This window comes from Schistocerca nitens, chromosome 6 (genome assembly GCF_023898315.1).
Source record: "Schistocerca nitens isolate TAMUIC-IGC-003100 chromosome 6, iqSchNite1.1, whole genome shotgun sequence".
In the NCBI taxonomy this organism is placed as follows: domain Eukaryota; kingdom Metazoa; phylum Arthropoda; class Insecta; order Orthoptera; family Acrididae; genus Schistocerca; species Schistocerca nitens.
This window is the reverse complement of record NC_064619.1, coordinates 365,577,339-365,649,427: the sequence shown is the minus strand read 5'-3', so window position 1 is coordinate 365,649,427 and position 72,089 is coordinate 365,577,339.

The window sequence follows — 72,089 nt, the reverse complement described above, 5'->3', positions numbered from 1 at the left end:
GCACCCCTCAGCACGGATCACGTCACACCTTGGATTGGGTCAGGGAATAGGGTAGGACTAAGAGTGGATAGGGAAGAAGGGACGTTGTGGCACTCTTAGTCTGATCCATCGGCTGAGGCCTTTCCGGCAGTAGGTCCTCTACCTTTGGCATCGCCCTCAGCTTCCCATGGATACACAAACCTCTCCCCTCGCATGGACAGTGCTTCGTCAAGGTGGTGTCCCCCAGAAAGGAGACCAATGGTTAAGGAAACTTACTTCATACCAGGAAGGAGCGGACAGCAATCCTCTAGCCGTCTCCCCATACAGAGCCACACTGCTAGTAAACATGCTCATGTGTGTCACACTGGCCGGTAGCCCTACCACACACACACACGACGGGGAAACTTACAAAAATTTTCACGCGTATCCATATATCATGGGAATGATTCAGACCCTCTTTACTCAGCACCACCATATAAACTATAAAATACCTCACGATAAAAAACTCACCAAATAGACCAGACGCAGGAGCGTATAACAATGACCCCAGCATCAATAACTAAGCAGTCAAAAATCTGTGACCTTATGTCCTCGAAAAGAATGAAATTAGATAATACATTGTATTGTCTAAACTCCACCTGATTATTAGGGTGTGTTGTAGTTTTCAGCTCAGCGTAATTTCAGTCTCTTCCAGAATGTTTAAGATCCGTCCCTTTACTTCTCTGAGTAAGGTTTTTAAATGTTTAGCGCCTTTAGCAAATCAGTAACTGTTCAATTTGACCTAATACGCCCTGCTTGTTTTCGATAACAGCATTTTATTTTGACAGTGCTCAGACCCCATCCTCCCCGTATCATGGGATTAATGTTTTACTGACATGTATTTCATATTGGTTGTCATAGCTGAGATTTTTATCATAATGTGGTCTTGCTGTAGCGTTCTCGCTTCCCCCGCACGGGGTCTCGGGTTCGATTCCCGGCGGGATCAGGAGTTTTTCCTCCCTCGAGATGACTGGGTGTTGTTGTGTCGTCTTCGTCATCATCATTCATCCCCATTACAGTCGGAGGAAGGTAATGGGAAACCACCTCCGCCAGGACCTTGACTAGTACAGCGGTGCGGGTCTCCTTCATCATCCCCTACGGTTCTCGGAGTATGGGACCGCATCATCATCATCATCATCATCATCTACAGCTGAAGCCGTTTATTTCTGAAATGTGAATGACTTCAGCTGCGTTTACTCTCAACAGAACTTTGTAAATGGAGGTGCAATTCGTCACAGGCAGAACGACCCCAGAGCGCATTAGTGCTGTCTGTGTTTAGCGCTTCAGTCCGGAACCGCGATGCTGCTACGGTCGCAGGTTCGAATCCTGCCTCAGACATGGATGTATGTGATGTCCTTAGGTTACTTAGGTTAAGTAGTTCTACGTCTAGGGGACTGATGACCTCAGATTTCAAGTCCCATAGTGCTTAGAGCCATTTGAACCATTTGAGGTTACCATAGAGTGACTGACGCTGTCGATCGTGGTTTTTCTGATTGGATTGGTTGGTACATTAACCACTTAGAACAAAACCAATAGCCTAGCAAACGACGAATGATAGGTTGTTGTTTCCTGTTGACTGAGGGTATTGACAGACTCATCATGTAAGGTCACCAGGCTGTTATATACCCCTAGGACGGAATTTGTGTACCCCCATCTATCTGGGTCGGGATTTAATGTGCTAGTGTGAGAACGCGTAGTAAATGTTTGCGCAACGTGTATCTGTCACGGGACTTGGGTACCAGTCCAGTATTCACCTGCTAGGATGTGGGAACCACCTAAAAAGCATATGTAGTCTGGCCACCCCACCAGCCCGCGTGGTTAATGCGCAGGGTGGATTCGATCTGGTACAGACTCGCCTCCACGAGTTCCGGAAAGTGCGCGCTAAGTCGCGCTGCTATCCGCACGGATGCGAACTATACGTGGTCTAAAAATCCGTTAGAGAGCAAAAACGCTGTTATTCATTAAAAAATTATTTTTGACTAAGTTTTACTGAACAATCTACACTGATCAGCCAGAACATTATGACCACCGATCAACTATCGATGTAAACCCGACTAGGCGATGGTAGCGTCACCTGGCCAAGAATGACTGCTAGTCAGACACACGCATGGTGCATGTATTATGAGTGAGCGTGCTGTCCGTTTGTAGAACGGGGAAGGCGCGCCGCCTGAGTTTGACCGTGAACGGTTTGTGATGGCCCAGAGCCTAAGCACAAGCATTTCGGAAACAGCACGACTTATCGGGTGTTCGAGGAGTACAGTGGTGAGTGAAACCATCCACAGACGTCGTTGGGCGGCTACCTCTCGTCACAGATATCGGACGAAGTAGGCTGAGCGGACTGGTAAAGCAGAACAGGCGGGCAACTGTGGCGGAACTAACACCAAACTTCAGTGCTGGGCAGAATACAAGTGTGGCTGAACACACAGTGTACCAAAACCGCCTAACGATGGGCCTCCGCAGCCGACAAGCCAAGAATGTGCCAATCTTAACACCAAGACATCGGCAACTACGACTGAAATGGTTACGTGATCGTCGGCACTGGATGTTAGCGCAGTGGCAGTGGGTTGCATGGTCTGATGAACCCCGTTACCTTCTTCATCCCGCCGATGGGAGGTGCGAATCCGTTGTATTTCAGGGGAGCAGCTCTTTGAAACCCGTCCCGGGGGGCGGAGACAAGCTGGCGGCGGCTCCATTATGCTCTAGGGAACAATCACTTGGGAGTCCATCGGCCCAGTGGAGCTCGAGCCAAGGAGTATCGTACACTCGTTGCAGACCACGTACACCTCTTCGTGACGATCATTTTTCCCGACGGCGGTAGCACTTGTGAACCCAATCGAACACATGTGGGCTGTAATTGAAAGTGGAGTCAGAGTTCATCGCACCCTCCCTGTAATCTACAGGAATTGTGTGTGGAGATGTGGTGCTAACTCCCTCGCCGGCTGGAGTGGCCGAGCGGTTCTAGGCGCTACAGTCTGGAACCGCGCGACCGCTACGGTCGCAGGTTCGAATCCTGCCTCGGGCATGGATGTGTGTGATGTCCTTAGGTTCGTTAGGTTTAAGTAGTTCTAAGTTCTAGGGGACTGATGACCTCAGCAGTTAAGTCCCATAGTGCTCAGAGCCATTTTTTGCTGACTCCCTCCAGCGACCTACCAAGGCCTCATTACTGTTATCCATGTCAAAGTTGGACATACCGGCTATTAGGTAGGTGGTCATAACGTTCTGGCTGATCAATGTATGTGATAAAATTAAGAGTATTGGATGTCTCATGTGCTAATGAGCGTGGTGACCTTACCGAAATGTCAGTTATTGTAATAAATTTGAGTTTCCAAGGGTTAAGTACCGTCTCATCTGTAACAATTTGTATTTTAGTGGTTACATAACTCGATGGAGCTTAGATTCTGTATGAGAAAGAACTATCACACTATAGTAGGTAACTGAAGGGAATACTCAAGGAGACGAACAGAAACGGTACTTTTATCAAAGACACTAAAGTAGCCGTGATATGTGATGGACCCCTGGACGCAATAAATAGTGCAACATTGCTCTTAACAGGGTGTTCACTACGGACAGCAATCCATGCTCTGTGACGTGCTCCCACGCTGGCCACAAGGCTGATAAATAATTCTTGTGGCAGGGCGTTCCACTTCACGACCAGCGAGGTTGAGAACTGCTGGATGGTCGTTGATGCCTGTTGACACGGTGCAAAACGTCTCCCCAAAGCATCCCACACGTACTCGATGGGATTTAAGTCGAGGATACGGGCAGGCCGGTGCATTCGCCGAATATCCTCTCGTTTCAAGACGTCCCCCACCTGCGCAGATGGATGCGGTCGCGCATTGTCAACTACAAAAATGAAGTCGAGCCTAATGCACCCCTGAGCATCCGCGCATTGGGAAAGAGAGCAGTGTTAAAGTAACGTTGATGTTCAAAGATCTGCAATGGTGCATAGGCACTGGACCAACGAGATCGTCGTGTGCGTTTTTGGTACGAAAGCAGAGAGAGTCGGTGTAGGGATACCGGACTTACCCTCGTATGGCGAAAGGTGATTTAACCCTGGGACGTTATCGAACGTCTTCGTTTTGGTGGTCCAATTGTTATGATGTGGGGGGGGGGGCATAATGTTCCATGGGCGTACTGACCTCCAAATCTTTGAACGCAATACACTCACTGGTCGACATTGTGCTCCTTCCCCATGAGCAGCTCTTACGGGGCGCATTAGACCCTGACTTCATTTTTATGGATGACAAGGCGCTAGCACAACGAACTGCGCAGGTCGAGGAGTTCTTGGGGCGAGAGAATATTTGGCGTATGGACTGGCCTGCCCATTCACTCAACTTAAATCGCATCGAGCATATGTGGGATGCGTTGGGGAGACATACTGCAGCAAGTCCAAGTGCACAAACGACCACATACCGCTAGTGGGGGAATGCACCACAAGAACTCCTTACCAACGTCAACCAGCATGGCAACAGCTTTCAGATCTCGCATTGGCGTCTGTGGTGATGACACACCCTGTTAAGAACCACATTTCGCCTTTTGTAATGTCCAAACGACCATAAATCGCAGTGAGTACAGTATAGCTATTGCCTTCGAATAAAAGTGCGTTTCTGTTCGTCTCATTGTGTATTTCTTTGTTACTTTCTGCGATACACTATAGCAATTGTTTATATGTGCAGGGAAAATTTCATCGACTGTGGTTCTTTTCGAATGGCACATCACGCGAAAGTTACTTTCTCCAGTTGAGTTTTGAGCACCAGTGAACTTCTAGGCATGATGGTACATCATGCTCTCAAGCAGACAGTGCGCCCTTTCAGGAGGTGACTAAAATTTCTTACAGTGAGTTTTCTCGCATGGGGAACACAACTTCTGCGTAAACGTACCGTGTTTTCACTCGACTCCATGTTGTGGGTTCCAGCAATGAAGAGCGGCGTTCGGGCCCGACTTGAAGGTGTCTGGGCGCGCAGCAGCGGCAGGTTGTGCCGGCTGGAGCGGTGCTTCCTTCCTCGGGGCCAGGCATTCAGTACCGGCGCGCCGCCTCAATAATGCACGCACAGGCGTCGGCCACCGCATTCACGGGTGGCGCCGAGCACCGCGGGCAGCGACGCCTCAAAAGGCCACAGGCGGCCCTGCGCTATTGAGGCGCCGCTGCTCGGCCTCGCCCGGCCTCAAAAAATTTTAATACGCCGCGCCGCGGTCGAGTGCAGCAGAGCGGCCGCGCAGAGAACCGGGCGATATGCCTGTAACCACTACGAGCCAGCCCGCTGCAGTCCCAGCTGCAGCGCTGCAGGTGCCGTTCTCCAGTCTAGGGCTACATACACTGACGTGCCAAGAGCCATAGGATACATCCTTATCTCGTGCCGGACCTCCTTACGGCCGGTGTAGTGCAGGAACTCAAGTTGGCACGGAGTCAGCAAGTCGTTGGAAGTTCCCTGCAGAAATATTGAGCCGCCCGCATCTCGTGGTCGTGCGGTAGCGTTCTCGCTTCCCACGCCCGGGTTCCCGGGTTCGATTCCCGGCGGGGTCAGGGATTTTCTCTGCCTCGTGATGGCTGGGTGTTGTGTGCTGTCCTTAGGTTAGTTAGGTTTAAGTAGTTCTAAGTTCTAGGGGACTTATGACCACAGCAGTTGAGTCCCATAGAGCTCAGAGCCATTTGAACCAAATATTGAGCCATGCTACCCCTACAGCCGCCCGTAATTGCGAAAGTGTTGCAGGTGCAGGACTTCGTGCACGGACTGACCTCTCAATTATGCCCCATAAATGTTCAATGGGATTCATGTTGGGCGATTTGGGCGACCAAACCATTCGCTCAAGTTGTGCAGAATGTTCCTCAAATCAATCACGTGGCCTGGTAACAGGACGCATTGTCATCCATAAAAATTCCATCTTTGTTTGGGTTTCCAAATACCTGAGCAAAACGATTTCCAGTCACAGAGCAGAGACCTCAGTCCATTCCATGTAAACACAGCCCTCACCATTGTGGAGTCACACGTAGCTTGCACAGTGCCTCGTTGACAACTTAAGTCTACGGGTTTGCGCCACACACGATCCATACGATCATCTCTTGCCAAATGAAATTGAGACATATCCGAGCAGGCCACGGTTTTCCAGTCGACTAGGGTCCAACTGATTTGGTCAGCAGCCTACGTTTCTCGAACGTCCCACGTCGATTTCTGAGGGTATTTCACGCAACTCTACGCAAAATCCGCTACTCTCGGTAGGCAGGTGAATGCCGTCGGCCACTGTGCTGTCCACGGTGATACATAACGTCTGAAGTTTAGTATTTTCGGCACAATTTTGACACTATGGATCTCGGAATATTGAGTTCCCTGTCGATTTTCGAAATGGAAGACTACATTAATCAGCTGAGCAGAAATGACAGCTGCGCCAATGCACTGCCCTTTTATACCTTGTGTACGCGACACTACCGCAATATGTATGTGTGTTTATCGCTATCCCATGACTTTTGTCAATTTAGTGTACATACTCCGCAAGCCAGCGATCCCATTCCACTCGCAAATGGACCGACGGAAAGACACATACTGTATCTATATGCCTCGGCAAGAGCCCAAATTTCTCTTGTTTTCGTATACCTCTAGTACGCCACCCAGGCTGCCTGTTTGTGCTGGTACCCTGTTTTGAACGTTCTAACGGAAAGCAACTTTCAAAGAGCACGAGAAAAGTCTTGAGAAAAGCATTATATTTATCGTCTACTGTATCAGCGCTATAAACATCTTGCCACTCTTGTTCCTTGATAAGGTTTACAAAGGTCTTTACAGCAACTGGATTAGCTTTCCTAAACAGCTGATGACTATATTTAACACGTGTTGCAGCACAAAAATCTTTTAGAGTTAAAATTTGTGCATCATGATCTGAAAGTCCATTCACCTTTTTGCTAACAGAATGCCCTTCTAGTAATGAGGAATGAACAAAAATGTTGTCTATGGTTGTTCTACTGTTCCCTTGCACTCTCGTTGGAAAGAATACGGTTTGCATAAGATTATATGAATTAAGGAGGTCTACCAGCATCCTCTTCCTTGCACAATCACTTATACAATTAATATTGTAGTCACCACATATAACTAACTTTTTGTATTTCCTATAAAGTGAACCAAGAACCTCCTCTAGCTTTAGCAAAAATGTTGTGAAATCGGAGTCTGGGGATCTATAAATAACAACAGTTAGAAGTTTAGCTCCGTTAAATTTAACCACACCTGCACAACATTCAAACACCTTTTCAGTGCAGTACTTTGAAACATCAATTGACTCAAATGGGATGCCGTTTTTCACATACATGGCTACTCCCCCACACCGCAAAGAGCTCCTCGAAAAGCTGCCAGCCAACCTGTATCCTGGTAAAGGAAGCCTCTGAATTTTCTCCTTATTTAAGAAGTGTTCAGATATACCAATAATTTCAGAGTCATCATCTATAAGCAGTTCACTAACTTTATCTCTAATACCTTGTATATTTTGATGAAATATACTAATTCCCTAATTACTCGGATACCTATGCTTTGTCGAAAGTGGTTCCTTTGTTAGAGAGACTTCCCTTAAGCAGGAATACCTATCAGCTGACTTCAATCTAAAAAAGGTGCAGCTCTAACACCCACTACTGCAGGAATTTTCCCATGAGTGATCCCACCCACCCCACCTATGCTGTCACCTATAAGCTTTGCCAACCTCCCCTTCCCATACCTGTTGAGGTGCAGGCCATGTCTAGTGAAACCCGTCCTGCTGATAGACTCCACCGACACCACTGAAATGTGACCCATGCTTTCTATCATCAGCGCACCCCCAAGTCTCATGTTATTACTCCTGACGGCTGTATTAAGATGAGGACGATCGAGACGCTGAAACAGTTCCACGAAATGCACATTCGTGTTGCCAGTCTGAGTGGCTATCTTTTCCAGGTCACCATCTATGTCATACTCCCCATCCCTATCAATACTATTACCAGCTCCACCCACAATCACTACCTGATCCTCTTTAGTAAAATCCCTACATAACCCCCCTATGTTAAGTCACCTGAGCCAATCCTGCATTAGGCTTCACAATGCTGGTGACCTGGTACTCACTCCCCAGCACTTCCTGCAACTGCTGGCCTACACCTCTGCCATGAGAACTACCTAACAGCAGAATCTTATTCTTCCTCTTCGACTTTGCAACTGTTCTAGCCACCGTAACTACTGAGGTCTGCTGCATACTTCCTAAATCTACAGCTACTAGAGATTCCTCTCCACTAGACCCTGACAGTTGGTCATATCTATTGTAAACACCAATAGTAAAACTATCTGAAAATCTTCTTCTCCTAGCAGATCTCTTGCCAACAGCCTGCTCCCATTCCCCAATCCCCTTCTCCCTCCTCATCCTATCTAGCTCCTACTGTCCGTTTTTCAACTGCACCTGAAGGGCACAGATCTTACGCTCCTGCTCCTCTATCAACTTCCTCTTGCTACATAACCTGCAGTTCCAGGAGAGGATCTCACCAGAATGCCCACTGGCTTCCCCACTGCATTCCCCCCCCCCCCCCCCCCCAGTGAAAATACTTCGAACAAGTCTCACACCGCAATCCACCACTCACGAACCTACGGCAAAGCCCACACTTCTCACTCATGGTAAAATTTTACTTTTACTAAGTTCCGCTACTACAATAAGAAGATGTTAAAAACCTGACTACAATAATCACAAACTTACTCTACAAGGGAAGTAACTACTATTATTAACAGTATTAATAAACAACAAATGTGAATATAACAAAAGACTAATACAGAAAGAGAATCAAACGTCTAATGACACAGTAACGAAGCTGAAAAGAGTTCCCAAAAGGTTCTTCTCAAATTATTTCACCACAAAACACAAAAAACTCCGGTTGAAGACTACTAAAGTTCCTAAATAAACCACTATACACAAACAATTAATTAGTACTTAGCTTTCGATGCGCCGCTACAGCTGCAACTGGTCAGCGCGGAATGTAAACACAGGTAAGAGGTTACGTTGCTCGATACGAAACACTTACAAATATCAGGTCACAACACAAGAAAGGCAGAGGTGAATGAAGAAACCACTAATAAGTCACTTATATAGTAAATATTATCACAAAAACCGTTAAAATATGTATCTGAAACCTCAAAATATATAAAAACTTGGAGAGCGGTCTCACAAGCAGTCACTCGCTTATGACGTCAGCTAAAATTGTTACAGAACTCAATTAGTCTTTTTACTCTCTCATTCCTTGTCCCAAGCCCATTTTCTCATGCAACCTTTTCTTCTGCTCCTTCCCCTAAAATTGCGTTCCAGTCCCCCTTGACTATTTAATTTTCATTCCGCTTCACATACTGTGTTACCCTTTCAGTATCCTCATACACTTTCTCTATCTCTTCATCTTCAGCTTGCGACGTCGGAATGTATACCTGGACTATCGTTGTTGGTGTTGGTTTGCTGTCAATTCTGATAACAACCACCCTGTCATTGAACTGTCCTACCTTGCTATTCATAACGAATCCTACTCACGTTATACCATTTTCTGATGTTGTTGATATTAACCTATCCTTAAGTGACCAGAAGTCCTTGTCTTCTTCCCACTTCACTTCACTGACCCCTACTATATCTACATTGAGTCTTTGAATTTTCTTTTTCAGATTTATTTTGTTGATTATTCGATCTTTTTCTCATGGTAACCTCCCCCATGGCAGACCCTTCCCGGAGTTCTGAATGGGGGACAATTCCGGAATGTTTTGCTAAAGGAGAGATCGTCATGACACTTCTTCAATTACAGGCCACATGTCCTGCGGATACACATTACGTGTCTTTAATGCAGTGGTTTGCATTGCCTTCTGCATCCTAATGCCGTTGATCACTGCTGATTCTTTCGCATTTAAAGGTCGTTTCTCACCCCTACGACGTGCCCTGAACCTCTCTCCGCTCCTCTGCTCTCTTTGACAGGGCTGTTGACAGAATGAGGGTGACTTTCAATTAAAGAATGAAAATTTTCACGTACTGTAATTCGGGTCTAAGTACAGTTTCTCGGACTCTGCGAAGAAAGGAGATTTGATAGAACTGGTAACATTTTGACGAAAGGCTGATGGCCAGTTTGATATACAGCACCGCCATAAAAAAAACATTGACAACACTGACGGTGTTCACCACATCTTGTAGGTTCGGAAGTGGATTTTCGACTACTGTGTCAGTGAAAACAAAAGTGAGGAACTGTATGAATTTTGAGCGTGGAATAGGAATGCACTGGTTGAGACCACTCCAACTTTAACAGATAACAAGGAGGACGCGGTACTAACACATTGATTATTTGAATGTTACCAAAGTATTATTTAGCTTTCAATTTACTAATAGGTTGATTCAAAACTTTTTTGCATCAGACTAATAATCAGGTGCGTATTTTAATTGCTGGCATTGGCTGAACCCGACCTTGTTCAGAGGTAACGGTCCCAGACATGGTGGTAGTAGCATCGCTGCAGAAGAGACACAGAGACCTGTCAAAGCGACACTCCATGAGAGGAAGTCAAAGGCACGATATCAGTTTAGCTACCTCTACACAGAGACGCCGTAAACAGCCAGGCACTCGAAGCAAAGGCACTTTGTGATTTCAGTACTTTTATTTCTCTGAGCCACCCGAAAGACAGTATTATACCTAAGATTCAGACAAATTCTTAGTTAGTCACACCTACTGCACTGCCTCTGAGTCTCTCCTAACGATTCGAATTGGCGACCTGCTTTCCTGCAAAACCCAAAAACTGAGCTCCAGTGTTCCGGCGCAAGACGACCCTTTCCTTTGCATACAACTACAGGACACAATAGTTTACGGCATACAGAAATATTATGGGGTTTATAACATCACGAGTTCTAACAGTATACGAAATGCCACAAGTTGATCCAGACACCGGGCTAAGTGTGGAAGTGGAGGGGGAGGAGAAGAGCGAGGGGGAGGGGATGGAATTGAAGGGGTCGTGACCTCCTCCTTCCCCAAAAATAGTGTTATAGTAGATGAAATTAAATTTTTACGTTTATGTTTCCAAGTTAACTGCAAGCCTTCAGGGGATAAATTAAGACGAAGGATACTTTGACTTTCTTGCATGTAGGCCTAATGTGCGGATGGGCTCGCCGCCTGGCCGATAACATTACAGTCAGGTAGAGGGGCACGTTTGAAGGCTGGCCATATCTGTTCTCAACGACACATCTGACACGGTTCGTGAAACCACTGACAGAATTGGCAAATCTCCGGAAGCTGCGTGAAGGAAGACAGAAAGGGGAAGATCCTCCACGGAGAAAAAACTACAGAAATAATTACTTCCCGACACACACAGAAACAACTGAAAGTATTAGCTTCTCCCTCGTTACACGTGCGCGTAACAATAGTCTCCAGGCCTGTGTTCACAATGGTAGTGCTCTGTGAAATATTAGTAACACTGCAAGCAAAATTCGATTTCATATTGCGTAGATCATGACGTTGCCAAAGCTGTTAGAGTTCGTTACTGTTATAATTCATAAAATTAATTGCACAACACATGTAATTCCTAAATTTTTGGATGAATGCTTTTAAAATGTAATTCATTCAAGGGCAGTTTCTTGGGCTTCGTGCTAAACGATGTGGTACATACTGTTGTGGATGTTTATTATTATTGCATACAACTTATTTATATTTTCTGTAGTTAAACAATGTGTTATTACTGAGTTAATACATTTTGTATGTTTTATTTATTGGTATTAAAATCGTAATTGTAGGCATCTCTAGCAAGTTAAAAGTGGGGATGCCGTAAGCTGTATTTGATGTGCAGGTGGAGTGGAGAGACAATAACAATGTATCAGACCTTCACACTCTAATTCTCTGGATTCTCTTCTGAGCAGAATCTACTTTTGGAATCTTAAACGAAGTGTCTGAGCGTCCGATCCGGATACTTATGTACTCGTCGCGGGCTGTGGGCTTTCAAAGCGCGGAAGCGTCCTTCCCAAAGAAGGCAGCAGAATGTCGGGCCCGTCGCCCGCCAGTGCCGCAGGAGGTGCACCGTCGCGTATTCCTGTCTGACGACTCCGAAAGCGAGCTGCGTTCAGGTCGAGGTCTCAATCACAGCTAACGAGGTTCCAAGGCACCGCTGTTTCTATCACCTCCTTTATCATTCTGATAGACAAATCGCCAGCAGACTTAATTACCGACTTTTTTTATATAAAGTTTTCCGTAAGCGAATCAACGTCTGACATAGGAAAACAGAGCGGTGTTCCACCGATGTAGTATTTTCCGCGTTCGTAAAAAACCCACTGTGCTCAAATATCTCTTATTTAGCACATGTAAAAAACTACTTTATTAACAACCGTCTGGGCCGGCCGCGGTGGCCGTGCGGTTCTGGCGCTGCAGTCCGGAACCGCGGGACTGCTACGGTCGCAGGTTCGAATCCTGCCTCGGGCATGGGTGTGTGTGATGTCCTTAGGTTAGTTAGGTTTAAGTAGTTCTAAGTTCTAGGGGACTTATGACCTAACTTGTTGAGTCCCATAGTGCTCAGAGCCATTTGAACCATTTTTGAACAACCGTCTGAATAGAAACGTTTAGTTAAACTATTTTCGGACAGATACAACCGTTCAACGGTGTTGCACTTTTAATTTTTGTCTTGAGCTTAAGTGTTCATCCTGAAGCTCTTAAGCCCAGGATAGATAGTATTATGGAGATGTTATTTAACATACAAGTTGCACGGAAGAATACTTACGTAGGCCTAAAGCGTTTAATAAGTAATAAATAAACTGCTACGAAAAAGGTTCTGATTCTCTCTATTGAGTTCTTCCGTATTTAGCGTTTTGATCGAGATCCTCTTTCTCGAAATTGCTCTGCCCACGAGCAATAGGTGTGTGTTATGAAGTGAAAGTAAAGAGGATGCTCCGTGTAGTTAGTAAGACTAAGCCTAGTCTGTAATTGTAAACGTAATAATGTGTCCTATGTACAATCTTAGGTCATTCACGATACTTCGAAGTGTATTTAAGGCCTGCAAAATTGTCTTTAACTGGAACAACCTCCAGGTCCAGAGCCTTAGGTTCCTATATGATATCACTTGTGCTATAATGGCTCGGGTGAACTATCCATAAAAGTAGACACGACATAAAAATCCTCAGTTATAAAGACGGATTTAGTAGCTAAACTCTTACTCAGGCCCTAAATTTTCATCTGTCTGCCTATCCTCGCGTACCTCCGACAGTAATCAAAGTTTCGCTACTCCCGTCTTATAATGATGCAAGGAATTTATGCCTAGCTTCAAGGAATAAACAATTCCATACTTCTACTGAACGTAAAATTTTCATTATTAAGGAAAAAGTAATTTGCACTGCACTGTGAAAATTGTAAAACAAGTGTCATCACATAATAACTCGAATTCACTCAAGTTGTGCAAGAAGAACAGTCTATTGCCGACAAACAAACCCTCGCTACATCTGAAACAATATTAACAATCTCTGTGACTCGTAACATCTATATTTACTAAAGTGAAATTCAATTTATATCAAAGTCTATTGTGCTGTCTTGGTGCATGTGAAAGGTCGACTTCAGTCAATAGCGGATACAACGGCAAGGCTGACTCTGATACGTGCATATACTCTTCTTCATTCAGCAGGAAACATTGGCAGGCGGTTTGTACAGCACTCCTTACTCCCTGAAGACTGTTTCGCGCCTCCACTGCATCCGCGTTGGTCATACGGGACTACACAGCTAAACGAAATAAATTTTCACGTGTTAAGAAGGTTAGTGATGTTATTTTAGTGATTGCAGTATCGAACCAAATTCGTAAACTATGAGCCGCCTTATCAGTATGATGTTACGCACCCTCTAGCCTTGATGCGTGCAAAGATTCTGTTGGAAAAGCCTCTCCTGATGCAAGCTAGCCCGCAACACTGTTGTAACTGGTCCTTGATATTCTGGATACTGATATTGGAAACAAGAAGTTCTAGGTCTCTTCGTCACAGGAGCACCTCGATGTCACGTACGCAGTTCATAAATGTATGGGCGAGCATTGTCCTACGGTTGCACGAGAGGTTACAAATGAAGACAGAGATCGTACGTGACGACCCATTGTGCCGTAAGAGTTTCCTCAATGACTGCCATCCGTGACCAGAAGTCAGACTCAATGGCTCCCCCCACCATGACCTCTACTCAGGTCGCTGCCAGATTCGCCCTAGATGGTCTTCCACATTCGGGATAATGCAAAACCGCGATCCAACGCTGAACACGATACGACGCCATTCACCAGCAGTCCATGCTCCGGTCACGGAGCCATTCCAAACGCAGCCGTTTGTGTAGTGTTGTTAAAGTCAACGGAGCCTACGCCCTTACGGTTGTCAGACGTGCTCGGACGGAACTCTGACAACGAGGACTCGTACTCAAATAAGGCCACTGTCACAGCCCAATGCCCCAGAAATCTGGATACTTTACGATTCAACCGGCTGGCCAGGGAGATCCACAGTGAGGACCATTTCTGATTCCGTTATGCCGTCTTACGTGACATCTCGTCCTTTGCAGTGATCACTCGACACTTGTTCGCGCACCTTGTTTATAATTCCAGGTAAGATAACTGCAGTAAACACGAGGGGAAATTCTGCACTATGGTGGCCAATTGCATAATTATTTACATACCCGCCAAAGATGTGTACGTGTACAAAGTTATACTGAGATCCGATAACGTGGGCTAGATGCTTCACTTTGTTTGTTTGGTAATTTATATTCCCTAGAACGCGTGGAATCTCGTACACATGGAATTTTACATATTTTTCACAAATATTAATAAAGGGATTTTTTTCCCGCGAGCTGCCCCTCTTCCATTGCCATATTTGAGACAACAAACCTAGCGTTACTACCTCCTCCTTTTTGTTCTTGTGCGTTTGTCCCACATCTGTGTTGTGTGTGTGTTATTCATGTGAAAGCATGTGGAAATATTGTAAATTTTACGAATAGGGCAAGTCAGGTGGAACTTGGGTACCAGCCCGTTATTCACGTAGTGGTATGTGGGAAACCGCCTAAAGACGACATACTGACCGTCGTCGTTAACCGGTCAGGGGGATTCTGTCAGCGGCCAGCGCACCTCCCAGTCCGAAAGAAGGGTTTTAAAGCGTGAGTTACCTAGCAGTGAGCCGTGGCGCCATTTAGTTAGTCTATTGTTATGTCTGGCGCCACTGGCTCAGGTGTAGTAGCAACTATTTCTCTTGCGGCCCCATTGCAAATATCTGTGAGGAAGAGTTGGTATCTGTGGGTTGTGTCCTTAGAAGTTCTTTGTTTGCCATATATATATATATATATACAGGGTGAGTCACCTAACGTTACCGCTGGATATATTTCGTAAACCACATCAAATACTGACGTACCGATTCCACAGACCGAACGTGAGGAGAGGGGCTAGTGTAATTGTTTAATACAAACCATACAAAAATGCACGGAAGTATGTTTTTTAATACAAACCTACGTTGTTTAAAATGAAACCACGTTAGTTTTGTTAGCACATCTGATCCCACGCGCGGGTTCCCGGGTTCGATTCCCGGCGGGGTCAGGGATTTTCTCTGCCTCGTGATGGCTGGGTGTTGTGTGCTGTCCTTAGGTTAGTTAGGTTTAAGTAGTTCTAAGTTCTAGGGGACTGCTGACCATAGATGTTAAGTCCCATAGTGCTCAGAGCCATTTGAACCATTTTTAGCACATCTGAACATACAAACAAATACGTAATCAGTGCCGTTTGTTGCATTGTAAAATGTTAATTACATCCGGAGATATTGTAACCTAAAGTTGACTCTTGAAACCTCCGACGTTTAGTTGCGTGTTGTAACAAACACGGGCCACGGTCGGCGAGCAGCATCTGCAGGGACATGTTTACGATGACGGCCGTGTTTACGAGTGTGGCTGTAGTGCACTGTTGTGGTTTGGTCTAGCTGTCGCAGTGTCCGCATGTGGCGCTTGCTGCTATTGTTATTCTGCATTCGTCTCCGCACGCAGACCAACTGTAGTACACCGTGTTACCAGACGTCTGTGATAGTGCAGTGTTATAGGAACTGTGACCATGGTGTATTCGAACTCTGAAAAGGCGGAGGTGATACTCGTCTGTGGCGAGTGTCGACGAAATGCAGATGAAGCCTGCAGGGTGTATGCAGAACGGTACCCGGACAGAGAGCATCCAACGTGCCGCACATTGCAAAACATCTACCGCCAACTGTATGCAACAGGTATAGTCGTAGCACGCAAACGGGTCCGTAACAGGCCCGTCACAGGAGAAGCGGGTGCAGTTGGTGTGTTAGCTGCTGTTGACATGAACCCACACATGAGTACACGGGACACTGCGAGAGCCGGTGGACTGAGTCAAAGTAGTGTCATGCGCATACTGCATCGTCACCGCTTTCACCCGTTTCATGTGTCGCTACATCAGCAATTACATGGTGATGACTTTAATCATCGAGTGCAATTCTGTCAATGGGCATTAACAGAGAATGCGTTGCAGTTCTACCTGTTTACCGATGAAGCGGGTTTCACAAACCACGGGGCAGTGAATCTACGGAACATGCATTACTGGTCCGTGGACAATCCTCGCTGGCTCAGACAGGTAGAGCGACAGCGACCGTGGACTGTAAATGTATGGTGCGGAATCATTGGCGACCACCTCATTGGTCCTCACTTCATTGCAGGGGCCCATACAGCTGCAACATACATCGCGTTTCGGTAGCGTTCTCGCTTCCCACGCCCGGGTTCCCGGGTTCGATTCCCGGCGGGGTCAGGGATTTTCTCTGCCTCGTGATGACTGGGTGTTGTGTGATGTCCTTAGGTTAGTTAGGTTTAAGTAGCTCTAAGTTATAGGGGACTGACGACCATAGATGTTAAGTCCCATAGTGCTCAGAGCCATTTGACCCATTTTTGAACATCGCGTTTCTACAGAATGATCTGCCAACGTTGCTCGAAAATGTCCCACTTGAAACGCGTCGACGTATGTGGTATCAGCATGATGGTGCACCTGCACATTCCGCAATTAACACTAGGCTGACCCTTGACAGGATGCTCGACGGGCGTTTCATAGGACGTGGAGGACGCATAAATTGGCCAGCCCGTTCTCCTGATCTTACACCTCTGGACTTCTTTTTGTGGGGTACGTTAAAGGAGAATGTGTACCGTGATGTGCCTACAACCCCAGAGGATATGAAACAACGTATTGTGGCACCTGCGGCGACATTACACCAGATGTACTGCGGCGTGTACGACATTCATTACGCCAGAGATTGCAATTGTGTGCAGCAAATGATGGCCAACAACATTGAACATCTATTGGCCTGACATGTCAGGACACACTCTATTCCACTCCGTAATTGAAAACGGAAACCACGTGTGTACACGTACCTCACCCCTTATGGTAATGTACATGTGCGTCAGTGAAAAAGACCAATAAAAAGGTGCAAGCATGTGGACGTAATGTGCTGTTCCAGTCTCTTCTGTACCTAAGGTCCATCACCGTTAGCTTTGGATCCCTATGTAATTCGGTGCTCTCCGATACACACGATCGAACAGCGGAGGAGTGGTACTCAAGCGTCAACTTTAGGTTACAATATCTCCGGATGTAATTAACATTTTACAATGCAACAAACGGCACTGATCACGTATTTGTTTATATGTTCAGATGTGATAACAAAACTAACGGGGTTCCATTTAAGAAAACGTAGTTTTGTGTTAAAAATAATACTTCCGTGCATTTTTTTATGGGTTGTATTAACCAATTACACTAGCCCCTCTCCTCACGTTCGGTCTGTGGAATCGATTCGTCAGTATTTGATGTGGTTTACGAAATATATCTAGCGGTAATGTTAGGTGACTCACCCTGGATATATATATATATATATATATATATATATATATATATATATATATATATATATGGGGTTTGGTAGCCCGAGAAGGAGGCACGAAGTTTGGGGATTGGCGGTACAGTCACGACAAGAGGTGGTCACGAGGTCCGAGCGGCCGAAGCCACGAGCTGCGCAAGGAGGGCCTGCGCAGAACGAAGATACTGGAGTACTTCACCATGGTCAGCGCCTACTACAAGCAACAGGCCGACATCCCTCGTTTGGTTGCCAACATTCCTGTCGGACGACCGCTCGTGGCTTGGCTGCCGTCTTCTACCTCGCTGTCATCGGCACCCCGGCCGGTGTGGCCTAGCGGTTCTAGGCGCTTCAGTCTGGAGCCGCGCGACCGCTACGGTCGCAGGTTCGAATCCTGCCTCGGGCATGGATGTGTGTGATGTCGTTGGGTTAGTTAGGTTTAAGTAGTTCTGTTCTAGGGGACTGATGACCTCAGAAGTTAAGTCCCTTAGTGCACAGAGCCATTTGAACCATTTGTCATCGGCACCACTCAGTAACCGCTGCGACGCACCGTGGATCCATGGAACTGCTTGGTAGTAAAGGAAGTAACATTCTGTAATCCTCATGGTGATTTGTTTCATTGTCTACCTGCCCTCCTTATTATTTTCTGGTTTGTATCAGAACCTCAGAGTTTTACTCGGTCGGCTCTTTGGTCGTAAATATAGGCCGTAGTATTGTACTAAGACATTAGTTGTCTTTTGAAAATTTGTTGTCCCGCTATTATATTGCCTTTTCTTTCTGGTTTGTACACGATCATTAATGTTCTAATTAATCAGGTCTTGGTCGTAAATACAGCCGGAACAATTGTACTAAGGCATAGGTTGCCGTTAAACAAAAGAGGGAACTTGTGGTTAGATTTATCTGTTAACCGGTTCAGTTCTTTGATTGTAATTGCATTTCTCAGTCATTAGTTATAATCTTAACGACCTGTTGTACAAAGCTGTTCGTTTCTGTGTTTGAAAGACCGAGTCATTGTTGATGTACTTTAGCTGGATCTTGTGGTTCCGCCGAGTGAGTTCTCTAGTAGCAAGTGTTTTATGATGTTCCTTCAGAGCGGTCTTAATAACTGAAATCAGTTTAACTTTGAAAATATTAACGGCCAGCTGTCAGAATGCAATTGTCAGAAGCGACGGGTTGGGATCCAGTCGCACCTTGGTTACCGATTGAAATTAAGAGGTTGGTTGCTTTGAAGTAAGCCTTATCATTATATTGTTTGCTAATCTCTTTAACCTTTAAGCACAGGAGCCCATCTGAACCCTGAACCTTTCGACTTACAGCTTCTAATTAGAAATCAAGTCATCTGTTTTGAGTAACTGAATCACTCTTGTCATCAGTGGTACTTATATAGTTTCCATGTGTTGCAGATGGGAATTTAATAAGACGTGTCCAGCTGTTTCATCCCATAATGGGCGGGCTGCAGGTCCAACCGTTTTCTATTCATTGTCATATTGTTTGCAGTACAGCGCTTCAGACTTCTTTTGCAAAGATTAAGAGCTTATTCAGCTTAAGGTTTAAGGTCAAAAGAAATTTGCAAATTTTTACATTTTGCTAAAGAAAATTTTATTGTTAAATGCTTCGATTATCTGTAAAACACATTTTATATATTCTTAAATAAACAGGTTATGTGAAAAGAAAGATATATTGGTGGGTCCTCCCCTCCACGTTTTCCTTAATTCCAGTAAGTACCACGTATGAAGCAGTACTATGTAAAAGGGGAAAACGAAAAAGTGCAAGAACGGCGTACATAGTAGGATCGTTATAAGTATTATTTCAAGTTCAGATCATGCACACATTGTACCTTTTTCCCAAGAAAGATTATCAGCACGGGAATTGGCCTGCAGAATTGTCGTACACCACACTGACGTCATTTGAACATTCTTGAGGCACGAGACATTCAACGTCTTCCTCGTAGTGTCCTCTGCGGTCAACAGCACCAGCTGATAGCCGCTACATTCAACATATAGCTCATAGGCACTACGAGGAGGACGAAAGTGGACTACGAGCTGGCCGGCCGGGGTGGCCGAGAGGTTCTATGCGCTACATCTGGAACCGTGCGACCGCTACGGTCGCAGGTTCGAATCCTGCCTCGGGCATGGATGTGTGTGGTGTCCTTAGGTTAGTTAGGTTTAAGTAGTTCTAAGTTCTAGGGGACTGATGACCTCAGAAGTTAAGTCCCATAGTGCTCAGAGCCATTTGAACCATTTGACTACGAGCTCCCTTTAAGGAAGCAATTTCGCAGGTAGGTCAGATTTTAGGTTAGTGTCGTGTACGACTGATACACGCCTTTCACAGCTATCGTGGCTAACTGGATGGCTGTGTGCAGCATCGGCGCAGGATCATCCATCGAATTGTCAAATCGTACGGGCAACATTACGGCGACTGGTTCGTCCTTCAAGGTGATAATGCACGAGCAAACCCAATCAACACTCTGAACACCTTTCTGCAGGAGGTAAGAAGCAAACGAATGAGAGGACCTGTTGGATCCAGGTGTCTCAAACCCACTGAAAATGATTCCGTTCTCAGAATTGTGTGGCACTGTCTGCAGTCAAATCGAACATGAAGTATAACGGAATGTGAAACAGATATAGGAAATCAAAATTCTAAAATATGTTTTGTTAGCGGCTGTTTGTGCCTAAATGAAAATATTAAGAAAATGTTATTGTATGAGTTTGGTGCATAGTTTAAACCGTTTTTGTTTTTCATATTGGCATTCCGGTTGCTGTGAGTTTATTTATCGGTAGTAATTATTTATTTGTAGTTCATTGTCGCTATCTGAGTTTACGTATTGTAATTTCGTTATATGGAGATAGAGAAGCTGTGGACGCTAAGTGGAGAGATCGGAACACTTACGACATATTCTTCCGTTTAAGTTCAGCAGAGGTTTAAGAGCAGTGGGTGCTGCCAGAAAAATTTGTACCGTGTACAGGGATAGTGCCATTCGACAGAGCACTGTAAGAAAATAGATTTCTCGTTTTAAGTAGGATCGTTTTGACATTAGTGACTTAAAACGTTCAGGAAGACCTTCGGCGTTTGATGAAGATCCTTTAAACGAATTAATCCACAATGATCCACATCAGTGTAGTCGAGAACTGAGAAATGCGATGAACTGTGATCATTCCCCCATTGTGCGACATTTGCGTGAAATGGAGAAGTTTCAAAAATCGGGTGTATCGGTATCGCATACTCTGAACCAAAATCACAAAAATCAGCGGTGGCCCTACAGTACGTGCATCTCTGCTTGCTCGTCATCAATTGGTTCGTGAACAACACCGACCATTCCTGTACTGTATCGTTGCTTGTGACGAGAAATGGTATATTTATGTTAACATAAGGAAAAGAAAGGAATTGTTGAGCTCAAATAAAGCAGCAACTTCCTGTACAAAGACTGGCGCGTATCCACAAAAGATAATTTTATGGATCTGGTGGAACTGCGACGGTATGTTGTACAGCGAATTGTTTCCGTAAGGTGTAACCATCTCTGGTGACATTTATTGTCAACAACTGAGACGTATTGGACGCAATCAAAGAACAACGACTAGTAAAATTGCGTGAAGTGATGCTAACACGTGATAATGCCTCCCGTATTCTGGTGGTTCGATGAACCCTCTGCCAGGCACTTAAATGTGATTTGCAGAGTATCTATGTACATGTAGATGAGGCTGACAGAAAACACTCTACAGGAGTTGGGTTGGGAAGTCATTCCGCAACCCAACTTGTTCACCTGATCTTGCGCCCTCAGATTCCTGCCTTTTCCACTATCCGTCGAAGAAGCTTCTAGCAACTTCCTTACCGGATGAAAATACGCTCCGAACTTGGCTCGACGAATTCTTCACCTCAAAAACAAATGAGTTCTACAGTCGCGGAATCGAAAAGTTATCCTAGCGTTGGTAGACTGTTGTAAGTAATGAAAGAGAATATATTACTGATGATTAAAGTCTCTTTCATATGTATCTGTTGTGTTTATTAAACTTATGGAGAAAAGCACCAATCTAATACATAGCTGTTTTTGTAAATGAGTAATGTTGTGTACAAAGTACGTGTATTCAGTTACTTGCCTTCTCACTTAATAAAGCAAGCTATCGTTTGTAAAGCTCTTGAGGGAGGTGGCAGAAGAAGCTCTTACACAATGTTCGAGAAAGAAGGAAGAAGCTTTGGGTAGGGTTTTAACGTCAATTCGACGACGAGGGAAGGAATTCCGTCGCATCGTTTTCGAAGGAACCAAAACGGAATCACAACTAACGGGTCAATAAGAGAAATATTTCTGGCGATTTATTGGAAAACGTTTAGCGGCAAAACCTGTTGTTCAGGGAACCTGAGATGTATTTCCATCACTGAAAATGCTCTAAATACAACTATTTTCCTAACTACTTGTGATTGTGTAAAATAAGAATAAATTACTTTTTACAGTATTAGATAGGGTTTTGTAGATAACGAGGTAACTATCTAACTATAACATTCATAACAAACTTAGAAACTTTTCTGTTGAGAGCTTAAATTTCCACAGTGACGTTCATAGAGAAAATACTCATGTCTGATAAAAGCACAATGCCACTTTCGTCAGTGTGTAGTGTTTACATGACTGTTGTATTGCACGACGTTCGTTTTTGTGAGTGACTGCCACATTAACGATTTGAGATTATCTCCTGGGAAAAAGATATGCCATATTACCTGTAATGCTGTAAGATTATGTTACTTAATTATTTTGTACAATAGAGTCCATTGCCTAAAGTTTAGTCTACAATGTTAAAGAACATGTTTGTTGCGCAACATAAATGAAGAGTGCTAAGTTTAATAGTTTCTCAACCAATGTCAAGACGTAGTTTAATTATTTATCGTGGTTAACATTGTCCATTTTTTAAAGTGTAATTTCAACGTTAAGAAACAAGTTCGATGCACAACACTCTGTGCAAGTGATTGTATCTTTGCCTGTAATGTTTGATTACCTAAGAGCCAGTGTCCCTTTCAGACGCTAGTCAGTTCCTTCCTGAAGATTGGCTAATAAGCCGAAAACTAGTCTGAAATAAACCAAAAATCAGTAGAACAAAAACAGTGTACTTTTATGCAAAATTAAATAAAGAGAGATACGAATTTTTCTAAGAAATCGAAATAAGATATAAAATGGGGAAAAGGAGTTAGTTTTTACAGTGAAGGGGCTCGCACTGCAGTTGCCTCGTTCAGACAACAGTGTTGTACAAACAACAAATTATCTTCCGAACTTTTCGACTCTGTAAGCGCAGAACAGGGAATCAGTGATCATAAGGCCGTTGCAGCATCCCTGAATATGGAAGTAAATAGGAATATAAAAAAAAGGGAGAAAGATTTATCTGTTTAGCAAGAGTAGTAGGAGGCAGATGTCAGACTACCTAACAGATCAAAACGAAAATTTCTGTTCCGACACTGACAATGTTGAGTGTTTATGGAAAAAGTTAAAGTCAATCGTAAAATGGGTTTTAGACAGGTACGTGCCGAGTAAAACTGTGAGGGACGGGAAAAACCCACCGTGGTTCAACAACAAAGTTAGAACTATTGCGAAAGCAAACAGAGCAAATTTAAACGCAGCCAAAACCTCTCAGACAAACAGAAGCTAAACGATGTGAAAGTTAGCGTATGGAGGGCTATGCGTGAAGCGTTCAGTGAAGTCGAAAGTAAAATTTTATGTACCCACTTGACAGGAAATCCTAGGAAGTTCTGGTCTTACGTTAAATCAGTAAGTGGATCGAAACAGCATATCCAGACACTCTGGGATGATTTTGGTAAACATTTTTGGAATACAGTGATCAATTAATTGTTATATTTTGATTAAAGTTCAGTCTTGATCACGTTATGTCTGTTTTAATGAGTAACCGGTTTCGGTTTTTTCTATAAAACCATCATCAGACCCATTGGCTCCCTTGGGTTGGTAGGTGGAGCTCTCCTTGCTGCTGTGCAGTCAACTCACAGTTGACTGCAGCCGTATGTCCATTCTTCCACAGTTTGTTGCCTCATTAATGAAAACCTTCACCACTCACGTCTGTGATGCTAGGATTCCCGAAAGCATCCAGCTGCTCCCAGCAATGGTAATATTCATGGTGAAGTTCGTGTACTATATCGAGGAACGACCAGCAGTCTAACATTTTTATTTCTTCCAATATGGAAAGAAATCTATTAAAGATGGATTGCTAGTTCAACACATAAGCATGAGGAAAGAATTCTACAACTTCGTTTTGAAGGATCGCTTTGGTTATTCCCTAACAGTATTTTAAGCTACCAGATAAACCAAAATCAATTACAATATAAAAATTATCAAATCAGCGACCATCTTGTTCCGTAAAGGTGGAAGTAAACTTGTGAATGGCATTTGTGTTAAGCACTACGGTGCATCTAACCTTTTTTTCGCTAGGAATTTTGATACCTAGCTATTCAACTCTAACGGATTTTCAGAGGAAACATAACTATCATTCAATTCGTATTGATTTTGGAAATGAAGTTGTGAGTTCCTATAACTGATGTATCATAAATTTTTTTGTGTACTTACGTAACGGTTATCTGTGAAGCTGATAGAGCTGAAAACTGACTTCTAGTAGGCCAGTGAGCGTACGTCACGGACGCAGGTAACACATGGCCGTACTCAGGTATGCATGGTGGCAGCTATGTTGTTGACATTGCATGTTAATGCCGTACACCCGAGGCCAATAGCAATCAGGGCCTGTTTGCCAAGATGCCATTGTTCTCTGATCTATAATATACTGAAAATGGTAACGGAAACTTATTATTTCGTTGATGGCTTGTTATGAGTTTAGGAACATTAGTCGTTTTCCAGTAGAGAGACGCAGTAACACGATTAGTGGGTAACAATAATAGCTGTGATGTATTCATAGCGTAGTCCCTTGAGGGTGCTTTCACGCGCGCGCGCGCGCGCGTGTGTGTGTGTGTGTGTGTGTGTGTGTGAGAGAGAGAGAGAGAGAGAGAGAGACTGTTGTCGGGTCGGGGATTGGAAGGGGAGGGGTGAATTCTGTGTATGTGTGTTTGGCAGTCGAGGGAGAACTGGCAATTTGTGAGCGTACACATAAAAAAATCACTGGAGAAAGTGTCACAAGGCGAGGAATGACCGTACTGCTGCCCATTGAGTTTGACTGGATTTGGAATATTAGTTGGAGGCCACTCAAAAATAAATTCTGTGAAATCGTTTGGAAACTACTCGTCCGTTTTCTAAAAATGTATGTCACGCTTGTAGCCAAATGGGGATCTGAGTTATTTTAATCGGATACAGCTCTGTTTGAGAAGGAAAATGCTTGCAAACTCGACCAGTTGCCAGGTGATGATGTCTGCGTTCCGATTACAGTCGACTTACATGCACGCGAGAGGGAATCGCACTTTTTGCGAAATATTCTTGTGAAGAGAATGAAATCTGTAACTAAATTTGTGTGTTGTTATTGCACATAAGATAAATTTTACTTGGAAGGGGGAAAGCATTCAGCCTAGATGTCTAAAGCCTTGACGACGTGTAATCCTGTAACTTTTATTCTATGTTTTTCCTCACAAAATATTATTTTTCAGAGAATATGAGGAGAAAAGAAACGATCAGACGTGATATGGTGTTATTTCTCTCTCCCTCCCACCCTCTCTGTATCTCTTTCTCCTTTTTTCTTCCTCTCTCCGTTTGTTTCTCTCTTTCTGTTTCTTATCTTTCACTTCTTGGCCACAGCCGCAGCTAGAAAGTCCTTTTGCCTGAAGTACACTACCTGATAAAAAGTATCAGGGCATCCTATGTAAAGCGGAACTGATCGCAAAATGTCACTAGAGGCGGACCTGCCGGGGTAAAAGGAGGCGGAGAGTATTGTGTTATCAATAGAAAAGAAGTAACAGCAGATTGAGTTAGTCGGGAGAGATTAGTGACTTTGAACGTGCACTAGTCACTGAATGTCACCTGACAAGGGAACCTCCCCATCGCACCCCCCTCAGATTTAGTTATAAGTTGGCACAGTGGATAGGCCTTGAAAAACTGAACACAGATCAATCGAGAAAACAGGAAGAAGTTGTGTGGAACTATGAAAAAATAAGCAAAATATACAAACTAAGTAGTCATGGGCAACATAGGCCACATCAAGGACGTTCTGAGCTCTAGAGCGCCATGGTCCCGTGGTTAGCGTGAGCAGCTGCGGTACGAGAGGCCCTTGGTTCAAGTCTTCCCTCGCGTGAAAAGTTTAAATTTTTATTTTCAGGCAATTATTAGAGTTCAGGCACTCACACATAATCAACTTCGCTCTCCAAAATTCCAGGACATGTTCAGATTTGCTTGGACATATGCAGGATTTGACGGTCTACACACGGAAAAATTTGAAAACGTTAAAAACATATGTTTTGACAGAGCACAGAGAAAACTGTGCGACTGTGAAACTGTTGCATTCATTTGTTGCAGTTTATGTGACACACTCTTATGTTTTCATCACTTTTTTGGAAGTGATTATCACATCCACAAGAAAATCTAAATTGGGCAAGGTAGAAGAATCTTTTTAGCCATTCGCCAAGTGTGCAAGTTAGGTGGGTCGACAACATATTCCTGTCATGTGACGCACATGCCGTCACCAGTGTAGTATAGAATATGTCAGACGTGTTTTCCTGTGGAGGAATCGGTTGACCTATGACCTTGCGATCAAATGTTTTCGGTTCTCATTGGAGAGGCACGTCCTTTCGTCTACTAATCGCACGGTTTTGCGGTGCGGTCGCAACACACAGACACTAAACTTATTACAGTGAACAGCGACGTCAATGAACGAACGGACAGATCATAACTTTGCAAAAATGAAGTAAGTAAAATTTTAGCTTGGGTGAAGATTTGAACCAAGGACCTCTTGCTCCGCAACTGCTCACGCTAACCACGGGACCACGGCGCTGCTGTATTTCCATTGTCCTTGATGTTGCCTATATTGCCCATGGACTACTCAGTTTGTATATTTTGCTTATTTTTTATAGTTCCACACAACTTCTTCCTGTTTTCTCGATTGATCTGTGTTCAGTTTTTCAAGGCCTATCCACTGTGCCAAATTATAACTAAATCTGAGGGGGGTGCGATGGGGAGGTTCCCTTGTGAGTAACAAATCCATCAAGGACATTGAACTCTAGTAAAGCTGCTGAAGTCGGCTATTGCTAGTGTGATTGTGAAGTGGAAACGCGAAAGAACAACCACAGCTAAAACACAGCCACACAGACCTCACGTACTGATGGTCAGGGACCGTTGAACATTGCCGAGGCTTTTATAAAAAATCTCATGTAATCAGAGGAAGGAATCACTCGTGAATTCCAAAGTACTACAAGTGATCCAGCTAGCATAACGACTGTGCGTTGGGAGTAAAAAATACTGTTGTACAGTGATCGACCTTCTCCTCATAAGCTACACATTTCTGTAGTGAATGCTAAGCGACGCTTGAGGTGGTGCCACTGGATAGTGGATGACTGGAAATAAGTGATTTACAGTGATCATGCTACATCACGCGCCCTCATCTCGTGGTCGTGCGGTAGCGTTCTCGCTTCCCACGCCCGGGTTCCCGGGTTCGATTCCCGGCGGGGTCAGGAATTTTCTCTGCCTCGTGATGGCTGGGTGTTGTGTGCTGTCCTTAGGTTAGTTAGGTTTAAGTAGTTCTAAGTTCTAGGGGACTGATGACCATAGATGTTAAGTCCCATAGTGCTCAGAGCCATTTGAACCATTTGAACTACATCACGCTACAACCTGTGGCAATCCGATGGAAGGGTTTGGATGTGGCGAATGCCTGAAGCCTGTTAACTGCCACCACAAGTAGTGGCAACATTGCAACTTGGAGGAGGTAGTGTTACAGTACGGAATTGTTTGTCTCTTATACACCAATAACTTTTTTTCTAATCCACATTAACTTCATATTTAGACTATTTCATTTGTCATGTAACGATTATCGCAAATGATTCATTTTTAAGCTGTACAGACCGAGGTAGCACTGATACTAGAACACTGGACTGAATTCATTTTCTTCACAAATTAACAGCAAAGAGAATGAGAAATATCTGCACACAGTAATCTCCACAACATATGGAATATTTATGTATATATACAAACGAATTACCCTTAACTACCTGAAAATTTCGTTAGGTTTCTCGTTATTTGTTTGGATACCGCCACACATAAGTCTAGTAACAGTCTATCCAGTACAAGCCTCTCCATCTCTAGATACAGGGCCCGTTCAAGGACACTTTTCCACACAAGCGACATATCATTTACCGCTCCCCGTCTCTCCTGCTCTGTCAGACATTAGTTCCTTTCCTTGAACTTTTAGTAAGATCTTTAAAAATAAATTTAAATAAATTTAAGTTATTCTGGTAACAGGCTGTTTTCTGTTTTGCAATAAGTATTACACTGACATCCCTCTGCATCGCATTTGAGTGTTGATTATTAGTAGGTAAATATTTAACAAAATTCCTAAGATTTTAATGAAATCAGAAAAAGCTAAACCTATCGTACAGTTCTAGGTTCAATAAAAATGTGCTACCTATTAATCGGAGTGGAAGAAATGAGTATATAAATTTCCGTAACTTTTTAATTTAGAAGTGAAACGGCAATACAATAACGACAATTAATTTTATTATGAAGTGTTAAAACACAGCGAAATTTGCTTGTTAGATGGAAAGGAAACTGACCAATAAGTACTTAAATTTCAGAAAATTTACAATTAAAGTAGTCGAAAATTGATAAACGTGGTCAAAATGTTTATATATGCAAGTCAGAAGAAAAAAACAATTTTTTTGTATAATACGAAAGACAAATTTTCAGTTAATAAGGTAATGTATACCACTCTCCAATATATGTACTAACAATTTTTCCCTCGGATAAACACGTAATATTAACAGTTTTCTTGCCTATATGTTAGTAAACTCCTTCAAAATAAAACCTGAGTCTGTTTATTTAAGGATCCTCTATAATTGGCTACGTAACGGCAGAATTGTACGGCCGTAGCGCACAGCGCCAGCGTCGCCGCGCTGTGCGCTTATCACGCGGAATGCTGACGGGAAATGCAATCTGAGTCGCGCGCTGTAGCATGTACACAGCTACCGGCTACGAAGAACAGTCTGAGACCGGCCAGTTGCGAACATGTATCGCTCTCGACACAGTAAAGACGGATTACCAGACGCGCGTAATGCATTGTCTTTATTAATAAATGGTAAAACTAAGTTTTCCGTGTTCCACATTCTGCACTACCCGGAACTACCGCCCACGCATCCCATCCTAACAGCAAATGGACACAATAACAATTTACTCGGCCGTCCAAAAGACCCCGTTAGAAAAGTAGTGTCAGAAACGGGACTATTTTCGGAAAACCTACAGTCCTGGAAAGTACAGTGATGTGTAAACTTAACATTGGAGCATCTTCCCGACAACACAGCACGCAGGAGCAGCCAAGGAAATCGTCCGACAACACGGGGACATCCAGCGCTGGAATTCAGGTTAGTCTACTCAGATTGGCTTAAAACGAAAGGCAGTGATGGATTTTCAATTTTTCTGTATTGAGTGACAGGTGTAGACTGCATTCAAAATGGTAGACGCAAACGCGAGTAACACAATCGATCTCCAAACCGTTATAGAAGAACTACGAAGATAGATTCAACAATTAAAAGCAGATAAAAGCGAGCATAGCCTCCCGGTTGATTTGTCACATGACGGCACTTCTGTTCCGATAAAGAATTTTTCACTGTTGTCATCTGTACTACTGTCCAGCGGAAAACCCGAGGAAGATGTGAAAGTACACTCCTGGAAATTGAAATAAGAACACCGTGAATTCATTGTCCCAGGAAGGGGAAACTTTATTGACACATTCCTGGGGTCAGATACATCACATGATCACACTGACAGAACCACAGGCACATAGACACAGGCAACAGAGCATGCACAATTTCGGCACTAGTACAGTGTATATCCACCTTTCGCAGCAATGCAGGCTGCTATTCTCCCATGGAGACGATCGTAGTGATGCTGGATGTAGTCCTGTGGAACGGCTTGCCATGCCATTTCCACCTGGCGCCTCAGTTGGACCAGCGTTCGTGCTGGACGTGCAGACCGCGTGAGACGACGCTTCATCCAGTCCCAAACATGCTCAATGGGGGACAGATCCGGAGATCTTGCTGGCCAGGGTAGTTGACTTACACCTTCTAGAGCACGTTGGGTGGCACGGGATACATGCGGACGTGCATTGTCCTGTTGGAACAGCAAGTTCCCTTGCCGGTCTAGGAATCGTAGAACGATGGGTTCGATGACGGTTTGGATGTACCGTGCACTATTCAGTGTCCCCTCGACGATCACCATTGGTGTACGGCCAGTGTAGGAGATCGCTCCCCACACCATGATGCCGGGTGTTGGCCCTGTGTGCCTCGGTCGTATGCAGTCCTGATTGTGGCGCTCACCTGCACGGCGCCAAACACGCATACGACCATCATTGGCACCAAGGCAGAAGCGACTCTCATCGCTGAAGACGACACGTCTCCATTCGTCCCTCCATTCACGCCTGTCGCGACACCACTGGAGGCGGGCTGCACGATGTTGGGGCGTGAGCGGAAGACGGCCTAACGGTGTGCGGGACCGTAGCCCAGCTTCATGGAGACGGTTGCGAATGGTCCTCGCCGATACCCCAGGAGCAACAGTGTCCCTAATTTGCTGGGAAGTGGCGGTGCGGTCCCCTACGGCACTGCGTAGGATCCTACGGTCTTGGCGTGCATCCGTGCGTCGCTGCGGTCCGGTCCCAGGTCGACGGGCACGTGCACCTTCCGCCGACCACTGGCGACAACATCGATGTACTGTGGAGACCTCACGCCCCACGTGTTGAGCAATTCGGCGGTACGTCCACCCGGCCTCCCGCATGCCCACTATACGCCCTCGCTCAAAGTCCGTCAGCTGCACATACGGTTCACGTCCACGCTGTCGCGGCATGCTACCAGTGTTAAAGACTGCGATGGAGCTCCGTATGCCACGGCAAACTGGCTGACACTGACGGCGGCGGTGCACAAATGCTGCGCAGCTAGCGCCATTCGACGGCCAACACCGCGGTTCCTGGTGTGTCCGCTGTGCCGTGCGTGTGATCATTGCTTGTACAGCCCTCTCGCAGTGTCCGGAGCAAGTATGGTGGGTCTGACACACCGGTGTCAATGTGTTCTTTTTTCCATTTCCAGGAGTGTATTTTTTCGGAAACTCGAAGGCGCAGCTCTGTGTGGTTCGTGGACTGATTCAGATAAGCTAGCAGTTGCTAAATTGAGAATCCAAGGAGCCGCACAAGATTTCATTAGCGCGGAGCCGATTTGCGTGAAAACAGAAGTTTACAATGATTTTAAAACGATAGTAGTTCAGAGGTTAAAAGGCAAAAATGCAATCAGATTCTACCGTGAGCAACTTCATAGTTTGCGCATGCGTCGTGACGAATCTATCGAACAATTCGCTCATTGAATTCGAAACATAAATACTCAGACTTACGAGCTTGTAGAAGACGAAAATGAGAACCGGATCCAGCTTTTCGAAGCCGATCAAAGAGCACTTGACACATTCATCCATGGGTTGTATGGGGAAGAAGTAAACAAAGCAGTCAGACTCGCACGCCGTTAAACATTTCAAGAAGCAGTAGAGGCAGCTGTTGGTTTTGTCGAAGCACTGAGACGCCCAAATGACATGCAAAAAGAAGAACGTCGAGTGTTCAACTCAAATGTGGAAAGTTACCAGTGCAATAGGCCCGGACACAAGCGCAAGGACTGTAAGGGGAACAGGACCTGCCACAACTGTGGGATAGAGGGTCACTTAGCGAGAAACTGTCGCAACAAAAAGAAACCTAATGTGAGCAGCAGAAAACTCGGCAGATCTTTAAACGAGTGCGGGGACGTACGTGCCACCACGGCGTCCGCCCCTTGCCCTGGCAGTGATTCCTGTTAGTGCAGCTGAAAATCAATTCGATAATGACTTCGTGATAGGTGCTGTTTATCGCGGAAAAATATTAAATTATTGATCGACACGGGAGCTCAGACCTCATTGATGTGGTGTTCTATAGACGAAAGGGACAAGCTGAGACCGCCAATGTTTAATGTGGGGGGGGGGGGGGCTGAACGGTGGGAAACTACGTAACTATGGAGAAGTTGACGTAGAATTATGCCTAGTCCAGGACAAATACACAGCAACGGTACAAGTGGTTTCTAATAATGAAACGCGCTACGATGGTGTACTTGGATTTGATTTCTTATCCGCTAACGGGGCAGACACTCAAAAGAGCCGAAATTCTGACGTCGGGGGACCGGTCACCACGACCGCCGCATCATTTGGAACTCTACGAGTCGAAGTACAAATTACTCAGCCACAGCAAATTCCTCAGGGAACAGGAAAGACAATCCATGTTGAAGTCAAGTCGCCACTGATCAGAAAAGGAGCTCTGTTGTTTACCGAACTGTCGGAAAATTGTGAATTATTGGACACAATGCATTGTTATGTTGCCCGAAGTATAGGCGTAGCTACAATGGTGAGGATGAACGAGGCGAGAGTCCCAATAACAATAACGAATATGAGCAATACAGATGTCGTTTTGCCACGAGGAACGAAGGTTGATGAAGTGTCGAGCATAAGTAAAGATGATGTAATACCGATTCCAAACGAAGCAGCAGATGTAGCAGTCACGAAAACAGATTCTTGTAGTGACATTAAAACAAGGAGCTGAAAATGAAATTGAATTAAAGAACAAAATTTGGGAGAAGATTGAACATTTGTCAGCTGATGATCAGAAGATTTTAGCATCTGTTTTGTTAGAGTATTCAGATCTTTTCAGAGAACGTTCAAATTTACCTGTTATTCACTTAGTTCAGCATCGCATACACACTGGAAATGCAGCACCAATCCCGCAGAAGCCTTACCGAATTCCATTCAGTCAAAGAGAATTGGTCGAAGATATGGCCAAGGAACAACAAGAGGGCGGAATTATTAAACCAAGAGATCCTGCTGATTCACCATGGTCATCACCAGTGGTCCTAGTTAAGACGAAATCTGTTTCGTGTGAACCACGGTTCCGATTTTGCGTTGATTACCGAGCGTTAAATGTCGTCACCACACCAGACATTTACCCATTACCAAACTTGGTAGAAACCCTGGACTATTTGGGCAGATGTCGCATATTCTCAGTCTGTGATCTAATTAACGGATATCGCCAATTAACAGTGCATCCAGACGATCAAGCAAAAACTTCATTTGTAACTGCAACAGGAGTGTAGAAATACCTCCGTATGCCGTTTGGACTACGTAACGTCCCAGCTACCTTCCAACGCCTAATGGATTCTGTTTTACGTGGGCTCACAACAACACAAGCTCTTGTATACCTTGACGATGTGATAATTTTTGGTGAAAACATGAGGCAACACACTGAGAGTCTTCAAGCAGTATTTGAGCGTATCAGAAGTGCGAACTTGTCTTTATCAGTAGATAAATGTCACTTCGCACAAAGTGAAGTGAAGTACCTTGCACATGTTAAACCAGTGAAGGTGTCCGCCCTGATCCAAAATTAGTCGAAGCTGTCAAAACTTTTCCTGAACCACAGTCAAAGAACTACAATCATTTTTGGGTTTATCGAATTTCTATCGTCGCTTCACAGCCCATTATGCAGATATCGCAAGGCCAATGACACAGTTACTTAAAAAAGGAGCCACATTCAATTGGTCAATAGAATGCAAAAATTCAATGGAAAAACTGAAAACTGCTCTAACCACAGCTCCAGTTTTGGCCTATCCGGATTTCAGTAAGCCCTTCATCCTCTCCACAGATGCTTCAAATTTTGCAGTTTGTACTATTTTGTCCCAAAAATTTGATGGTCAAGAACGTCCAGTATCATTTGCTTCCCGGCACTTAAATAAGGCGGAATGTAACTACACTACCACTGAAAAGGAACTTTGTGCTCTGGTCTTTGGTATCAAACAAAACAGATGTTTCTCAACAGGAAGAGAATTCACTGTAATCACAGACCATGCCGCACTTAAATGGCTGTTTTTTTATTTTTTACCATTTTTTCCTTTATTAAAACAACCATATATGTACATAAGCACCAAAACAAAATATTGAAGTGCTGGAACTGATTCAATACGAATTGTATCCTACAATAGACTGAAGAACAACTTTCAATATAGTGCCATTTGTAAGCTTACAAAATAGAACATAAATAGTAAACTGACAATAGCCTCTTCAGTCCAGACAGAGACCTAGAAGCGAAACGCAAACATATATACAGTATAATTGATTGTCTTAACTGGAATGACAGTTCTGTCATTTGATTCATAACCGTCCAAACTCAGTCATTTGGAGCACACAAACAGATAACAAGAGATGCACAGGAACATAAATTAATGAAAACGTCATAATGAAGTTAATAACACCATTGAGAAGTAGGGAGTAGTCCTAGGAACTGGTATAACCCCTTATTCGTTGTGTATTTTGTTCGCTACATAGTCTTGCATGTGATTTGTGTCCTTACCGGCATCGGGAATTACCCTACGCCTTGTTTTTCAAAAATTATGTCTAAAACGTTAGCAAACATCTTCCTGAAATTTGGGTAACGTTTCATGTTCCAGCGTGCCGTCCTCATGTAAGCCTCGAAACTAATGAGATTATCTTCACTATTGTGGATGATATATGTCACAAACTGTCCTAACATCCACATCACGGTGTTGTTCTTGGTGGCGGGAAAAGGTTTCGAGCTTAAAGGATCCCAGTTCGAGACTAACAAGACGAGCATTAGAACTGAGCGCTTACCAATTCAGTTATCCATCGTCCTGAGAAACATGTGAATGCTGATGCGATGAGTCGTAAGGTTCATGTTTGTGTCACCATAAGCCGTGAGGAGGAATTAAAAGCAGCCCAAGAAGAAGATCCACAATGCGAAATATGGAAAAATGATCAACGGTTCGTTGAAATAGATGGATTGCTGTACAAAGTTACTAACAAAGGGAATCGCCTAGTTATTCCAGGAAGCATGAGAGAGCAAATCCTAACTGAACAACATGATTCCTTACTGTCAGGACACTGCGGTAAAAAGGCAACGAATATCAAAGTAGCTGAAAAGTATTGGTGGCCAAGTCGTAAGGCTGACGTATTTGAGTTTGTTTCACAATGTGATTCCTGCAACAGACAGAATAATTCGGGAAGAACTAAGGCACCATTACAAGAACTGCCGGAGACTAGCGAACCTTTTGAAAGAATTGGGTTAGACGTCGTCGGTCCCCTGCGGAAGGCTAAGGATGGAAAAGAGTACATATTGACGATATTAGATCATTTCTCCAGATATCTTATGATGGTACCAATACCTGATCAAAGTGCTGAAACCATAGCTAAAGTTTTTGTGAAGGAATGGATTCTAAAGTTTGCATCTCCATTAAGCATTATCAGTGATCAAGGGACGAATTTTATGAGTAATTTACTTAAACAAACATGTAATCTGATGCAAATAACGCAGTTGAGAACCACACCAGCACACCTGAAGGCAATGGTCACGTCGAGAGAGTACACAGAACCATCATTAAAATGCTTAGCCACTATGTAAGCAGCAAACACGATAATTGAGACGTCTGTCTTCCATATGTTGTAAATGCCTACAACGCTAAAATGCACTCATCAACGGGCCTCAGTCCCTATGAAATTGTATATGGACGGAAGATGCGTTCACCCTTGGACTTTGCACGATCGGCAGCTGGAATCAGCAATGAACACGTAAGGGAGTTAGCTCGCAAACTGAAGGACGCATGGAGGGGAGTGAAACAGCGGAATCATCAGTCCTTCCTTCAGCAAGCCAAGAAAACATGATTACCAAGCAGTCGCGCCGCAGTATCGAGTGGGAGACTTTACCTACCTGAGCGACGTAGTGCTAAAGAAGTCGCAGGTCAAAAAGTTTAAGAAGTTTTGGAAGGGACCATACCCGATATTGGAGGTGGTGTCACCTGTCACTCTAAAGCTCCAACTGCCTTTTCGTTCGGTTGTCGTCCATGTCAACCGTGTAAAGCCCTACCTGGGTAGATTCCCTGTAGCAACGCAGGACGACGACGAGGACCGACCGAGGGGCAGACCAGCTGCTCCAAAATCCAGGAGCCGAGCACCGCGAGTTCACAGTCCAGACTTCGAGCCCGAGACGTCGCCGCCGTCAACCCAGCGATGCAGCCCAAGGCACACTCGACCTCCATAAGCGTGTGTAGTGTGAGTGAATGCAAGGTGTGTTGCGTTTAGCCGAGTGCATATGTGAATGTGCTGTGCAACATAAAATCGCAGCTGTTGCGCAAGGTGTACAAGCGTAAATAACATCTGTTCCACAGGTTGCCGAAGACGCGTATTTCTTCATATTCATTGTTTAATTCTAGTGTGTAGAACTTATTAACCATGTTTACTGTAATTCCATTTTTTGTTATGTTAGTGTGTTCCATTAATACTGTAGACGTAGTATCACAGAATGCAGGTGTGTTGTTTGAACCACAATCAGACATGGTAGTCTCAACGCATAGTCCTACAATTGTGTTTAAATATAATTTGTCTGAGATTCACCAACAATTTTGCGGCGCGGCATGGTACTTTTTACCGCCCTGCCAGTGTCCAGCAATGTTCATTTGTCTAGCTAAAAGCTCTGGTAGAAAATACTAGACCACTACTGTCTACTGCAGGTCGCAACATACATAGAATTCTCTAGTAAACGGGATGTGGCACGCTACGGAAATAAAAGTTTTAACTTGGCAATGTAATGTGATTCTTGAGTTTCTCCCGGCGTATTTGATAATCAAAATATCCACGGGTGTGCTGCCGATCTATAGTGTCCAACGGGCACAATATTTCGGCGATCATACATGTCGCCATCATCAGGTGAACTGACGGACTGAGCTCCTGTGAACGTGCCGGCACGGAGATCCGTACGCTATGGCTGCTCAGAGGGAACTGGGTTCGGTCGCGGCGGCGGCCGATTTAAATACCCTCCGCCCGCGGGCGGAGGGTATTTAAATCGGCCGCCGCCGCGACCGAACCCAGTTCCCTCTGAGCAGCCATAGCGTACGGCACGGCACGTTCACAGGAGCTCAGTCCGTCAGTTCACCTGATGATGGCGACATGTATGATCGCCGAAATATTGTGCCCGTTGGACACTATAGACCGGCAGCACACCCGTGGATATTTTGATTGGCAATGTAAATTTTCAGGTGTATTTTTACGATAAAGATCACAGTTAATACTGCCAAGTCCGTACTAAATGGCAATTCAATGTAAAATTCACACGCACACCACAATCACACACGTAGGCAGTTTATGGTATTTACACCCGTTACCGAAGTTAATACTCGTAGAGTTCACCGGATCGTTTAGTTATGAAAATGCTCGCTCAAATGTTGTGCACCCTGCTCTACATGTAATACCTGTTCCAGTCTTAGATCGCACAACACGCCACGAGGTTTTAACTAACAGTCAAAAGCAATAATTTTGATATTCCGTCCGAAATTGCACACGACTCCCACTATACCGTTCACTTAAATACACTTTGTATGAGGTGCATTCAAGTTCTAAGGCCTCCGATTTTTTTTCTAATTAACTACTCACCCGAAATCGATGAAACTGGCTTTACTTCTCGACGTAATCGCCCTGCAGACGTACACATTTTTCACAATGCTGACGCCATGATTCCATGGCAGCGGCGAAGGCTTCTTTAGGAGTCTGTTTTGACCACGGGAAAATCGCTGAGGCAATAGCAGCACGGCTGGTGAATGTGCGGCCATGAAGAGTGTTTTTCATTGTTGGAAAAAGCCAAAAGTCACTAGGAGCCAGGTCAGATGAGTAGGGAGCATGAGGAATCACTTCAAAGTTGTTATCACGAAGAAACTGTTGCGTAACGTTAGCTAGGTGTGCGGGTGCGTTGTCTTGGTGAAACAGCACACATGCAGCCCTTCCCGGACGTTTTTGTTGCAGTGCAGGAAGGAATTTGTTCTTCAAAACATTTTCGTAGGATGCACCTGTTACCGCAGTGCCCTTTGGAACGCAATGGGTAAGGATTATGCCCTCGCTGTCCCAGAACATGGACATATTTTTTTCAGCACTGGCGGTTACCCGAAATTTTTTTGGTGGCGGTGAATCTGTGTGCTTCCATTGAGCTGACTGGCGCTTTGTCTCTCGATTGAAAAATGGCATTCACGTCTCATCCATTGTCACAACCAACGAAAAGAAAGTCCCATTCATGCTGTCGTTGCGTGTCAACATTGCTTGGCAACATGCCACACGGGCAGCCATGTGGTCGTCCGTCAGCATTCGTGGCACCCACCTGGATGACACTTTTCGCATTTTCAGGTCGTCATGCAGGATTGTGTGCACAGAACCCACAGAAATGCCAATTCTGGAGGCGATCTGTTCAACAGTCATTCGGCGATCCCCCAAAACAATTCTCTCCACTTTCTCGATCATGTCGTCAGACTGGCTTGTGCGAGCCCGAGGTTGTTTCGGTTTGTTGTCACACGATGTTCTGCCTTTATTAAACTGTCGCTCCCACGAACGCACTTTCGACACATCCATAACTCCATCACCATATGTCTCCTTCAACTGTCGAATTTCAATTGGTTTCACACCACGCAAATTCAGAAAACGAATGATTGCACGCTCTTCAAGTAAGGAAAACGTCGCCATTTTAAGTATTTAAAACAGTTCTCATTCTCGCCGCTGGCGGTAAAATTCCATCTGCCGTACGGTGCTGCTATCTCTGGGACGTATTGACAATGAACGCGGCCTCATTTTAAAACAATGCACATGTTTCTATCTCTTTCCAGTCCGGAGAAAAAAAATCGGAGGCCTTAGAAATTGAATGCACCTCGTACATAACAACTGCACCCTGCGTTCATTTGAACTTGCTTACTGTAGTCAAGTCTTGGTCTCCCTCTGCAAGTTTTTCCGTCCGCAACTTCCTGCATAACCAAACTGATAATTCATTGAGTTCTCAGAATGTGTTCCGTCAACTGAAATCTTGTTTCTGACAAATTGTGTTATAATTTTCCATTCTCCCAATTTAGGTTCAATACCGCTTTATACCTAACCATTAAATCTTCAGCACACTCCTGTAGCACCAAAGTACATATACTTCATTTTCTTCTTGTGTGAACTGTCGTGTATGTTTCACTTCCATACAAGGCTACATTCCATACAAATACATTCATGAAAATTTTATTTTCATATAAATTTATATTCAATGTTAACAACTCCTTTTCAGAAACGCTCTTCTCGCTATTGATAGACTATATTTTATATCCTGTCTACCTCGGCCTTCGTCAGTAATTTTTCTGCCCAAACAGTAAAACTCATGAACTCCTTTAAGTGTCTGACTTACTAATCCAATTCCCTCAGTATCGTCTACATTCCATTACTCTTTTTTTACTTTTGGCAGTATTCTCGTATAACCTGTTTTGAAGAGGTCTGCTCTTCCAAGTCCTTTGCTGTATTTTGTAGATCAGTGTGCTCGAAAGAACAGACACCACATATATATATATAACTGACGCAAGGACGGCCAATGATCTCTTCACTGCAGATGCACACTCGAACTCTTGTGGGAACTGGCGAAATGTCGCGAGTAATGAGGATAACGGACAAGGGGCACTACAGTAGTAGTGTGTGGATAATCTGAGAATTTGGATAAGATGGAGGGCTTGCTAGGGTAGTCTGTGCAATTTTGATGACCATTGGGTTCGGATGACGCAGTAATCAGCGCATCTGCCTAGTAAGGAGGAGTTCTGGGTTCGACTCCCAGCCTGGCACAAATTTTCAACTTTCCCCGTTGATTTCACTCCATGTCCACTCGCAACCATTGTATGTAATTCCTCTGTGTCCTAATACAGAGCCAGCTACTTCCTCTTTCAAAATACCTGACAAAAGATTGGTAAGTTATGCAGGAGAGAGTGTAGTACCTTGAATCCCTTTTTAGTATTTCGGTTCTAACTAGGCCTGTAATAGAAGTGTAATATATTTTCTTAGTCCATTTTTAAATGAGGGCACTCACCTTTTATGTGTCGCAATATTTTTCTGAAATTACAGAAGTTATTCCGGGAAATTATGACTTTTCCAAATGTGAAAACTTGTTCGAAGGTACTACATGGCCATGTACCTAGGAACAAATATTCAACTGTAATTTTATAAAGCGTTACATCAAGAAAATCTTGTCAATACTGTATTGACCGTGTATCTGTTGTATTATTACGCTACTACAAACCAATAAGCACTAAGTGAAATCAATTTAAGTAGAAGTGTTATAAAAACCTGTTGTAAGTGAAACACATTTCCAGACAGATGATATTGGACAGATAAACCAGGCATCATTTTAAAGGTCTGCAAAATTATTAAGACATTAAAGAAATTCAGTTCTTCGTAAGTATGACCTGTTCCAAGGTAAAAGATCTTCTGTATCAGGGTACAGGATGGTTCACGACAGAAAAAGTTTGGCTTAACTGCCCATACGTTATATAAATACTCCTAAAAATATATATAATTTTATTCACCACAAAATTATGTGCCTAAGAATTAATAATATATTCCAAATAGCTTTAATATATTATACAGCACTTGAACAGATTGAAGTGTACTTCTGCACAGAAAAATCAGTGTGGAAGGAAATGCGATATTGAAATAATGGGGAACGATGAGAAGCATTTGAAGGTCGTTGATGTGGGTACTGCGATAAGGAACAACACAGTAGGTAACTCAGATGAAGAGAAGTGGTTATCTTTAGAAACTGCAGTCACAATGTTGGAAATACAATTTTAGGTAATAGAAAAATAAGTGCGAAGATAGTTTGGGTAAGACAAGAAATAAGTTTACTTCAATTGATCGACTAAAGGTGAAGTCCAAAAATTTTCAGCGAAAGACAGAAATACAGCTACACAAATCACGTAGGATGAAATAAATACGAAGTTGAAGGAAGCTAATGTCAAATGACTGCAGGAAAAATGTGAAGAAATTGGAAAAGAAATGCTCGTTGGAAGGACTGACTCGGTGCATAGAAAAGTCAAAACAACCGTCGGTGAAATTAAAAGCAAGGGTGACAACATTATGAGTGCAATGTGAATTCCATTGTTAAATGCAGAGGACAGAGTGGATTGGTGGCAAGAGTACACTGAAGGCCTCTATGAGGGGAGGAACTGTCTGAGGACGAGATAGAGGAGGAAGTAGTTAGAGTCTACATGGAAGAGATAGGGGATACATTATTAGAATCAGAACTTAGAAGAGCTTTCGAAGACTTAATACCAAATAAGGCAAAATGGTTAGATAACATTCCATCGGAATTTCTAAAATCGTTGGATGGAGTGAAAACCGAACAACTATTCAGGTGGGTAAGTGCTTAGAATCTTTGAAACTGGTGACATATCAGCTTTTCGGAGAAACATCATCCACACAATTAAAAAGACAGCAAGAGCTGATAACTGCGAGAACTATCGCACTATCAGCTTAACAGTTCATGCATCCAAGTTGCTGCCAGGGATAATATACAGAGGAACTGAAAAGGAAATTGAGGATCTGTAAGCTGAAGATTAGTTTGGCTTTAGGAATAGTAAGGGCACGAGAGAAACAGCCATGTGTTTGACAAAGCAAGACAGAAGAAAAACTAAGATATGTTTACGGGATTTGTCGACGTGGAAAATGTGTTCAACAGTGCAAAAGATGTTCTAAATTCTGAAAAAATAGGAGTAACTACAGGGAGAGAGCTTAATATACAATATGCACGAGATTGAAGACGCGACAATAATATTGGGAGACCCAGAACGAAATGCTCGGATTAAAAAGGATATACGACAGGGATGTAGTCTCTCACCCCTACCGTACAATTTATACATCTAAAGACCAAAGACTGAAATAAAAGAAAGGTTCAAGAATGGGTCTAACATTCAGTGTGAGAAGATATCAGTGATAAGATTCGCTGACGACATTACTGTCCTCAGTGCAGGTGAAGAAGCATGAGAAGACCTGATGAATGGAATGAACAGTCTAATGAGTACAGAGTATGGATTAAGAGTAAACCGAAAAATGACGAAAATAATGAGAAGTAGCAGAAATCTTAACAACCCCAAACTTAACATCAGGATTGGTGATCAAAAACTAAAGGCTGGCTTCAAATGGTTCAAATGGTTCAAATGGCTCTGAGCACTATGGGACTCAACTGCTGTGGTCATCAGTCCCCTAGAACTTAGAACTACTTAAACCTAACTAACCTAAGGACATCACACACAGCCATGCCCGAGGCAGGATTCGAACCTGTGACCGTAGCAGTCGCACGGTTCCGGACTGCGCGCCTAGAACCGCGAGACCACCGCGGCCGGCCAAAAACTAAAGGAAGTTAAGGAATTTTGCTTTCTAGACAGTAAAATAATCCATTATGGACGAAACATGGAGTGTATAGAAAGCCGACTAGAGCGTGCAAAAAGGGCATTCCTGACCAAAAAAGTCTATTGGCATCAAACACAGGCCTTAATATGAGGAAGAAATTTCTGAGAATGTACGGTTGGGGCACAGCATTGTATGGGACTGAGACATGGACAGTGAGAAAACTGGAAGAGAAGAGAGTCAAAGCCTCTGACTTGTGGTGCTGCAGAAGAATATTGAAAATAAAGTAGACTGATAATGTCAGGGCTGAGGAGTTCTCCGCAGAAGTGGCGAGGAAAAGACCATATGGAAAACACTGGCAAGAACAAGGGACAGGACATTAGCGAATAACTCCCATGGTACTAGATGGAGTTGTAGCGGGTGGAAACTACAGGAAGACAAGAGTGACAGGAAGACAGAGATTGGAATGCATCCAACAAGTAATTGAGGATATTGGTTGTAAGTGGTACTCTGAGATGAAGAGGTTGACGCAGTAGAGGTATTCATACCACGCTGCAGCAAACCATCCAGAAGGCTGTAAAATTAGTCACTAGACTAAAGTACCGACCAAAAAACATAGTAAGTTTCTAGGAACACTACCTTCTAGATAGAACTATCTTCCCTACTGTTCCCTACCATTTACACAAAAAATGAAAATCCAATGGAAAATCATTTTCCAAAATACCTAGTAAACCTTCCTGTAAGACTAGGTGATTTCGGCGCTCTCCTAGTTTTAAAATGATACAATTATTTTAAGTTCAAAAATATTAGTAAGTTCCTGTTTTGTCAGTATCGATGATATAGCGATAAGACTAACACAAAATATTTAAATATTAATTTCGTGTACACATTCGTTTTACATACTAAAGCGATTTTTCCTTGCTTTGGCAGTAGTATTTTATTTTCAGACGAGTTACGCGTTTTGTATTAAAGGTAACCTCAGTGATTTTTCTACCATAATACACAGTTCCGTTCTACAGATGTTACTTATATGTTAAAAACAATTAACACCATTATTTTTACGTAAATAAAATGTTACTTACCGTTACCTTTTGCCTGTCTTGATGACGACGCATATGCGGGCAATAGGATACCTGTGGACATGGGCAGCAGCAAGAACTACCCACTTTGTTTGCAGAATACAAAGAGAACGCCGCAGGAAGGGTATTTGCTGTGCGTTGCTTCGATGGAAGACGTTGCCTAACGTGCCCTCAAGTTAGATGTTGCCGCTGGGCATGGTCAGACATGTAAATGTGGCAGCCACAACGGATGTAAGGTAGTGGCACATCTTCGACAAGCGCTCGGCTAGAAATGGAACAGTGTGTCAGAGGATGTGAGGCCTGGACCTAGAATCCGTTCTGGTTCTGCCACTCGATACTTGGCTGTGTGGTCGTTCAACCAGAGACCTTTGCAGATTGTACAGGATAATAATAGTGTACACTCAAGCATTTGCAAAAAGTGCAGTGAAGGGCTTTGTCAGAGAATTGCCATTGTATTTCCATAAGGAGTTCCACAAAATATTTTATTTGTCAAAACCATGGATGGCTAATTAAATGAACATTCCCCTATATATTCTCACACTATGTCTAGACTGCTCAGTGGACGTGACAGATCTCTATTATATACATACTTTTAATTTTATGTTTTCAGACGAAGGGCTCCTCATGAATAAACAAGGGTTGTTTGCTGATTTACTAAGCAGCAACTGTGTGTTATGAATTATTGAAACAGCCGGCCGAAGTGGTCGTGCGGTTCTAGGCGCTGCAGTCTGGAACCGTGCGACTGCTACGGTCGCAGGTTCGAATCCTGCCTCGGGCATGGATGTGTGTGATGTCCTTAGGTTAGTTAGGTTTAATTAGTTCTAAGTTCTAGGGGACTAATGACCTTAGAAGTTGAGTCCTATAGTGCTCAGAGCCATTTGAACCAATTATTGAAACAGCTCATTCTTTTTTTTTAGTTATCAAACCGACTCAGACCAATGTCTGGCAAGAAGATGGATTTGGATTTAAAAACCCTCTTCTTTACTGGAACAATCAGTTCACAGGCTAGTGGCAGGATTGAGGGACTAATAGAATAAGAGAGAAAGAGAGAAGAAGAAGAAGCTGGAACAGTCCCCAGCAGATGGACGGCACTGGAGAAGATAGAAGAAATCAGTATGAGCTGGGTCAAGACAGTAAACCTGGAAATTGGGCAGGAGCATTAGGGCAGCAGTGGCCCACGGTGGTGTGAGGATACAAACAATACAGAGAGGTGGAACGGAAGCAGCAACAGCAGCTGATGATGGTGCGACAATGAAGACAAAATTTCACAGTGAAAGGCATATGGCAACAACACTTAACATGGTGAGTGAAATAGCTGAGCAGGTCCATTACATAATGGAGATAATAGTTCATACAATGACACTTTTGCACAAAAATTAATACTGCAATTGTTCAATGGCATAAAGAACACTCTAAATGACTTTCTTGACAATTGCAGTTTTGTATTTGAGAATGTAAATACAAAACAGCTTGACACCTGAAATCTGTACAAACTAGAACAGTTTGTTCAACAAGTAGCAAATTACTAGTGAGAGATCAAAGCAACATCTGGCAAGGTATGTATGCCATCCTTGAAGAAAATTACACTAGTGAAAGAAAACTAGATTACTATGCATGCAAAATGTTTGCAAGTCGGCAGGAATGAGGAGAAAGCATAGAGTAGCGGGGCTCACAGCCAGATGCAATTCATCTCTTTAGAAAAGCCAGTGCACAAGTCAATGCTGGAAGGGAACATTGCACTCATTTGGAACCTAAGTAGAGCTTTATTCAGTCAGAGGGTTTACGGCAATAAGGTAAAGACAACAGAGCATGTGTGCAGTGACAACTGATGTTATAAGAAGCAATAGGGCTCACTTAGGAAAGTGTGACAGCCTTGGCGAAAGAAAGATGAGTACTGGAACCATTCGTGCTGCACTGTGAGATGAAAAAAAGTGTGTTTCGCATGCAGTAAGGCATGGATGTAGTATGAGATTGTTGGGCCAATAAAAGAATAAGGAAGTTAGGAAAATTAAATCAGGAAGTGGAGAGTGCCAGTGACTGTTGTAGCGGCGACCGGAACAGTCGCGAGGTTGATATGACGGAAAAAGCGGCGGGACCCTCGGAGCGGCCCCTGAACAACAACACAACGGGAGAGGCCGGATACGACCAACGAAGCACCTTATGACAACAACAAGAACGAAACAACAGTCAAGAAAACCTAACTAGACAACCAAGTCCACTCGTAAACAAAATGGTTCAAATGGCTCTGAGCACTATGGGACACAACTGCTGAGGTCATTAGTCCCCTAGAACTTAGAACTAGTTAAACCTAACTAACCTAAGGACATCACAAACATCCATGCCCGAGGCAGGATTCGAACCTGCGACCGTAAACAAAACACGAACGTAAATACGCTGTCTAAAGCGAGGCGATATGTCCTGAGACGTACGCAAGGTCAGACTGGCAGGTTGAGCGAGAGGCAAGCGCTTAAGTACGTTATCGGGGACGAAGTACGCTATCGGGGACGCCGCTATTGGCCGCTGCAACCACGTGTTCCACTGTGGCGCCCTCACTCTAAATGCGGGCCAGGAGGAGCGCGCCGCCACAGCTTATGGCGCGATGGTGCATAGACCTCTAGTGTTCTTCGACGTCTATGACGTTTGGCGGGGATTCAAATTCCGCGGCGCGCGGTACCAGATCCCTCCTCCCTGAAACTTGTGCGTAGGGGCGGAAACGCCCTGGACGGTGCCGAGGTGGGCGGCAGTGGGAAGAGGAGCCGGGCTCATCAACCGCTGTTCGCGCGGAGGAAGGGACGCCCGAGGTATCCATGACAGCCGATCCAAAGTCCAGGGCGGGGGAGGGAGCCGCCGATCCACCCGGAGGTGGAGAGGGCCGGCGGCAGGCCCTCGGGGAGACTCGAGGACCACGTCCGTACCTGAAGGAGGTAGGGAAAGAGGCGGCGGCGCGAGCCCCGTGGCGGCACGCGGGTGGAGCTGATTATGATGGCGGCGCTCCAACCCTTTCGACGTCTGCACCCATGTCACACGCCGCCCACGGGCCGCGATGACCGTGGCTGGTGTCCAACCCGCCTTGCGCCCGTACTCGCGGGCCCACACGACCGTGCCAGGGGCATACCGCTGTGAAGGCCGGGAGTGGGGGCGGGAGGAGGACGGAACCAGCAAATGGAGCAGGGTCCGCGACTGTCGCCCAAGAAGGAGCTCTGCCGGACTATGTCCGTCAATTGGCGTAGTGCGATAGGTGCTCAAAAACAGGGAGAGGGCCGACGTGGTCGGACATGTGCCTTAGTCAACTGTTGTTTAAAAGTGCGGACATGCCTCTCCGCTGCGCCATTGGACGAAGGGTGGAAAGGGGGGCTACGGATATGGTTGATACCGTTGGCCTGACAGAAGTCGTGGAAGGAGGACGCCGTGAATTGGGGACCATTATCGGAGACCAATGTGTGTGGCAGACCCTCGATGGCGAGAACCTGGGCCAGGGCCGTGAGTGTAGCCTCCGTCGTGGTGGATGCCATTCGGACAACATATTGGTATTTGGAGTAGGCATCAACGATGAGTAACCACATGGACCCCAAAACGGGCCTGCAAAATCGATATGGATGCGATCCCAGGGCCGGTGAGGCACAGGCCAGGGTGCAAACGACTGAGGGGGACTCGCCTGGTGACACGCACAGACAGTGCACCCACGGACCAGGCGCTCAATATCGCCATTCGATGCCAGACCAACACACATGCCGGCGAGCCAAAACTTTCATACGGGACATATCCCAGTGCCCACGGTGTAACAAACCGAGCACCCGAAGCCGCAATTCTGGAGGGATGACCACCCGATGGGCATCTGACTCCGTGGCCAACAGGAGGACATCATCGACCACGGAGAGCCTCAGGGACAGGTAGTGCCAGGGGATGAAATCTGACTGCATCCGACGAGTAACGTAGGACGGCCACCCATGGACCACGTAGTTGAGAACCTGCCGCAAGACAGGGTTGCGGCGGGTAGCCGCAGCAGATTGAGTAGCCAGCCATAAGAGGCCGATCGTCCAGCGCATCCCGGCGGGCGGAATCAATGTGAAAGCAGAGGACCTCCTGTTGGCCAAAGGCAGGATCGGGGCCCGCTGGGAGACGTGACAAAGCGTCCGCATTATCATGGGGGGCGGTGGGCTTAAACCGGATGGTGCAAGCGTAATTATGTAACAATAATGCCCAGCACTGGAGACGATGAGCCGTCCGCTCTGGAAGGTGAGAGCGGAGTCCGAAAAGAGTAACCAAGGGTTTATGATCCGTCAGGAGGGTGAACTTTGCCCCAAAGATATAGGTGTGAAATTTTTGGACAGCGAACACGATCGCCAGAGCCTCCTTTTCAATATGGGAGTAGTTCCGTTGTGCTGGGGTCAACGTCTCAGAGACATAAGCGATGGGCTGTTCGGAGCCATCGGCATCCCGGTGTGCAAGGACGTTCCCAATGCCGTATGCCGACGCATCAACTGCCCCAACCAAGGGGCGGTCCGGAGAGAAGGGAGTAAGGCAAGGGGCGGACTTCAGCATCGCCTTTAAACGGAGAAAAGCCTGCTCATCGCTTTGCGACGCAAGTGATTGAGGGGTTGAGCAACGGAGGCAGCCTGGGACAAGAACTTTAACTAATAATTAAACTTCCCCAAAAACACCTGGAGTTCTGATAAGTCCTTGGGACGAGGAAGGGCCTCAATAGCCGCGACATTACGACCCAAAGGGCGAATGCCGTCTTTGCTAAGCCAGTGGTCTAAGTATTCCACTTCCGGTTGAAAAAAACAACACTTATCCAGCCGACAGCGTAAACCAGCAGACTGCAGAGCGTGAAATAAGGCGCTGAGGTTTTGCAAATGTTCCTGGCGGGAACGCCCGGTGGCCAAGATGCCATCCAGATAATTGACACAGGCAGGGATAGGCTGTGTAAGCTGCTCCAGGAACCGCCCGGAAAATGGCCGGCCCCGAAGAGACACCAAAGGGAAGGCGCTTGTACTTAAACAATTCGAAAGGCGTGTTGATAACCATGGGGTACAGAGATTAGGCATCCAAGGGCAGCTGGTGGTATGCTTCAGCCAGGTCAATCTTGGAGAAAAACACTCCCCCGGCAAGCTTGGCAAGAAGGTCTTCTTGTCGGGGAATGGGGTAAGCGTCAACGAGGGACTGAGCATTGACTGTAACGCCGAAGTCCGCACACAGCCGAAGGGACCCATTGGGTTTGCGTATGACCACCAGTGGTGTCGCCCATGCACTGTAAGTTACAGGCTCCAACACGCCAATGGCCTGGGGCCGATCAAGTTCCTGCTTGACCGCTGGCTGTAAGGCCACCGGAAAGGGCCGGGCCTGGAAAAAGCGAGGCTGTGCATCCGGCCGTAGGGTGATGTGCGCCTGAAAGCCGGAAGCACATCAGAGATCCGGTGCAAACGACGACGCAAAAGCGGAGCACAGATCGTCCAAGTCCTGAAAAGTAACAGCCGTGGAAACGGCCTTAACTTCGTCGGAAATTGAAAAGCCAAACAGTTGAAACGCATCCAGGCCAAAAATATTCGAAGCCGACGGATGGTCGACGAGAAAGAGGATAAGGAGCCGGGGAACACGCTTGTACGTCGCCTGGACGACGAACTGCCCACGAAGGGGAATGGATCCGTCTCCGTAAGCGACGAAACTGCGAGAGGGAGGCGACAACGCAGGAGAGTCCAGCCGGGTTTATGTCGCCATATTAATCAGGAAGACGGTGGCCCCAGTGTCGACCTGAAACCTGACATCCTCAGCGAAAATGCGGAGCGTGAGGAAAAGCTTCCACGCTGACGGGTCGTCCTGTGGGACGACCGATTGCAGAGCATGGACTGTATCTTGAGGCCCAGGAGGGGCAGGACTGGAGCGAGGGACTACGACAAACCGATAGGATGTGGCCCTCCTTGTGACACAGCGTGCACGTTTTCCAGCGGTGGGGACAATCCGCCCACGAATGTGCAGTAAAGCACTGTGGGCAAGATGGAAATGGGCCGCGCGACCGACGACGAGGGGCGACCTAAGGCGCCGATGCCATAGAGACGTCGGAAAACGAGGATTCCCGACGGCGCTGGCCTCTGTCGGCCGGGCCACGTCGACGTCGCGAGGGCGGAACCCGCCGGGACGCCGCGATCGCCACCACCTGCGGTGTCGCCATAAGACGCTCGTTAGCCGCTTGAGCAATTTCAAAGGAGTGGGCAATGCGGAGAATCTCTTCCAAGGAGGTGTTGTCGAGTTTCAATGCCGCAGTACGGACCTCAGGATCGGGAGCCAGATGAACCACCACATCCCGGATCAGGGAGTCTGCATACGAAGCATTACAGTGCTGATTGGTGCACGTAAAATCGCATTGACGGCTCAGACCCTGCAAGTCCGTGACCCAGGAACGATACGATTGACCAGGCTGTTTATGGTACTGGTGGAATTCCGGCCGAGAGGCGACCACGTGGTAGCGTTGCGTATAGTAGTTTGTCAGCAAAAGGCAGATCCCCTGGAAAGAGAGAGCCACACGATCGGATAACGAAGCCAACCTGCGGAAAAGAACGAACGTGTCCGGGGAGACCCAAGACAAAAACAACGACCGCTGCAAGGAGTCGTCCGTGACTTGAAAAGCCGTGAAATGTTGTTTCAGCCGATGTAAGTAGGTTTCCCAGTCCTCGTTAGCGTCATTAAACGGTGGAAACGACGGCGGACGTAGGAAAGCATGGGACACCCGAGGACTCTGAAGCTGTTGTGGTAACGCTTCTCGGGCATTGACTTTGTCCGTTAGCAACTGCAGCGACTCACGTAGATGGGACTTTTGTGGGTGGTAGATACTGATCTCACCATGTTCTGTGATAATTGCAGAAAATTGGCTGATTGCGAGTAGTGAGGTGCTCACACTATAACTGAACACGGAGTTCTATGAGCACAGTCAAAGACTGTGATGTGTTTCAAGTGTAAAAGATCTGATTATTATGCAATAGACTGTACAAAGTGTGCCTGCCTGGCAGATCGAAGGTGACTTCTTATGCCGGATATCTTCGGATGCCGATGCTGGTCAATAATCAAAATTTAAGCAGTGGTGGGATTCGAACCAGGGATTAAAGACGGTACCCCTAGACCACGATATACTTGTGAAATGGTCTTACGGGAGAATCTCCACTTCATCGCTACCTCGTAGATGCTGTGTCCCGTCACTCGTGCGCCGACTATAACACCACGTTCAGACAAACTTAAATTTTGACAACCAGCCACCGTTGCAGCAGTAACGGATCTAACAACTGCGCCAGACACTTGTCTTGTACAGGCGTTGCCGACCTCAGCGCCGTATTCTGTCTGTTTACGCATTTCTGTATTTAAATATGCATGCCTGTATCAGTTTCTATGGTGTTTCAGCGTACGTGTTCCTCACAAGACTTCTTCACGCTCTTTATCCCTTTTCCACCTGGTGTCTGGGATTACTTGCCTTCTCACTTTTGATATCTCTCTCTCTCTCTCTCCCCCCCCCCTCCCTCCCCCCTCTCTCTCTCCCTCTCCCCCCCCTCTCTCTCTCTCTCTCTCACCTCTCTCTCTCTCTCTCTCTTACACACACACACACACACACACACATACACACTGTCGCACGGTTCTGGAACACATTGCCAATAACATCATTAGGTACGACAGGCTAAAAATTCTGACGTCTTTGTGCCTGGTCCGATGACGAAAATACTAGGTCAGAACTGATTCGATCTCTTCTGTAGACTGTCGGTTGAACCTCATTAGTATTTTCATTTTTCCAGTAAGGGAACGATCAGGTGATGTTCCTGTATTTCTTATTCAAGAGTCACAAATCAGCAGATTTTCAACGTGTATTCGATTAGACGGAAATACTAATACAACCGATAAATAATTTTTTAACAATTTCAAGATTTCTATATCTATAGCTTGAAGCTTCCTAGGTACTGTAGCTAAAATTCTTCCAAACGGTGACATTTTAGCACAGATATTTGTACACGAACTCTTAGATTTACATGTTCTCTCAGAAAATTCCATTTACCTTGATTAGTCAGGCATTTTAGTTCAGAAGATGGAGGAGGTAGCTGCCTTACCGGCCATGCTGACCGAAGTTTTATGCTGTTTCGTTTGGTGTCTAATAACCTCCGGTAAAGAATAACCTTTAAAATAAATGAAATGTGACTTTGTCCTATTTTGTTGAAAACTGACATTCTGATCCCGTGGTTGCGTGCAAAATACAAATTGATTGTTGCAGAGAGGATAGCAGCAGCTAGCCATTTTTATAATGGTGTTTATTTATTTAAATGGCGCCGTTACCGGCTTTGAACCGACGGGTTCATTATCAGATGGCTTGTTCAAGTTGAGATACATTTTTGTTACTTTACATTAGTGTTCATTTTTTGTTCCCCTACAAGACGGAATTTCCTTCGGGTGGTGGTCGTAGCTGCATGAACACAGGCAGTCAGCACTGAAACGCAATGGTGTGGAATTTTCGACGGTACCACTGCCCCAAGGATATTTCATTACATGCGAGAACAAAACCTGAGAGCTAATGCAAAGTAATAAATGTATCTTAACGTGAACAAGTCATCTGATGATCAACCTGTCAGTTGGAAACCGGTAACGGCGCCATTTTTGTAAATAAACAGCGCTATAAAAGGTGAATGATCGCTGTTACCTTCTCTGCAAGAGTCAATCTGCAAAAATGTAGCTTTCTTGAGGCTGCTGGGAATGGTAAACTTTATCAGATGAGATAACAACAAAATGTTACAAATATAAGTAGGAGCAAGGCTAAATTAAATAATGTGGTATCGATAGTTCCGATGCCACAGCGTAGGTGCACGCCCGTAGGTTGTCACTACGAGAGCGGACGAACTACGCCGACCACAGCGCCCTCTAGCCGACGCTGTGGAGCTCAACGAGCGCCGCTCTACTTTCTGCGCATTTGATCAAGAGAAGACGACCTAGCAACATAGCTTCTACTTGTAGGGGGGCGAGCCATAATAGACTTTGTAACTTCTAGTAACTGTTAGCTTTGATACATGAACTGCTTCGCACCTACGTGCTCATCTGTTAAGTAATGAGTTTGTATATGTTTATACACCAGTAAAGGTGCTTTTAATTTACTTGCAGTACCGAAGTGCTTTGCCTCTCGTGCTCCTACTCGCTTCCTTCGTTCGACCTATTTTACAGATCTCAGGAGCAGACATCTTAGGTCATAAGTCCCCTAGAACTTAGAACTACTTAAACCTAACTAACCTAAGGACATCACATACACCCATGCCCGAGGCAGGATTCGAACCTGCGACCGTAGCAGTCCTGCGGTTCCGGACTGCAGCGCCAGAACCGCTAGACCACCGCGGCCGGCAGGAGCAGACCCACGCGCCGCCTTCCAGGCGGTATACAGAAGACAATATTGTGTGACATCACACCAAGGGTTACCAGCCGCAAGTGGAAGGTTTCTCCGAGGACTGGTATTAGGTTTTAAGCATTTTAATGATAAATCGTAACTGACAGGTACGTGTACGGCAGTTGTAACTGGTACTGCACTACGCAACTGGAATGGTGCTGTATATGACTCAAATTTTATTCCTGAGATGTAATTAAAGTCTGTGCGCAAGAGAAGCACAGGTCTAAAATACGGCTGGATTTTTTATCGACGAAAACGGCTGCAGAGGCGTATAAAACTAAGATTGTTATGAGCTAGTCATAAAGAAGCAATACTAGGCAAGAAATAACGGCTCCACGCAAACCATTAACCTTCTTACAATAAGCTTACGCTGCGCGAATCTCTTCATTTTAGGGTACACGTTCTTTGTGTTGCCATCTTTAACGATTCTTAAATTTCTGCAAGCATGTCTTTCAATGATTAAATATTCTTAGAAAAGACGGTAATTTCAAGATCTTTGCAGTGGTTCCGGTAAAATCCTTTGTTCAACATTAATTGCTACCATTTGCAGAATCACTTTAGCAATTGTTCTCTTAAGATAGTTTTCAGAACAATAGAGACTGAAAACATGCAAAACGAAACATTTACAGCTCAGTTGAGCGAAGTATTCTCCTGAGGCCGACCGGAGTGGCCGAGCGGTTGTAGGCGCTACAGTCTGGAACCGCGCGACCGCTACGGTCGCAGGTTCGAATCCTGCCTCGGGCATGGATGTGTGTGATGTCCTTAGGTTAGTTAGGTTTAAGTAGTTCTAAGTTCTGGGGGACTGATGACCTCAGATGTTAAGTCCCATAGTGCTCAGAGCCGTTTGAACCATTTGATTCTCCTGAGTGTAACCAGCTGATTGTGATGATTCTGTTTAAGGTTTCTATCCACCTGAACGTAAAGAAATTTCACATGTCATATGTCGTTCAAAGTGTGCCAAATAATTTTTGCTTCCGCTCCTTGTATGTATTATTTTGTTTGAAATATTACTTTATTAACATGTAAGATTACGATAGTCCAGTACCTGTGTTAGTCTGATTACCATGCAAAGTTCCTTTGAACATACACGCATGTCCAAAGGAACAGGCACTGCGGCGATCACAGCCGTTACGAAACACATAAAACGAATTCGTAATCGCGAATAATGACTACCATCAGCTGTAGAATGGAATGACAATGAAAATCTGTGCCGAACCGCGACATGAACCCGGGTTTCCCGCTTATCGCGAGTGGTCATTCCATTCTACAGCTGATGGTAGTCATTGTTCGCAATTGCGAATTCGTTCGATGTGTTTCGTAACGGCTGTGATCGCCGCAGTGTCTGTCCCTATGGACATGCAAGCATGTCCAAAGGAACTTTGCATCGAAATCAGAATAACTCAGGCACTGCAGTATCGTATGGAAGTTTGGGTGTGGTGTGAGTCATGCACGGATAGCCAAATGGGAAGGCGACCGTTCGCGATAAGAGGGAAATCCGGGTTCGAGTCCCGGTCCGGCACGGATCATCATTGTCGTCATTCAGTTCAACTGACGGTAGTCCTTCTCCGCAACTGCGAATTCATTTGATGTTTAAGATAACGTGTTAAACTATTTAAGCTGACTAGGCATTTACTTAAGCAGCCGTTAAATTTTTCAGTCTAAGGTGTAGAGAGGTTTGCGACCCCCATTTTAATATGATCACGTGACCAACAACAGTTTTTGAAAGGCGTTTTATGTGTGTAACTGTCCAGTTATGCAAGTGTTGCAGAAGGGTGCAAATAGGGTGAGTATCCCAGGGTATCGCCTCCCTCCTCTGACAGCAGATGAAGGAAAACTTAATAAACATCATAAAAAACTACCATAATTTACTTTTCTTGACTAAACTGCAGTTTAATCCTTTCTGGGATGAAATTAATCAACCAAGTTTCAAAACGCAGAAAATGGAAATTCCGTACGCTGACAGAACGGTAATAGGAAAATATGTAACAAGAGCTAGTCGCTTCGGCGCCCATACCACTAGTAAAAACCAAAGTATTCCTAGGTTAAGTGACGTGAATTTTATTTTATAGTTAAGTTTTATTGAAAACAATTGTAAAGACATTTGAATAGAACGGAACGTAGATTACATGTAGGGACTGTAGTTTACATACGTCATAAATAACGGTCCCTCTATGCGATTTCTGTCTCTGTATGAAGGCTAATCTTAGGAAATGCTGTAAGGATGTCGATGTGATTTTCGCTCATAGATAGACTGATTCTTGATGAACATTTGCGTATATAATTTATGAATATTTCGATGAAGTTAGCTGAACTACGATGAATTCGCCAGGGCGGCTGTAGAATATTACTGCCACCTCTGCGAAGAGGGGGCTGGTTGCTTGTAAAATATTGAGGCATCATCTATGTTACTACACTGCTAAACCGGTTACTTGGTCACCCTGTTGCCTATATAATAAGTTCCAGACGACAACAAAAAGTTGGTTTTCAGTATTTCGTATAATTGCTGACCAAACTGTAAAAATTAAAAACGTCACAATTTAAAATTCTGTCATAACCTTTCATCTTACACTATGTGGTTAACACAATAACACAAATGTTAAACTGAGAAATCAGATAAAGGTCTTGCGACAGCTTAAAAATGGAACGCAAATTACGTGCGCTGGGATTCATCTGCCATTACAAACTAATAGAACTTACAGACTTCCAACAAACTTTGTGTTGTTGTGGTCTTCAGTCCAAAGACTGTTGTGAGGCATCTCTCCATGCAACTCAATCCTGTGCAAGCCTCTTCATCTCCGAGTGACTACTGCTACGTACATCCTTCTAGAACTACTTACTGAGTTCATCTCTTGCTCTTCCTCTACTTTTTTTACCCCCACACACGCTTCCCGTCGATACTAAATTGGTGATCCCTTGATCTATCAGAATGTGTCCTACCAACCGATCCCTTCTTCTAGTCAAGTTGTGCCACAAATTTCTTTTCCCCCAAATTATGTTCTGTACCTCTTCATTAGTTACACAATCTACCCATCTAATATTCAGCATCCTGTAACACATTTCAAAAGCTTCTATTCTCTTCTTGTCTAAACTGTTTATAGTCCGTGTTTCATTTCCGTTCATGGCCACACTCCAACCAATACTTTCAGGAAAGACTTCCTCAAACTTAAATCTGTACTTGACGTTAGGAAATTTTTCTTTTTCAGAAACTTTTTTTTTGCCATTGCAAGTCATCAGTTCTTTTGCCGCACAAACAGCAAAACTTATACACTACTTTAAGTGCCTCATTTCTTAATTTAATTCCATCAACATAACCTGATTTAATTCGGCTACAGCCGGCCGGAGTGGCCGTGCGGTTCTAGGCGCTACAGTCTGGAGCCGAGCGACCGCTACGGTCGCAGGTTCGAATCCTGCCTCTGGCATGGATGTGTGTGATGTCCTTGGGTTAGTTAAGTTTAATTAGTTCTAAGTTCTAGGCGACTGATGACCTCAGAAGTTAAGTCGCATAGTGCTCAGAGCCATTTTTTAGCCAATTCGACTACATTCCATTATCCTCGTTTTGTCTTTGTTGGTGTTCATCTTACATCCTCAGTTCAGACACTGTTCATTCTGTTAAACTGTTCTTCCAAGTCTTTGCTGTCTCTGACAGAATTACTGGCAAACCTCAAAGTTTTTATTTCTTCTCCCTGGACTTTAATTCCTACTCAAGAGTTTTCCTTTGTTCCCTTTACTGCTTGCTCAATATACAGATTGAATAACATCGGGGATAGACTACAACCTCGTCTCACTCACTTCTCAACCAGTGCTTCCGTTTCATGCCACTCAACTCTGACTGTCATCTGGTTTCTCTACAATTTGTAAATAGCCTTTCGCTTCCCGCATTTTACCCCTGCAACCTTTAGACTTTGAAATAGAGTATTCAAGTCAACATCGTCAAAAGCTTTCTGTAAGTCTACAAATACTATAAACGTAGGTTTGCTTTTCCTTAACGTATGAGAAGTCGTAGGGTCAGCATTGCCTCACGTGTTCCTTCATTTCTCCGGAATCCAAAATGATCTTCTCCGAGGTCGACTTCAATCAGTTTTTCCATTCTTCTGTAAGGAAGTGTTAGTATTTTACAACCGTGACTTATTAAACTGATAGTACGGTAATATTTACACCCGTAAGCACCCACTTTCTTTGGAATTGGAATTATTATATTCTTCTTGAAGTCTGAGGGTATTTCGCCTGTCTCATACATCTTGCTCACCAGATGGAAGAGTTTTGTCGTGGCTGGCTCTCATATGAGTAGGAGTAGTTCTAACGGAATGTTATCTAACCCCAGGGCCTTGTTTCGACTCAGGTCTTTCAGTGTTCTGTCAAATTCTTCACGCAGTATCATATCTCCCATCTCATCTTCATCTACGTCCTCTTCTATTTCCATAATATTACTCTCAAGTACACTTTCCTTGTGTAGACCCTCTACATATTCGTTCCGCCTTTCTCCTTCCCCTTCTTTGCATAGGAAGGTTTTCCATCTGAGCTTTTGATATTCATACAGGTGGTTCCCTTTTCTCCATAGGCCTCTTTAATTTTCCTGTAGGCGTCATCCATCTTTCCACTAAGGATGTATGCATCTAATTGCTTACATTTGCCCTCTAGCGGTTTCTACTTAGCCTTTTTGCACTTCTTGTCAACAAACGTTATACATAATTGAAATATTTTAGAAATTTTTTCTCAGTGAAATTCACTACAAAATAACGAAATGAAAGGTTTATTATTTATTAATATTTTTCGCTGTTCATGCAGTAAGACTTCAGCATGAGTAATGACGTTTAATTTATTACTTCCCTATCACTGACTCTTTTCGCAACACATATTGCTGACAGTATTCACTTGGACCATTGAATGTTCCAGCAAAATTATATCATTATATGGCATATGATTTCGGAGATATGACGTCATAAACATTGGGATGCGTGAGAAACTGGCTTTTCTCAAAATGGGCCGCAAGTTACACAGACTATGTGATTAGACTTTTGAGGCTGTTCAGTACATGGAAACTGAGGGTAGGAAAGTGGGGTTTAATCTAAAAGACAGCATCATCAGCCATTAATTTCAGGCATACTATCCATAGGTGCTTACAGAAGTTCGTACAAGCGATACATATTTATATCAAAGCAGTTACTGGAAGTCAGTTATTAAGATAAAAAGAACAAATATATTTGTTTACGCCAGTAGCGACAATGTCACAAGATTTATGTTTCCTGCTGTTGCGGGACCAACATCTTACCCATCTGAGCACACTAAAAATATCTGAGAATGTTTCGTCGGTGGCGACGGTCTTCTTGTCCGCACACATATCGAGATCTTCGTGTGACTCCACCTGTGGCTGTACCCCCGAATCTTTATTGAATAACTAGAAACCTAACGTTTTCTTCCTCTAACTCTTCCTTTTTTTCTTTTTTTTTTTTTGAGAGGCAGTTCTTGCCCTGTTAATGCTGGTATTGGGTCAGACCTTGGTGGGAATCAGGATTGGATTCTGAAGTAGACTTGGAAAGTTCCGCAACATTGTCATGAAATAGATTAAAATTGACAAACAACAATTGAAATTTTTGAGGGTAAGTAGACAAATCCTGTATGACAGAAATGTTCCTAATATTGTCACTAGGAGATCGTGGATATAAGTTTGTTGTCACAATCGAAAGATAAGAAAGGTTTCTTCCCTTGCAATATACTGCTGGTAATCTGTATGATTTTTCGCTGGACGCCCCTTCAAATCGTACTAGCGAGAAACAGATTGGATTTCACTTACCTGGTTATTCTCTAATCAGCACTGAGGCCAAAATAATTATGAAGATGCTTATAAATCATCCAACTGCATCATTTTCTTTTCTGTCATTGATAAGCACTTTGTTGCTAGCGGTTTGCAGTGGCAGTCAAAAGCTCGAAGTTGACCGCTTGAAATCCAATATGGTTTATATTTTGCCTTCTAAACACAACAACTTAAAACTACACACAGCAAGACTCACACAGGATCAGACTTGTCGCTTCAGATGGGAGAGATTGTGTTACCCTCCTTACAGCCCCGATCTTGCCCTATCCGACTTTCACCTGTTTCGGACTATCACCATTTTAATAATGTAGTATAAGAATGATTGCTTACTGCGTGCTGTTGTAGGTACAGTTTTACTCGCACTCTCTCTACAGCTACGACTCGTATGATAGTGGAGAACCTGTCTCTCTTTTTTTCCGGCTGAGTTAGTTGTTCGTTAACAGTGACACTCAGCATTGTGGATAGGTTTATTAATGGAGAATTTGCCGAAGTGCACCTCGTGTATGGGTTCACTAAATGCAGTGGAAAAGCAGTTGAAGCATTCTCAATCGAAGGCAGCCCCATTAGTATGATTTTGCGTCTGTTTTAGCCTTTTGTATTACTATGTATTTTGTGTTGTTGTACTGCAGTTGTATAACTGTTGTGAAGGAATAAAGGTAACTGGGGTAACAAACTAAGTAAATCATAATTAAATCATTGCTCTGTAACGAGCCAATGGACGCCACGGGTCCCCTCACCAACGTATAGAAAATATCCCTGAACAGTCTCTCAAATTTTGTCGGTGGTGTTCTGATTTACCTTGTAGAGCACCTCCGAAGTTTAAAGAAAAATTCAATATCTTAACTACATTTCGTATAGCCAGTTTACAACTTAACACGTACCAAACTTAAACTTAGAGTAACTCATATTTTTCACTAGATACAATTCGAAATTTGCATGGTTATTTCATTTTGAAATGTCACAGTATTATGATGGATTTTCCGAAAATAAATTTCGTCATTGTTTTTCGCATGGAAAACTTATCGCCAAAAATAAACGCAATATTGCTTCATGAACTATACAAGTTGGACTATTTTTCGACATAGTTATCACCAACATTGGGTTATTTGTCATAGCGTGCAATCAGTTTAAAGAAACCGGACTGGTAAAACGCTGTGCTCTGCGATGCAAGGAACTGTCGCACACCTTGCTAGTTTGGAAGCGACTACCAAGAGTGCGGCTTACAATGCAGGAAGCAGGTGAAAGGCCGGCAGGGCAAGATCGGGGCTGTAGGGCGGCTGATACAATCTTCCCATCTGAAGAACCAAATCTGATACCGTGTGAGCCATGCTATGTGCAGTTTTATGTTGTTGTCCAAGAGCACAACACCTTCATTTAACATCTCTGTGTTCTTTCGTGGAATGGCGGACCTGAGATTGGTTAGGGTGTCGTAGCAGTGTGACTCATTGATGGTTCCTTGCTGGAGGAATCACACCTTTCTCGTCCCAAAAGACTCTGGATGTTACCTTTCCTGTATAGGGTGACACTTTCACTTTTTTCCTCACTGGTCAACTGTGATGCTTCCACGTCATTGAGGCGGCCTCGGATTGTGGAGTTAAGTGATGCACCCATATCTCATCATCTGTGACGGTTCTGAACAGATCTTATTTCCCTCTCGCGCTTACCGCGTCAAGTGACTGAGGCTGATTCCCATTCTTGCGCTCTTGTGATACGGGGTCAGGTTTCTCGGCGACGCAGCACATCACGGAGCAAGTGACGGGCCTGCACACGATCAATACGCAAAGTGGATGCCACGTCTGACATGGCTACGCACCTGTTAGCTAACGTCTTGTCCTGTACTCTAACAATGGTTCAAATGGCTCTGAGCACTATGGGACTTAACATCTGAGGTCATCAGTCCCCTAGAACTTAGAACTACTTAAACCTAACTAACCTAAGGACATCACACACATCCATGCCCGAGGCAGGATTCGAACCTGCGACCGTAGCGGTCGCGCTGTTCCAGACTGAAGCGCCTAGAACCGCTCGGCCACACTGGCCGGCTCTAGAAATGTTTTCATTCGTGGGTGTGGAGGGACGTCCACTTCGAACTTCATCTACCATACTCAGCCTTCCATCTCTGAAAATGCAACACCAGTAACCAACCATTTGACGGGATATGACTTCACCACACGCGGTCTGCAGGCGTTCATGGACGAGGGGCTCACTAGTCTCGCTCTCCCTTTCGTACCAGATAACAGCAGGAACTTCCATTGGCGGTCGCATTCTCAGCACACGTCCGTCTGCCATCGTTATACATCCTGGAATGACGTCGGGCAGGACGATCTACTTCTGCTCTTTCATCTACAGCGCTCTGCGCGTACGTCATTCCTCCTCTGCTGACGCCCCTTCCGTCGTCGAACCAGCAACGGATGTGAATTAGTATGGCGTTTGTTTTGGTCACTTGGTGTACCATCTCCTCTTTCAAAAACAATGAACAATGGCGAAACTTACGTTCTGAAGGTCCCTGTCGTTTGATGTCCCTCTGGTTTGAGGCCACTAAGATCTTCGCTCGAGGTTATTGATGGGGACTGGGCGTGTTGTGGCATGGCGAGTTGTGGTATCGGAGCGAGGAGGACGGTATGAGAGGGCCGGCCGTTGAGGAAGGCGAGCACTTGCGGAAGAGTTGGGCACGGCGTTTGGCAAGCTGCTGCTGGGCATACTTGTGGGCCGATTTGGATCCGTGGATGATTTCAAATGCTGTTTCAAGAAATTCTGCAAGTGAACTGATACTGTATACATTCATATTATGGAATTTTACCACAGTATTGAAACATGATTTTGAATATCTCGTACAAGCGATTTATCTGAGAACTGCAAAAAGACACAAACATGAGAAATGTATATCAGTTAAATCCTGATCAGCGCTCACTCTTCGGTATTTAGCTACTGATGATTAGTTCAGAAGTTTAATGTACCGTATTAAAGTTCACTATTCATCAGTAAGACTCATGGTACCAGAAGAATGCAGTGCTTTGGTAGTAGGACTGAAATAAGAATACCACTTTTATTTTTATTACACTTTTGTTCACCAGCATATACTGAGCCATGGTGAGGTTGCTGGTGTCGCCTTTCGAATTCGTGGCGCAACATGCCCGAACTGACGTTTGATGTCCCTCTGGTTTGAGGCCACTAAGATCTTCGCTCGAGGTTATTGATGGGGACTGGGCGTGTTGTGGCAAGGCGAGTTGTGAAGTGGTATCGGAGCAAGGAGGACGGTATGAGAGGGCCGGCTGTTGATGAAGGTGAGCACTTGCACAAGCGTCATGGGCACGGAGTTCGGCGAGACATTGCTGGGCATATGTGTGGGCCGATTTGGATCCCTGGTTGATTTCAAGAGTTGTTCAAAAAATTCTGCAATTGAACTGGTAATGTATACATATATATTATGGAATTTTACCACAGTATTGAAACATGATTTTGAATATCTCGTACAAGCGATTTGTCCGAGAACAGCTAAAATGGACACAAATATGAGAAAATGTATATCAGTTAAATCCTGATCAGCGCTCACTCTTCGGTATTTAGCTACTGATGATTCGTTCAGAAGTTTAATGTACCTCTTTAAAGTTCAGTTTTCATCAGTAAGGCTCATGGTACCAGAAGAATGCAATGATTTGGTAGTAGGATTGAAATAAGAATACAACTTTTATTTTTATTTTACTTTTGTTCACCAGCACATACTGAGCCGCGGCGGGTTTGCTAGTTTCGCTAGGCTGAATTCTCGGCCCCCTTTGTAACTGGTATGCTTCAGCTTAGTTTTGGGAACTGTAGTTACGTTTTGGATTTAGAGGTCTTGGCTGTTATTATTTAAGATCTGTCTGTTTTGCGTTTCGTAATGTTGCTTAACTGAAGCTCTTGTCATATAAGGCCTGCCTGTTTTCTATTTATTAATTTTACTTAACTGAAGCTGATATTGTTGAATGCCTGTCTGATTTGCATTTGGTAATTTCGCTTAACTGAAGCACTTATCACTGAAGATGTGCCCCTTTTCTATTTGCTAATTTTATTTAACTGAAGCTGTTTTCTTTTTAACAATTTTTCTTAACTCAATCTGTTATTATTGAAGGTCTTCTTGTTTTGCATTTGGTGATTTTGTGTAACTGTAGCTGTTATTATTGAAGGCCTGTCTTCTGTTTCCTTGTAATTAAATTCTATTTCATTATTTGGGTTAGATGAAACTCTTATTAATCAAAGCCTTCCATTTTTTATTGCCCTGTTTTTGAGATCTGATGTCTTACTCAGTCTGCGTTGCAATTAACTGAAATTGTGATTGCCAAAGGCCTATCTGTTTTACAGGTATTTTTGTCAATAAGTTAGTAACAGGAAATGACATATGATGGTACATGGGCCCTAACATTCGTATTACATCCCTTTACCCGTAATTGAAGGTTTCACACACCACTGTTTACACGATCGTTTCCCGCTTCAGATAGAGCTCACATAAATATGGAACCCATAGAATCAAATGCAAACTATATGGATGAAGAGCCAACAGCACTTTACCATTCCTGTGCAAATTTTTTCCTCGTATTTGGTACTGGTTCGAAGACTATGCAATTTTTTTGTATTCTACATCAACCGAGATTCCGAGATCATCTGCAACAGCTTGCAAACTATTTCTGTCAGATTGTGATGGTTTTGTACATTAATTTTGTTGTGTACAGATCTGGTCGTAGACTAATTGCATTTATAAAATACATAGTTCTCTCGTTTGTTGACTTCAACATCGCTGTGCGCAACAAACTTGTGACAACAAGCAACTGCAAAACATGTACCTATATGTACGTATTTAAATTTTCAAACAGAAGCGGAACGATATTTGAATGTTGTAGATTTTATTAAAACCTTTATTTTGCCGAGATCGAAATATAAGGAACAGTGATTACTAGTTTCAGCCGCTTAAACTGTCATCTCCATATCAGAATACAAGCATGTGGTACCTAAATCAACACAACAGGTAAGACACTTTGCCATTCCAGTGTTAACATTCTTAAGGAAGTGTCAACTTATAATTGTGTTTACAATATACGTATACTGTACGAACATACGACTGTAAGTTGACATTTCCTTAAGGGTGTTAACACTATATAATGGCGAAGTGTCTTACCTGTTCCGTTGACTGCGAAGTTTGACAATTGAGTTCCAAGTCTTTTCAATTGTCGCCACGTTGGGCCACTTGCGTGTCGACGATGATGAAATGATGATGAGGACAACACAACACATTGTTCCTGAGCGGAGAAAATATCCGACTTGGCCAGGAAGCTAACCCAGGCCCACTGCTTAGTAGTCACAAGCAAACACCACTTTATTGTCCCACCCACACCTTCCTGATTATAAAGGAACCACTAAAAAAGGGGTCTATATGCCACCGCTACTTTGATCCTAAAAAAAATCTGCACCAATTCAGGCGTTGGTCCCTAACTAGCGTATCCCAACACTTCTACATAAACTAACAAAGGGGGAAAGTAAAGGGAGGTGAGTGTGTCAAATGTATATAATGATTTTTTTTTGATCGAGCCTCTGTAGTGAAGTCCATGAAGGCCGCCAGGAACTGTGAAGAAGTCTTTCGAAATAAAGGGGAATACCATTGTGTATCATAGTATCAGAAATAGAGCATCAGATCAACTGCTCATTGCAGGGACATTACAAGTACAAGGAATGTCTTAGAAAGCACTCCAAAGGAGGCTGAAAAAAAATTGCCTGTTTTTTAGATTACGGAAAATGGTGCAATCTCGTTCGTTTCCTTAAATCAAAAAATCGAAAATACTGTTCTCGCTGGTGGGAAAAAATTCGAACTGCAAGACCACGGAACCAATTCACAGAGTGAGTTTTCGTCTGTGGGTAGTACACGTCATCCAGGAACGATATCGTGTGTGTTGTTTCTGGGGCGGAAGTGGGACGTGTGAGGATGGCCAGAATTCACTGGCCAAGTGACAGACGTCTACAGCCGGGCGAAAACGAAGGCGATGACTCTTGTCCGGCACCCTGCACGCGACAGAAAGCGGGGAGTCGGCGAGGTGAAGTCGGTGGAGACGAAATTACTTGTTTATATCCCGTTGATGGTGGCATACCACGTGGAGCGCGCAGCAGTGTCAAGAAAAGGATTGCTCACTGCCCGCCATATATTGCGCCACCTGTAGAATGGGTACTTCCGTCCTATCACACTAGGGGCGTGGGCCAGTGGAATTTCAGTGTAGACCCCCTCCGTCGACAACAAGCACGCAGTTAGCGAAGGGGCTTAAAGGTAGATGTGCTCCGGAAAGAAGAGTCCAGTCTGATAGAATGGCGCCAGGATGTCCGGTAATGTCACAGGGGAGACCAACGAGGCTATGGCAGATGTATCAAGCAGTAAGCTGATAATGCTCATCGGGCAATGCCACCAAATTGTCGACTGTGAGCTGACAAAAAGGTCATGAACTCTATCTAGAACATGATAAAGATCCACATCCTCTCAAGCCTCGGGAAGGATGAGTGACTCGTAGTAGACTTTGATGATCATCCACTGGCTAACAGAGGAACCCATTGCAACTAACTTGTGGTGATCCATGGTGTGCACGACCATAAGAGTTTGCTCCACGTGAGGGATGCACGGTGCTATGTGGGAGTTGATGTATTGTGTAGGTTGCAGTAGGTCAAGGGAGTGAAGGCGAATTAGGAGTCCCAATCCGACCTGTTGCAGCAGCCATCTGCAGTTGACAGCTACTGAGTACCACAGGTAAGCTGTAAAATGATGCTAAGACAGCTTAAGGCATAGGTCATGTTGAGCAGGTCAGGGTTCCCCCCAGGCAGACCTGCACCAATAAACATAGCTTGCAATATATGTACACTATGGGAACTGCCCGATGCCTCGCTGTAGGTCATCACCTATGCAAGTACCACCCAGGTACTGTCGGCGCTTCAAAGGCAGAGGAGCAAATCGTTCACATAGGTGGTGACATACACCCAGCAACATCCCATTCAGTCACTGTCGTAAGTCACATAACGGTGAAGCCATACACAGCGTAGACAGAGGTACCCCTGTCGCTCTGAGCGCCTGATCAGAATCGGTTGTGTGATCCTACCATTATACACCACACAGAATGTGCAGGAGGTTTAAGACAGTTCCTGGGTATACCATTTCACAGAGCACAGCCATAAGAAAAGAATGACATATCTGATGAAATACTTGACTGAAGTCTGTGGACCTCAAAGCCACTGGCAAATGTTGAGTTTGAGCGAGGGTAATCAGATCCCCGTAGTGGTAGAGTGCTGTCAAAATGTTGTACGCTCCTCCTAGCGATGCCTGATCATAGTACATGACGTGACGTGCTGTTCTCTTAAGTCGCACTGCCAAAAGCACTGTACACAACTTCTTGTAATTACCCTCTAGAAAGGCATTAGGGCCCTCACCAACGGGGACATCAGTTCTCCACAGATGACAGTCCACATAGGCGCTAAGAGATACAAGAAAGCACAATAAGGGAGATGCCATCAGGACCAGGTGCCTCCAATTCCAAATCCGCATCCTCTGGGATCGTGTCGAACAAGAGCTTCTTCGATGACAGCCCATCAGTGAGGGTACTTAGCGTATGACCTAGCATACCAGGCGTGAAGAGCGCGTCCAGTGCCACATTGGGTGTCATATTGCCTGCCTTCATCATCAGTGTTGAGTCGAATCAGTGCTTGACGCCGTCATTACGTTTGATAGAAGGTGGTACATCGACAGAGCTTCCAAAGCCATATGGTCTCCATCTCATCAAGGGGGTGGCACATGAGGGCTGCGATGTATTCCTTGGCAGGTTAATTATTGTGCATCATTCACATGAAAAAGGCAACGTGGAGCATTCACATGAGAAAGGCAAAGTGGAGCAATCTCTCAACACTTGGTAACAAAAGTCCAGGATTGTCTCCTCCAAAGTTGCTGAGTCTCGGCCATCATGGCCTGGCAAAGGGCAGGTCTTGTGGAGCACAACTTCCATGACAAGTAAGCGCCACGGCAGCAGCGACGTGAATCCCAAGTTAGCTCGATAAGTTGCCGACAGTCAGGAGACGCAAGTAGAGCCACATTTAGCTTCCTAACACCCCTTCCATGCCACGCCCTCTGATGGGCAGAATGCCAGACATAAGCGGCATGGTCGGAAAAGGCGACAGGTCACATCTCACCCAGTCATGTTCATCCCTCCAGCGAGCGCGAGATATTAAGCGATCAAGGAGACTGGAAGAATGTGCAGTGTGCTGCCTGAAACTGGGGCAATCACCATGATTTGGAGGTGGTCGACAATAGTTGCAAGTCCTGCTGAAGGAGAATAACATGAGAGCTGACCTTTGGGGTGTTAGGTGGATTAAAATCACCAGGCAGCACCAATGCAGCTTGCCACTCCACAAAAAGAGGTAACATCATTTCCTCAAAGAAGGCAGGGCGTTTTATTTGCCTCCCAAATTCTGAAGGGGCGTAGATGTTAATAAATCGGACTAAAAAGTATATGAAAGCCACATCCCTCACTTCCAGAAGATACTGGACGTCGTCGATGGGGAACGCTTCATGAATGAAGATCGCTACACCGCTACTGGTATCCGATATGGGACATGAAAGGGATATACCCAGACTGTCGATATGCGCTACTCGTAAGAGCGCCATGTCTAAGTCTGCCATACAAAGTGTATAGTGGAGCATCACTAGTTTATGAGAGACGGGTACTTTGATATTGATCACAATTAGACGATATGTCTGTTCTAGCACTCCTGCTGTCGAGACATGGGGTCCAATAGTGATACCCAATCTGGGCAGAGTGCATAAGATGGTCGAAGCTGTGGCGTTCACTGTGATTTGGTAACAGCGGCCCAACCACGCTATTCACAGGCTGTTGGGGTTGCTCCTCTACATCTTCCTCCCAATAAACAGAAGCAGTACCAGTGCATTGTCCAGGGGTAGAATTATCAGGACGCCTTTGCATGTCGGCGACCTCCAGAGATAGCTTGTTAACGGAGGGCATAGGTGATGGAGGGGAAGGAATCACAAGCTGCGGAGGACAAACCGCTGGGGTCAGTGGGGAAAGAGGCACGCCCAGCAGTAGGCGATCTGAGAAGGGTGCATCGTCTGATGTCGGTTCGTCGTCCCGTGCGACCATCCTGAGGAGACAGTCATCCGATGGTGTACGACAACGTTTCTTGAGCTTCCTCGATAACCTCTGCTTCTTAACGTGTTGTTTCATATCAGAGTGGGATAGGCCGCCGTCCGACGCCTCCTCATTTGGAAGGGAAGCAGACGCTGGTACGACGACCGAGTTGACGTTCATGTCTACTGTAACATCGCTTCTCGGGTTCTGACGGTTGTCCGAGGGTGTCGCTTCTGCCGGAGGTGATGGAAAGGGGATCTGAAAACTCGCCTCCCCACCAGTGTCTGGCAGCGATGGCAGTTCAGAAGGAATCTGAGCCGATTAGATTAGAGATTAGATTAGTACTTGTTCCATAGATCATGAATACAACACTTCGTAATGATGTGGAACGTGTCAGGTTAATAAAAGGTGTCTATACAAGATATTACATTACACAAAATATTACATGATACTTAATATTTTTTAATTTTTTTGTGGAGGTTGGGGAAATTACCCACTTACTATATCCAAAAATTCATCTAATGAGTAGAACGAGATGCCATTAAGAAATTCTTTTAATTTCCTTTTAAATGCTATATGGCTATCTTTCAGACTTTTGATGCTATTAGCTAAGTGGCCAAAGGCTTTCGTGGCAGCATAATTTACCTTGAGTAGTGAAGATCATCCTTTCTCCTAGTGTTGTAGTCATGTACACTACTATTACTTTAGAATTCGTTCGGATTGTTATTAACAAATTTCATAAGTGAATATATATATTGTGAGGCTACAGTGAAGATCTCTAGCTCTTTAAATAAGTGTCTGCTGGATGATCTTGGATGAGCTCCAGCAATTATTCTGATTACAAGCTTTTGTGCAATGAACACTCTTTTACTCAATGTTGAGTTACCCCAGAATAGGATGCCATACGAAAGCAGTGAATGAAAATAGGCGTGGTAAGCTAATTTATTCAGATGTATATCGCCAAAATTTGCAATGACCCTAATAGCATAAGTAGCTGAACTCAAACGTTTCAGCAGATCCTCAGTGTTTCTTCCAGTTCTACCCTTCATCAATGCATACGCCTAGAAATTATGAATATTCTACCTTAGCTACCGATTTCTGATCGAAGTCTATATTTATTAATGGTGTCATTCCATTTACTGTGTGGAACTGTATATACTGCGTTTTGTCAAAGTTTAATGAGAGCCCATTTGCAGAGAACCACTTAATGAGTCTCTGAAAAACATCGTTTACAATTCCACCAGTTAATTCTTGTCTGTTGGGTGTGATAGCTATACTTGTATCATCGGCAAAAAGTACCAGCTTTGCATCTTCGTGAATATGGAATGGCAAGTCATTAATATATATTAAGAACAGCAGAGGACCCAAGACCGAACCTTGCGGCACCACATTCTTGATTGTTCCCCAGTTTGACACATCACCAGTTTTTGCATATTATGTGAACTGCTTATTTGAACTTTCTGTAGCATTTTCCGTTGAAAAACCCTTCTGGAAACCAAACTGAAACTTTGTTAAAACTTTATTATTACAAAGGTGTGAAGCTACTCTACAGTACATTACTTTTTCAAAAATTTTGGATAAGGCAGTCAGAAGAGAGATTGGGCGGTAGTTGTTGACATCAGACGTATCCCCTTTTTAATGCAGTGATTTAACAATGGCATACTTCAGTCTATCTGGGAACATACCCTGCTTCACACACCTTTGCAACAGTAACATACGTAACTGGGTGCGCTGTAGGTGACATTGGTGGTGCGACATCTCCTACCAGCGTCTGAATCAGGCACCTGCGGAGGCAATCCGACCGGATGTGTCCTTCCTGGCCACAGTTCGCAGGTTCGCGGGTGACCGTCGCATATCACGATCGCCCGCATGCTGCCTTTCATCAAATAAGAAGACACGTGCATGCCGTTTAAGACGTGTTAGGTCTCGAAGGTCTGCCATTTTTGTGCGTTGTGACTGATGTGTTTCTATAAGGTCGAAAGGCAGATACTACCACGTCCTGCGGTACTTCATGGAAGTTCGAAAAATACACAGGTCGCAGAGGCCGAACCTCGTATGACGAGCCAAGAGTGCTCTGACATATCAAATGGCTCTGAGCACTATGGGACTCAACTGCTGAGGTCATTAGTCCCCCAGAACTTAGAACTAGTTAAACCTAACTAACCTAAGGACATCACAAATATCCATGCCCGAGGCAGGATTCGAACCTGCGACCGTAGCGGTCTTGCGGTTCCAGACTGCAGCGCCTTTAACCGCACGGCCACTTCGGCCGGCTCTGACATATCCATCACGGTGTTTGGATTTCAGTCCCTCGGTGAAACGTCACAGTAAATTAGCGCAAACTTCTTCGGTCTGCAATCTGATGTAAAAGATGCTGCTTGTGACAGAGAAGTGAATTCCAACAACATAAAGAGGTGCGAGATGAAGTTCGTCACGTATGAACTGTTCCACTTCGAATGCTCAAGGTCGTACATGTTCCGCTTGAAAGGCGATTTTTATAGTCCTACAGTGGTAGGATATCGCCATTACAGGTCGGAACTTGAAGGAATATAGTGACGTGCCACACTACGCTAACAAGTAAATAAAAACATGCCACACCTAGCACGTCCGCCTCGTGTCACAGCTATGAGCCGACTTGACCATTTTGATGCGTGTGTGTGTGTGTGTATTGGCATCACTAAGAAACAATAGGTACCACACACGAGAACTCGCTTCCCACTACCATGAAACAAAACACCATGTGAATCCTACCTAAATGCAAAAAGGAGGTATGCTTCAAACAATTCAGTTATATAAACACCATAATCAATCGACAAATATGTTAATATTTACTGTTTATAGCAGTACCATTTCAGGTTTGAACAGCAATCTAAACTATTAAATATGTGTACGTACACACACACACACACACACACACACACACACACACAAAAAAAAATCATATTTAACCAAATTAATTATTTTAGTGTTTTATGATAGTTTATAACTGGTCAGTTCTATGGTGTACTACATACAGCCCAACAGATCTACCCACATACTACAGGAAAAGCAGCCTATGACCAACGAAAGGTTTTTATATTAATATTATATACAGCTACTGTAAATGATTCATTAGCTTTCATAGCTCTATATTTTCCAAATTAGTACATGCACAAATAAGATTGTCGAATGAATCACCAAGTTCGCATATTTCATTCCATAGATGTTTCGTGAGTGCTCCTCCGGTCACACAGCAAATGTCCAAGGTGCTCAAATGAGCGGTATCCCGTCTTGTTGAAATATGAAAGTCTCGGAATCAGTAGTCAGTTGTGGAAACAACCACAATAATTGCAATATATAAATATAAGCGGTACCCATCAGTTTTCTCGTACAAGAAAAAGGGTCAATACAGCTTTGTCTGTGACATTGGACAGATACATTAAACTTCGACGAATCCCGTTGGGGCGTCACAATTTCATGACGATGTTCAGTGCCTTACACTCTCACATTGTGGTGATTACCCTTTGGAGATAAACGGAAGGTTGCTTCGTCGATGACTATCATCCTGGAGGTGAAATGTTCATTCTCAATTGCTTCCCGCATTGTGATGCAAATATGAAGGAGGCAGCCATAATCTTCCAGTTTTACTGATTTTACGAGCTGTAGATTGTACAGTTTGAAATGAAATTGTCATCGCAGAATCTTTTACACAATTTTCTGAGGTATTCCAAGCTCGTTGGCTTCTGTGGACCGTTGGTTTTTTTGACTGGGTGCGAAACTTTCTCCATGATTGTATCTGGCACAGTGGTCGACCGGTTCTTTTCTATTTACACAGATAAAAGATGTCCTTAGATTGTCAATACCGACACACAGTGCTCTGTTTACATTGTGGTTATTTTCGATACTACTTTTGAATGCATGCTGTACTGTTGTATATACACTCCTGGAAATTGAAATAAGAACACCGTGAATTCATTGTCCCAGGAAGGGGAAACTTTATTGACACATTCCTGGGGTCAGATACATCACATGATCACACTCTCAGGACCACAGGCACATAGACACAGGCAACAGAGCATGCACAATGTCGGCACTAGTACAGTGTATATCCACCTTTCGCAGCAATGCAGGCTGCTATTCTCCCATGGAGACGATCGTAGAGATGCTGGATGTAGTCCTGTGGAACGGCTTGCCATGCCATTTCCACCTGGCGCCTCAGTTGGACCAGCGTTCGTGCTGGACGTGCAGTCCGCGTGAGACGACGCTTCATCCAGTCCCAAACATGCTCAATGGGGGACAGATCCGGAGATCTTGCTGGCCAGGGTAGTTGACTTACACCTTCTAGAGCACGTTGGGTGGCACGGGATACATGCGGACGTGCATTGTCCTGTTGGAACAGCAAGTTCCCTTGCCGGTCTAGGAATCGTAGAACGATGGGTTCGATGACGGTTTGGATGTACCGTGCACTATTCAGTGTCCCCTC